The sequence below is a fragment of the Ictidomys tridecemlineatus genome, chromosome 15, assembly GCF_052094955.1.
Source record: "Ictidomys tridecemlineatus isolate mIctTri1 chromosome 15, mIctTri1.hap1, whole genome shotgun sequence".
Taxonomy (NCBI): domain Eukaryota; kingdom Metazoa; phylum Chordata; class Mammalia; order Rodentia; family Sciuridae; genus Ictidomys; species Ictidomys tridecemlineatus.
In genome coordinates this window covers 19,935,121-20,007,209 of record NC_135491.1, presented here as the reverse complement: position 1 = coordinate 20,007,209, position 72,089 = coordinate 19,935,121, and the positions used below count along the sequence as shown (strand labels likewise).

Here is a 72,089-nt window from a genome sequence, read left to right as displayed (position 1 = left end):
CAATTAAATGGAGCGAGCCACCCATCTCTGGGCTCCCTCCCTATGCCTTGCAGAGCTGAATACTCCTTTCCCTATGCTAAAAAGAAGCCATGCCACCCCCTGAGTTCACTTAAATCGAGGCATCCATATTCCTGCAGGAGAGTGCACGTATGCTTGAAACCCTTAAACAACCCCTCGCCATATGTGTCGATTTAAATGGAAACCAAACGAGGAAGGATTCTGACGACAGTCTGTCACCGACTGGAGCGCTGCTTCCTCCCGTTAATTTATGTCTTCCGTAATCAAGTGGATGCTTTTAAAAAGGCTCCACCTGTGACGGTACTTTTTTTCTCCCCACCCCTCCCCCCCATACGTTCACATTCAAAGGTCCCCAGCTCATGCATTAATAGTCATTTTAAGACCTCACACTCTTGGTAGCACTTTATCTTCCTAGCTCTTTACCTGTATTAATTAATTAGTGCTATAAATACAACCAGCACATGACTATTCTGGACCTAATCAGTCACTGACGGTGCTCAGGACCTGGAGGGAAATAAGGAAAATTGAATCTTTCCAAAGCCAGGCCTCCACAAGGTAATGGAGTCAATTCTGTCCTGAAGGTCAACGGGAGTGACGGATTTAGGCTCCCACCAGAGAGAAAAGAAGTTTCCTGAACAGCACTCCAGCAACTCCAGTCAAGGTGATTCTGATCTATTATAAGTAAGCCGTGGATTATGTTTTCTTGCTGGTTGAGTATACTAGGTTTGATTGAAGGTCTACTAAATGCCTCATCCTGGGTTATATGATAAATGTTAGGAGATGGCATTCCCAAGCCTTTCCCACTAAACTGTTACGGCAGAGTTAAGCAGAACCCAAATATCATCGAAAATTAGAAACCCTAACTCAAAAACTCATGCCAAGGAAATCAGGGGACTTTGGGTTGATGTAAAATATTACAGATTCATTAAGTCATTCAAAAAAACATCATTAGAGTCAGAGTTGCCTCCCATGTGGCAGAACACAAGCTTCGCATGCAAAAGGCCCCCGCTTCAATCCCCACACTCAAAAAAATTTTAGAAATAAAAAATAGATCTATATGAAAATTATCCAAGATTCCATGACACTAGAATCCAAGATGTGGGCTTGGGGAGCATCCAATACAAGAATAATCTAAACTGCCCGATTCACCTGCTTATCCAGAAAGAAGGCTGGAAGAAGAAAGTTCTGTTGATTCAACCACTGGTCTCCAGAATTGTTCTTAGTATTGTTCCAGAACTCCATGTTTAGTTTGGATCTTAACTCTTTCTAGGTCCTAGTTTTTAGGTCCAAATTTGCCTCTGATTCTGAGTTGGACCCTAGTGCAACCCTTCCAAGCAGGATTTTGGTCTACCTGCAGTCCTCTGCCCTGGGTCTGACCATTTCCTGGGTCAAAGGCAAACAGAACAAAACAGGGTGAGATGAGGAAAGGGCATACAGAGTCTCTGTAGCCAAGCCAGGAATGTCATTTCTCTAAGCCTGGTTTTTCTTAATTTCTCTCTTACTGCAAAATAAAGAACCCATTCCACCCAGTCTTTGCATGAGTCTGGAGCTATGGGCTGGAATCTAGATCTGCGAGTGAAGGAATTGATGTGGTCACCTCTAATTTGCTCTTGTCCTATGCCTACCTTGCTGATTACATCCAGCAATGCTGTTAGACACATGGGCTCTGGGCCAGGTACTTGGAGATTGGAGAGGCAAAAGTCTTAGACACCAGCCTGACAATGAGGAGGCTATCGGGGGCTCTGGCTAGGAACTTGCCTTGTGAGGGATGCATAAATAAACAACAAAACCAAGTCCACAGGCAACCTTGGATGCACAGGGCAGGAGGGCTGGCTTCTGTCGCTTAAGGAAGACAGTGGAATAGGCATATTAAAAAGGGCCCCAATCCAACAGGGAAGAAGGAAGGTATCTGAGGGCAAGGGAAGTTTGTGGGCAAGGACAGGAATGTCCAGGGTATGTTGAGGGGCAATAGCAGGAAGCTCACTTTAAACATCCTCCTGAAAACCTTTTGGACCTCCCTGTTTCACAGATTTCATTTCCTCCTTCAGTGTCTTTCCTTACTTCGTCAATCATCGTCTGATAGCAGTAAGTGCAGAAGGTTCCCCCTTGCATCCGGCCTGCAGGAAAATGCTCTCTCTGGGTCTCCTGTAGCATCCCATCCTTTCTGCAAGGGCTGACACGGCTTTTCTCAGAGGCAGCCCCTCTGGGTCGGAAGGGGTGTGGTTTCATTTTTCTTCTTGCTGTAACAAACCACCCCCAGATATTTTTCCTTCCACTCCTCATGAACGAGTCCAAAAGGTCCAAAGACAGATGCTTCACCCACCCACGTGAAAAGGAAGAAGTCCCACAATTGAACAGTCATTGCAAGTGGCTGCAGATTGGAGATTGTGAAACTGATGAGGGAAAATACCAATGCCTGTTTTCTTAGAAGTTTTTCATGCAAACACAACAAGGAACTCTCAGGCTAGAAGGGGGCCCTAGACACCCACACAGGAGCCCAGAGGACACTCACGCTGAGGCTGTCCAGGGTCAGATGCTGCAATGTGCCTGTGAACACTTCCTTAAGTCTTATCTTCTTGGAGGAGACACAATTTTGTTCATGCCCAATGCCTGCTTTAAGAAGATGGCTCTCCAATTAGGGATCTTTAGAAACATCAAGCAACTGCCCTGTGCCAGGCACACAGAAATCCCACCACCTACTAGCTACTTTTTTTCCCCAAACTTTATTGAGGTATGATTGACAAATAAAAAATTGCATATATTTAAGGTATGCAACATAATGATTTGATATGCATATATCAAAGTGGCATAGTATTTGAAGATAATCTACGCACATCCTCTTGTATACTTTAAACCATCTCTCATAATACCTAATACACAGGAAATAGTTGCTATACTGTATTGTTTAGGGAATGAAAAGAAAAAAATCTACACATGTTAGGTACAAATACATTTTTTTCTATTCTTTGTTGGTTGAATCCAAGGACATAGAAACCACGATTACAGGGGGCTGACTGTATATCATAAAATGACTATCACAACCAAGTTAATTAATATATCTGATACCTTACCTAGTATAGTTACCGGTGCATGTGTGTGTGATGAGAACACTTAAGATTGTAGCAAATTTCAAGTCTATGAGACATTATTACTGACTATAATCACAATGTCATACATTACATCTCCAGAATTTAACTCCTCCTGCATAAATTAAACTTTGTACCCTTTGGCCAACATCTCCTTATTACTCCCACCACCCAGCACCTAATAGTACTAATCTACTCTCTGTTTCTATGTGATTAATGTTTTAAATGCTACGTATAAGTGAGACCATGCAATATTTGTCTTTGTGTGTCTGGCTTATTTCACTTAGCATACTGTCCTCTAGATTCATCCATATTGTGGTAAATGGAAGGATCACTTTTTTAAGGCTGAATAATATTCCTCTGTGTGTGTGTGTGTGTGTCCTTCCCTGATGATTAGTGATGTGGGGCACCTTTTCATATGACTAGTAGCCATTTTTAATTTTTCTTTGGAGAAATGTCTACTCGGGTTGTTTGCCCATTTTTCAATCAGGTTATGTGCTTTTCTACTATAGAGTTGTGTGAGTTCTTTATATATTTTGGATATTAACTCCTTATTAGATATATGGTTTGCCAATATTTTCTCCCAAGGCATAGGCTACCTTTTCATGTTGTCATTTCCTTTACTGTGCAGAACTTTTTATATAGTCACAATTATTTTGTCATATCCTAAAATAATAATTACAAGGATCAACATCTAAGAGATTTTCCCCTATGTTTTTTTCCAAGAGTTTTTCAGGTTTCAGGTCTCAAGTTTTTCATACATTTTTCTTTTTTGCTTTTACTTTTACTTTTGCAAGAATCCATTATCATTCTTTCACATGCAGATGTTCAGTTTTTCCTATACCAACCGAAGAGATTATCCTATTGTGCATTCTTGCCACCTTTGTCAAAGATTAATTAATTAAAGTACATTTGTGCTTTTATTTCTGGACTCTATTCTCTTCCAATGGTTTATGTTTGTGTTTTTATGCCACCATCATTCTGTTTTGATTACTACAGGTTTTTAAATATAATTTGAAATTAGAAAGTGTGAAGCTTCCAACTCTACTCTTCTTTCTCAAGATGGCTTTAGCTATCTGGGGTCTTTTGTGATCCCTACAAGTTTTAGGATTACTTTTTCTATTTCAATTTTTTAAAAGCCATTTAAATTTTGATAGGGATTGCATTGAAACTGTATATCACTTTGAATAGTATGACGCCTTTAACAATACTAATTCTCCCAATCCATGAACATAAGATAACTTTCCATTTGTTGGTATCTTCAGTTTCTTCCGTCAGTGCTTTATAATTTTCAGGGTATAAACCTTTGGCCTCAATGGTTAAATTATTTCTAAGTATTTTATTCACTCTGATGCTACTGAAAATGGGATTGTTCTCTTAATTTCTTTTTTGGATAATTTGTTGATAGAGCATGGAAATACAACTGATATTTGTATGTTGATATTTTTTATTTTTCAACTGTACTGAATTTATTAGTTCTGATGTATTTTTTTTTTGTTGGAGTCCTTAGGCTGGTCTATTTTTTAAAAATCATGTTATCTGCAAACAGAGACAATTTTACTTCTCCCTTTCTGATTTGGATGTCTTTTATACCTTTTCATTGCCTAATTTCTCTATCCAGGACTCCAGTATTGTGCTGAAGAGAAGTGGCTAGAGTACTCACCTTGTCTTCACCTTATCTTAGAGGAAAAGCTTCATTCTTTGTTATTGAATATGATCTTAGCTGTGGGTTTGTCACATATGACCTTTATTGCATTGAGGGACATTCCTTATATTCCTAACTTGTTGAGAGTTTTACCATGAAAACAATGTTGAATTTTGTCAACTACTCCTTCTTCTTCTACTGAGATGAACTTTTTTATCCTTCATTCTGTTAAAGTTAAAATCTCTTTTATTTATTTGCCTGTATTGAGCCATTCTCGAATCCCAGGGATAAATCCCATTATTTTAATGTGCTGTTGAATTCAGTTTGCTAGTATTTTGTGGAGAATTTTGTCATCTATGTTCATCATGGATATTGGCCAGCAATTTTTTTTTCTTACAGTGTCTTTGTCTGGCTTTTGTATCATTGTCTGGCTTTCATATCAGGGTAATGCTGACCTTAAAAAATGAATTTGGGAAAGTGTTCCCTCCTCTTCTATTTTTTTTTCTAAAAATTTGAGAATGATTGATATAACTTTTCTTTAAATGTTTGGTAGAATTCACCAGTGAAACCATGTGGTCCTAAGCTTTTCCTTGTTGGAGGATTTTCAATGACCAATTCAATGTATTTATTCATTGTCGGTCAGTTCAGATTATCTATTTCTTCTCAGTCTTGGTACATTGTATCTTAGGAAATTATCTATTTCTAGATTATCCAACTTTTTGCACATAATTGTTCACAGCAGTCTCTCATGATCCTTTGTATTTCTATACTTATTTTTCCAATGTCTCATCTTTCATTTCTGATTTTGAGTCCTCTTTTTTCCCCCAGTCCAGGTAAAAGTTGTCTATTTCATTTACCTTTTCAAAAACAATTAGTTGTCAATTTCATTGATCTTTTCTAGTCACTAAATCATTTATTTCTGCTCTGATCTTTATTGCTTTTTCTGTTTGTTCTTCTTTTGTCTAGTTCTTTGAGATAAAAAGCTAGGTTGTCTGAGATCTTTCTTTTTTTCTTAATGTAAGTATGTCAATATAAATTTCTCTATAAGCTGTTTCTCCTATATCCCATAGTTTTGATATATTTAGTTTCCACTTTTATCCATAACAAATAATTTTTTTAATTCCCTTGTGATTTCTTCTGTGCCCGATTTGTTTTTGCTACAGTCTGAATGTTTGTCATCCCTCTTGACGTCCTGACTCTTAATTCCTAACACCTTAACACCTAGGGTAATGCTATCAGACCTTTGGAAAGTGATTAGGTCATGAGGGTACAGTCCGCATGACTGGGACTAATGCCCTTATAAGAATACAGAGCAAGCTCTCCCCTTCCTCCACATGAGGTTACTGTGAGAAGATATCAGTCTACAAAGAAATGAAGGCCCTCACCAGACACCCAAACTGTCAGTGCCTTGATCTTGAACTTGTCAACCTCCAGAACTCTGAGAAATAAATGCTTATTGTTTATAAACTTCCCAATTAATGCTACTTTCCTATAAAAGCCTGAATCATCTAAGACAGTTGTTCAGGAATGTGTTGTTTCCTTTCTGCATATTTGCAGTTTTTCCAGTTTTCCTTCTGTGATTGATTTCTAGTTTCATACTATTGCTGCCAGAAAAGTTACTTGATATGATTTCAATTTTTTAAAATATATTGATTTGTTTTGTGGCCTAATTAATTCTAGAGAATGTCCCACATGTGCTTGAGAAGAATGTATATTCAGTTGCTGTTGAGCAGAATGTCTTGTATATGCCTGTTAGATTCATTTGGTCTAAAGTATGGTTGGTTTATTTACTTATTTATTTGTTTGGTTTTACTTTTTAAAATATTTTTTAAAAATAAATGACAGCAGAATGCATTTCAATTCTTGTTACATGTATACAGCACAATTTTTCATCTCTCTGGTTGTATATAAAGTATGTTGACACCAATTCATGTCTTCATACAGTACTTTGGATGATGATGTCTATTATTGATCCTCTACCTGGATAATCTACCAATTGTTGAAATGGGGTACTAAAGTACTCTACTACTATCATATTAGTGTCTATTTCTCCCTTAAAATTTGTTAATATCTGCTTTTATATATTTAGGTGCTCCAACATTGGGTGCATACATATTTACGACTTGATAAATTGACTCCTTAATTATCGTATATTATTTTGTTTCTTGTGACAGTTTTGACTTAAATTCTATTTGATCTGATACTCATATAGGCACCCCTGCTCTCTTTTGGTTACTATTTTCCTGGAATATCTTTTTCCTTCTTTTAACTTTCAGTCTGTTCTTTAAACTAAAAAGACTCTCCATAAGCGGCATATATCAGGGATTGTTTTTCTTTGTTTCATATTCAATTTACATTGAGCCGCTCAATGTCTTTTTTTGGGGGGGAGGGGGAGGTACCAGGAATTGAACTCAGGAGCACTTGACCACTGAGCCACATCCCCAGCCCTATTTTTGTATTTTATTTAGAGACAGGGTCTCACTGAGTTCCTTAGCACTTCCCTGTTGCTGAAGCTGGCTTTGAATTTGTGATCCTCCTATCTCAGCCTCCTGAGCCATTGGGATTAGAGGTGTGAGCCACTGCACCTGGTTCATTGTCTTTTGATTGTAGAATTTGATTCATTTACATTAAACCTGTTACTGATAAATAAGGACTTACTATTGCCATTTGTCCACTGTATTATGATTTTGAAGTTCTTCTGTTCTTTTCTTCCTTGATTTTTATTGCTTTGCAGTTTGAAGATTTTTCATAGTGGTATGGAATCTACTGTAGGTCTTTGCTTTGCAGTTGCCATGGGGCTTATATAAAACATCTTACAGTTATGACCATCTATTTTAAGGGTAAGTAACAACTTAACTTTGATCACATACAAAGAGTTCATGTTTTTACATCTCCTACCACCATATTTTATGCCTTTGATGTCACAATTTATTTTTATATTGTATATCCATTAACAAATAATTGTAGCTATAGCTATTTTAATTCTTACTTTTAACCTATATAAAGTTAAGCCTATATAACCTATATGAAGTTAAAATTAATTTACATACCACTATTACAGTAGTAGAATATTCTGAATTGGGCTATATACTTACTTTACCATTGAGTTTCATTATTTTATATATTATAACTGGATATCATATATCTCCCAATATCAGGACATTTTCAATCATTATATTTTTAGATATGTTTTCATTTCTTTTCTTTTCTCTGAGAGGTGTACACTATTTCTCTTTGTGACGTTTCATAAATTCTATGATTTTTTTTCTCATTCCTTTTTATTCTTTTTTCCCCTCTTTCTCTCTGTCCCTCTCTCTTTTTTTCTCCCTCCTCTAACTGGATAATTTCAAAATACCTGTCTTTAAATTCACAGATTCTTTAGTCTGCATGATCAAGTCAGCTGTCGAAACTCTTTATTGCATTTTTCATTTCATTCATTGTTTTATTCAGCTTCAGAATTTCTATTTGGCTTTTTTTAAAATGATTTCTGTCTTCATTGAACTTTTCATTTTGTTCATGCATTCTTTCCTGATATCATTGAGTTGTCATTCTGAAATCTCTTGGGGCTAGCTGAGCTTCTTTAAAACAATGATTTTGAACACTTTGTCAAACAATTTTCATACTTTTCTACTTCTTTGAGATCTATTACTAGAAAATAGTTATGTTCCTTTGGAGATTTTTTTTCCTATTTGTATGCCTTGAAGTCTTGCATTACTATCTTCACATTTAAATAAACAGTCATTTCCTCCAGCATTCACTGATTAGCTTTAGGAGAGAAAGACTTTTACTAGCCTCCCTCGGTTGGGATTCTGAACCCCTCTCAGACCACTTATTTGGAAAGGCCTGTTCTACCCCATCTTGTTCTATTTTAGGGGGAAATTTTTAAGTTGTACATACCCTCTCTTAATTCTACGAAGCCAGACCAGGTGATGAGAACCTCCCTTTTGTTTTCCCTAGGGATGGTATCCTGACAGGATCAAGTTTGTGTGCCCTTTCTCGATACTGGAAAAAGTATTAGGACTATTGGCTGACTATGGATGCTTTTTAGCCATCTGAAAAGGTTCACACTCACTGCCCAAAGCACACATGAGGAACTGGCTGTAAGGAAGGAGAGGTGAGGTGCATAGAGCACTGAGGTACCCATGAATCAGATGGGAGTATCCCCAAAATGAGGCATGATGGGAATGCCTCCTGGTGGAGTCCAAAAACTCAATTAATAGGATTTCAGTACTTTGTTGAGTTCCGAACCCTGAATCCTTTGAATCCTCACCTCCCTTCTGTGCTTCCAGCCTCTCCGAGCTACTCAACTGTGGTGATACCCTCAGTATTCTAAGTGTGCAAGGAAAAGGTGGGCCTCTTGGGTAGCCTCCCACACAGCTGCAGAAGCCAGACACCGTCACTTCCCCTCACGGGAGGAATGGCATGCTGAAGGAGTCTCTCCCAGCACTGGACTGTGACCTATCAAGGAAGGAGAATGTGAGTAAAGCAAAACTGTTTTTACCCTCTGTAATGAATCTGTTCCCAGGTTTTATGATTCTATTCTATGCTGGAACTTTCCCCAGACTCCTTAATTCCCATAGGAGTTCCTCTGATCCAAATCAGTATGCTATGGGGGAGATGATGATAGAAAGGTCTTATTCTGCCATTTTGCTGATATCATTCTCCTCCATTTCCTTTTCTTTCTAAAATTTTCTATGTCCTCCCAGGTGACATTCAAGGTCACCTACCCCATGCCATCAGTGCCTTCTCCGAACTTTCCACAATTGAGGGGTTTCCTTAGGTTCACCCATAAAATAATATTGTAACCCAGTCCCCTGAATGAATAAATGAATGAACTATTGCATGAGATCATTTTGTTTCCCTAGGATGGTGTTTGTGCTCTCAGAGCAGAAGAGCTACATGAATAATATAAATATAAGATTTAAGCCCAGGATTTGGGACCTCTTTAGTAGCTTTCAGATCTTCCAGTTTAAGAAAGCTAATTATTCACACCCACTCTACCATGAAACAGCAACAAAAAGAAGTGTTGCTGCTCAAAAAGAAGTGAGCAGCTCATCTCCAAAGATGTGTAAGCAGAAACAGGAACTATCTTGTAGAACCAGGGATATTCCAGTCTTGTGCTACTACCAATACGGTCCATGGACCACCTGCATTTGCCTCACCTGGGACACATTAGAATTGCAGCATCTTGTTAGAAATGTTCTGCCCCAGAACTACTGAATTATAATCTGTACTTTATCAAGATCCCTAAATAATTTATGGCCAACATGATTTCCATTCTAGTCACATATGGAATCACCTGGACAATTTTAGCTTTTAATTACTAATGCTCAGGCCCCATTCACGATCAAGTGAATCAGAACTTCTGCTAGTAAGACCCAGACATCTTTATTTTAAATGTGCCCAGCAATTCTAATGCAGTATGAGTGAGAACTTCCCTTGAAGGTTCCTATACTTCAGACCCAGCCAGATTTGAGAAATTTTCCTTCTTTTCCTTATTGTTGTTTGTTCCCATAGTTAATTGTATTAGTCAGCTTTTCAGAACTGTGACAAAATACCTAGGAAAATCAACTTAAAAGAGGAAAGATTTATTTCAGCTTACCATCCATGGCCACTTGGCTCTGTTGCTTTGGGCCTAAGGCAAGAAACATCATGGTACGGGGTGCCTTATGGAGAAAAGCTGCTCAAATCATGGAGACAGAGGGAGAGAGAAAGAAGCCAAAGACAAGACAGAGCACGACTAGACCTTATTTCCTGTTACAGTTCAACTTCCCCAGAAGTTCATGTGTGAGACAATGCAAGACAGGTTAGAGGTGAAATGATTGGGTTGTGAGAGCCTTCATCTAATCAGTGCATCATCCTCTGATTGGGATTAATGAGTGGCAATGTAGGTAGGTAGGCTGCCTCTGGAGGAGGCAAGTCCCTGGGGGTGTGCCTTTGGGCATTTATTTTGTAAACTGAGCTTAGTCTCTTTCTGCTTCCTGATGCCAAGTCCTGATCTGCTTTCTCTGTCACATACTTCCACCAAGATGTTCTGCCTCACCTCAGGCCCCAAGGAATGGAGCTGGCTGTCTATCAACTGAGACTTCTGAAACCATGAGCCCCACATAAACTTTTCCTCCTAAAAATTGTCCTTGTCAGGTTTTTGGTGATAGTGACAAAAAAGCTGACCAAAACATCTCCTGGTTTTCACCAGCAGCCCCTTCATTTATGAAATGATCAGTGGATTAATTCATTAATGAGGTTTTAGAACCCACATGATCCAATCACCTTCCATGTCCTGCCCCTGAATACTGCTGCATTGGGATCCAAGTCTTCAACACCTAAGTTTGGGGAAACATTTCAGATCAAACCATAACAGGAATGCATGAATATCACTTTTAAAAGTCAAAGGATATAAACTAATGTACACTGAGAAGCAAGTTTCCCTCATTCTTAACCTTCAATACCCCAATCCCTCTCCAAAGGCAAGAAATGTTAATTGTTTTTATATCTTTCCAGAGCTTTTACATACATGGTCAAACACACCCTGCATATACACCATTCTTCTTTATATTTGCCTATACATGCTATTCTTCATCTTGCTATTTCACTTGACAGTATACCTTGGACATTGCTCCATTGCAGAAAACATAATTCTGCCTCATTTTGTGACAGCTGCATACTCGTATTCTATTGTACAAATGTAACATAATTTATGAACCAGTTTCCAAAAGGTTGTTTCCAATTTTTTGCTCCTACAAACTATCCACAATGGATGATGATACATAAGATAGAAGACACTTCAGTCATTCTTTCCCTTTTATCCTGGATTTTTTTAATAGCATTTATTACTAACTCCAGGTGACTGCATTGTTATCATGCAGATTAGGATATTTCTAAGAACAGAAGGGGGCTCTAACAGTTATATGAGGACATAAATGTGACTACATCAGGCAACTGGGACACAGGCCATCCTATCTGACGTATTGTGTATTCCTTGTGTGTTTATCATCTACCTCCCTACAATGTAATCTCCTGGAGGGCAAGAACTATTCTGTTTTGTTCACTGCTGTTTCTCCGGTACCCTGAGTGATGGCAGGAATATGGCAGAATCTCATTAAATATTTGATGAATGAATAACTTAACTTAAATTGAATTAAAATTAATGTATCTGAATATCATCACTGGCACATATGTGAGAATATCTTTAGGATAAATTCTTAGAAGTCAAAGGGCATCCAAGGGTACATACGTTTTATAATTTGGTAGATATGACTATATCATATTCTTTAGGATGTGTACTTATTAACATTCCCACCAACAAGGAGAGTGGGACTTCATTGCCTGTGTGTGTGTGCATGAGTGCACAGACATCCATACTCAATATGTTACACGCAGAGACCTTGCTGCCACAGCACTACCCAGAGTGAGCATTGAAGTTTATGACTTCCAGAGGCACACATTTTGTTACCTGAGGAGGTAAGGAGAGAACCTCCCCATACCGACTGATGAGGGTGTTTGGTGCATTCTTTCTTCTCCCAGTACTCCTTGCAGGCAAGGTCAACATTTGCAAATTACCTTCCAGAGCCCTGACTATCAGACACAGCGAGGCAGCACCTAGTACAGGCCTGGCTCAATAAATGTTTAATTAATTAATCAATCAAGTCAAATCAAAGATTAGGTTGATTATCTAGATTTTTTTTATCTATATAGCACTAGGCAACTTGTTAATTGCTTTTTCTTTTCTTTTAAAGTTTTGTACTGAAATGATAATATGTTTTGGATTTATGTAGATATAGCCTCAGAGGTCAAAAATCTGATAAGTATGAAATATTACCAGGGTGTCCTCCAGAGCAGATTGCTGCAAAAGCAATAGTCATTATCCTAGAAGTCAATGCCTTAATGTTACCATAATGCTGAGGTACAAAATACTTTAGCTTATGATGAGATAACTGAAATCCACAAATATGGTTCTGCAAAAATAGAAAGCCAAACTCAGAGAACCTCCATCAGCACTATTTTCCCCCACTGTGGATGTCCATTCTGAGGCTGATCATAAGGACAAAAGAATGTGTTTTTGCATAATATTCTTAACTGTAACCCTCCCAGTGGGATTCCATTGGAATCTAAGCATGCCATGGCTGTGTAAGAAAATATTATGTTGGGTAATATGTAGGAAAGTGAAAAACCTGATAATCAAATAATCACAGTGAAGAGAAATGCTATATGATTCCTGTACTTAATAAACTTCCCATAGATAATGGAGATCTCTAGGAAATCCTACCCAATAACCTCATGGAGCGCCATGTTGGTTTTATAAGTGTCTTCACATATTCACGTAAGAGTCATGAATTATTTTTCTTAGTTTCATTTACATATCACAATATGCTGAGATTTGTGTGCTATTTATTCCTAGCTATATGTACTAGACTTGACCTTAATTAATCTGGTTGTAATGGTGCTCTTGGTACTTTTGGGACAGTAATGGCATCCTTAGGGCCTTCTCTGAGCAAGCCACAAGCAGGCCTCCAAGAGTAGATACATCCAGAACCTGCCACGGTTCTGAGACTGGCAGAAGCTCTGCCCACACAGGCCCTGGACCTCAGGAAGGTGCAGTATAGAGAGCAGGAAACCCTAACAGGTTCAATCCAATTGGAAATTTCCAGTAGCTTCCAGAAGCTGAAAAAAAAAATTCACAAAAGCATTTGCCCCTTACTTTCTAAAGATTTGCCTTTGATTTTTAAAAAGCTCTTTTGGGTTGAGTTAGAGCACTCACTCACACATTCGTCTGGGAGGCGGTGATCTGGCAGCAGCCCATGGCTCAGAGACTGCCAGGAGGACTCCAGCAACTCAACGAGGCCTCAGATTCCTCGCAGTCTGAGCCTGAGCACAGCGACGCGTGATCCCGACCATAAGCGCTGCCTTCACAGGCTGTCGGGGAGTGTGAACCCGGGACAGCAGAGCTGGCTGGCAGCCGTGCAGTAGCCACTTCCTCCTCTACCCGCAGCGATGCAAACACTCAGAAAGATCAATGCTGTTGCTTCAGAATTTCCCTCTTTCCAACATTGTCAACACACGTTCAGCCACACATAGTGTGTATATAAGTCCACAAATACACATGCCAACACACACATTTATCACATGTCGATCTTCATGGTCAACTCCTCTAAGTGGTGCTACACCCCCCCAAACGAGTGGCCAACTCGGGCCTGGCTGAGGACTGCCTCCCACTGGCTCTCAAGAGATCTGTAATCTAATCAAGGTCACAGAGGCCTTGGAGACTGTAATCTGGGGACCTTGCAGCCATACAGGGACATTTGTGCTTTCTTCAAGCCTGGACATGCCTCCAGGACCTGAAAAATACATCATTAATCAGAAAGTACACCAGTAGTGTCCCAAAGGGGCAGAGACTTGAAGTATGGACCCAGAGCTGGCGTTGGTTCTCCTGGGAGAAGCATTTCACCCATGATTCGTCTTTCATCAAGTGTCATGTTATGACCTCTTAACAGATGGCGGCTCTGGAACAACTAGGTTCCAGATCACCTGTGTCTGTTGTAAAAAGAAGAAATGACACTGTCTTTTCCAGGGACTCTCATCAAAGCCACCCAAGTGCTATGGAAAGAACACAACTTTGGTAATAGGTAGACTTGGGTTCAACTCTAGATCTTCCATAAATAGCTGAGTGACCTTTGACAGCTTTCAGAAGCTTCCAGAACCTTGATTTCTTATACTTTAAAATGGAGCAACAGTATTCACTCCCTCAGTTCGTTGTATGAGGCATAAAAGATAATGTGTCTTAAACAGCACCCCCAAAGAAGTGTGACACGAGAAGAGAGAGAAGGAGCTCAATAGTTAACCCACGGAGAAGAGAAAAAAAAAAAAACTCAGCCTCCCTGTGGTCTTTCTTCCAAGAATAGGGAAACCCTTGGAAGCAGAGATCAGACCAATGTGCTTCTGCAAAAAGATCAGAGCCTTGGAATTGACCACAGAAAAGGAGAGTGAGTTGGGGACACTTGGAGTGAGTCTAGGTGATAGAGTGGTATGTGAAGAGGAAGCAGAGAAGGTGTGGATTGAGAACAAGAGGAAAACCCTGTGCTGACTGTGTCCTTCCCACACTTCCACCTGGAAGAGAGAGAAATTGAGGGAGGCTACTGAGGCACGTAGAAGCCTGACAAGTCAGTGTCCTCAACAGCAGATCTCCATGCCTCTGATCTTCATGTCCACTTTGTTGACCTTCAGGAGCAGACTCCTCTACACACACACACACACACACACACACACACACACACACACACACCCCAACCCACTAGGAAGCTGAAGACTGGTCCTGTGCAGGTCCCCAGTTAGCTCCCCTGAAATAACTCCCTACAATATCTTCTAAGGCTATAGTCAAACCAGTGGGGATCCCTGGAGACCTAGTAAGGTCATGGTGAAGAGCTTCATCCATGCATAGAGATGAACCAAGAGGAATTGGCACTCCTAGCTGGAGGGTATATATCCCATCCCATAGGCAGTTGAGGATGTCACCTATGTTATCACTGCTCTGGCCCAGGAGGTCAGCTTTGAACACACAACAGGGAAGCAGTCAAGCAGTTCCCGTAAGAAGAAAAGCTGAGATTGGAAAATGCCCCTGGGCAGCTAATTTAGGGAATCTACATAATGTAGTAGGAATGGGGCAAGAGGGAGAAATTTCATTTCAGACTTCTTCCTGGAGAAAAACGATGTCTGTTTAGAGAAAATGCTTCAATAAGCTGTGCGGGGTATGGGGTACAAGAGCATGTTCAAGTACTAAAGATGGCAAAGAAACTTCCCTCTAAAGAGCATCCTTCAACTGAAGGGTGCTTTTGTTTCATGTGTTTGGCTTTGTGAGTTTGAGCATAGGGCTAAGGAGGCACTGAAATTTTGTCATGGAGAAGACAAAATCTTTGTACCCTGACATAATGAAGAGCCAGATGGCTGGTTGGGCAGCTTCTAGAAAGCAGCTGGGAATGACCAACAGTGGTCGTTGGTAGGCAGCAATTTCTATTGAGGATGCCATGAGGTCTTTGAGCTATGACCCTAAAAGGAAATTCTTTTCTGTGTTCACATATCTGACACTAATGTGTGGGTTTTCCACACCACACAATTTTCTCTGCAGACACCAACTGGGTATCCAATGATTCAGCTCCTTTGACACTAATCATCCAGAAACTGCAGCAGACACCACATCAGAACACCAATTGCAAATAGGACCCAAGGTTACCCACACTGCTGTCCAACTTGGCTAAAATTCGGGGTTCTCAGGTGCAATAATTTTCCATATTGTCTCACAGCAGGGAGATGATTTGCTTACTATCAATGACTTAATTAATAATATCAATGGCAATTAATGGTACCAATGAGGAGCCAGATGACAAAATACATAGGATGAGGTCTAGAAGGGCCAGGAGTCCTGAAGGAGCCTCTGTCCCCACGGAATTTGGTGTGCCACCCTTCTGGCATGTGGATATGTTCACCAATCCAACAACTTATCAAATCTCATTGTTTAAGAGTTTTTAGAGCTTAATCTCCTGTTCCCCTCATCTTCCAGAGGTCATTGCATGCAGCTGAAAGTTCCAAACCTCTAATCACTTGCTCCTTCTAGTGAACAGCATTCTAAGCGCCCCAACCTAAGTCACTCATTCGCATAAGCTCAGGTATGCCTAAAGGGGGCTGGTTATAAATAACACAGGATGCTCCTCTCACTCAGGAAATTCAAAGGTATTTTAAAGTTCTGTGCCAAGAACTGAGGACTAAGAATGAATATATTTCTTATTATATCACAGACCCTCTCTACCATTTCAGTGATCAGTAATGGTTTGGGGATAAGGATTTTAGAGGGTACCAGAGCAACATCTAGATTGACATGTGAGCAAAACACATACATCAAGCCTAGACACAGGAGTCAGGAAATGAGGGCATGCACTGGAAAAAGAACACAGAATAGCAGACAGAGACTTAGATGCAGACCCACTCTGTGGCTAATGATTTTTGCGAGTCTGGAAAAATTCCTTCCGCTGTCTAGGTTTTGTTACTTAAACCTAAAGTAGACTCACGGCCTCAGATTCTAGGACTCTAGTTATAGTGCAGCACTCTCCACTGTGCAGCTTGAAGTGGTGGTGGCAATTAGCAGAGCATTTGTGCATTTATATGGAGTGTGCTTGCTGCCCCAATAATAATGGATTTTCTCACAAATTACAAGTGCAAAGAACTGCTCAGGTTGAACTTTAAGATCACTTCAGATGCACTATTGATTTTCAGTATTTTAGTTTTCTCCATCCCTGAGTTCCTTGCAATGATCCCCCAATTTGATTTTATCCAGCAGAATAATCTCTGCCTTCTCCTTCTGGTAATCAGTTCATAAAACCTCAGAACTTGGAAGTCTATGGCAGTAGGCTGGTTTGGATAGAATGTTTATTCTTCCAAAGGAATGATAGTTTCTGACCTTCTGAAACCAGTAGAGACTTCTCTGGTGTCCTTCAACGGCAATGTGGATAACTAGTCATGCATGTACACACTCCTCTTATACAGTAAAGCAAGCAACTTTTATAATGAAAAAAAAATAGCCCTCCAATGCAAAAATTCTTTATGCTCCTACTGTGGCTGCCCATTAGAGAACACTGAGCAGCTCTTCTGCATGGGGGCTCCTCCAGTGCCCATGTTCCCACCTCTTTTGCCCTTCTCACCCTGTTTCCTTGCAGTGCTGGGCCATACAGCTTTCAGGCAGAACCAATTCCCCAAAGGAGAAAGTAAGTAGAATTAAGCCCTTTCCTACCCTTTTTAGATAAGAAATACAATTTTGGCAGAGAAAGGATGTTTACACTCATGCCAACATTTGCTTCTAACCTCTGCTTGGCATTTGTTTTCCTGGAGAAGTAGGTTAAGCACCATCATATGCAAACAAAGCTAAAATATTTCTGAGGTTATAGAATTGAGCACCAACCGTCACTTATATTTCTAAAGAAGTGACTCCTAAGCTCCAAAAAAAGGAGGGGGGGGGGTTTTAGGGATCCAGACTTACAATTTAACCCAGTGGATCTTGAAGCTAACTTAATAGGGAACAGAGTGTCCTTGATTAGGATTCGAGTGTGTTTGATGGAGGTGAGTGGCAAAAAGCAAATTGAGGGTGCAAAGCGGGGATGAGATTTTAGAAGAGGAGAATATTGAGGAAGAGAAACTGCAAACAGTTTAGTGAGGATCAATTGGCTGCTTAGCAGCAAATATCACTTGTGTGCTTCCTTTATGGAATCACAAACTATTTCCAAGTGTTTTTGATTGCTGTATGCATGGTCTCAATACGGCACAGTTTCTAGCCAATTGGATTTCACGTTCCTCTGTGCCAGCTTGATGATGCTTCGAATTAAACTCTTCAGCCTGTTAACCTCCTGGGTAATTATTCTGGGTGGGCAATCAGACTCCCTCATAGCACTTTATCTTTTTCTCTTTAAGAGAGAAAGTTGTTGTTGGTTGTGTTGTTGTTGGTGGTGGTGCTGGTGGTAGTGGTAATAGTGGTGGTGGTGATGATGAATAAGAGAAAGAGTCCAAAGAGGTCCCTATCTTGAAAATTGAACTTATCCATTTAAAAGAACCCAGATAATGGGCCTTTTAAAAAATATTTTCTGGATCATTACTAGGAAGAGCTTAGTCCTCAGTCTCTGTGCCCCCCCTCTCTTCTCTCTCTCTCTTCTCTCTCTCTCTCTCTCTCTCTCTCTCTCTCTCTCTCTCTCTCTCTCTCTCTCTCCTGCTCTTTGGGGGTGGACCAGGCCTCTTCATATTTGTTCTTTTAGAATCAAGATAACTTAGAGCCCTGATGTGAGCAGGACACTTAGGAAGTTTGGTCCTGGACAAACAGAACCTGGGGGAGAGGGACTAAGAATTTAGAAACAAAGGAATCAGACTTCATTAATCTCAATAGTAAATATGTAAATCCTCCTGTGTCTAACACCAGCAGAAAATATTTTCTTCTTCAGGGGACATAGAAAGAATCCTCCCAGCAGAAGCCATTTGCCCATGGACTCTCTTGTTGGTCCAAATGAACTTAAAACCTTGGGTAGAGCCAAGAATTGAATCCCTGAGCATGCTCACTGGAACTCCAATACAGCCTTTCATTTACCTTGAAAAATCTACAGTCCCTCTCCCCATGTTGCTCCTACCTCTTTCCAGAAAAGGAAAGGAGCACATTAGCTTTGACACTAGGAAGCATTCAATATTGTGTCACTGCTCCTTCCATAATGGGACACTTGTTGGGTAAGAATGGCTCACTTTCAAATCTCCTTCCCATAAAGTCAAGGCAAGGCACAAGTGATCTATCTCTGTGGACGGTCTGGTTTACTGAGTTTCAGCTGTAACTTCTACTTCAATGAGAGATGCACAGAGCTCATCAGTACCAATGGGCTACTGGAATAAGGTGATGAAAGCCATATTCCACCAACATATAAAATTTCAGTGACAATAATAAAGGGTTTGGGTGGCAATTATAACAAATGCCTTTGACTTACAATGAAATAGAAAGACCTCTTAGCTTAGAGAAATCAAGAAAAAATGTGTTTGTGGGTGTTGTGTGCGTAAATGTACATAAGTGCATGTGTGCCTTTCAAAGTACCAGAAGCAAAACTGTCCACTGATTTTCTGACAACTTGAATGGAGGCCCTTTCAAATACCAAAAACAGAAAGATGACCATGAGCAGATGAATACTGTTAGGAAATTCAGGTAGAGAACACAAAGAAGTCTCGAATACTTGCTATGACTCAGCATTGGCAATTGATCCCAGTGACGCATCTGCACCAAGCATGCTCATGACAATCCTTCAGGCACTGTAGACCCTGAGGTCAAGCCCAGAAGTTGCAGGGCTCATTGGTTTTACACCCACATGTGCTGACTGAGAAGTGATACCCTGGAGAGCTATGAATTGTTTTATGTATTTTGTCATCTAATGCTCTTAAAAAATTTCAGGCAAATACAATCAATTTCCAAAAGAGGATATTTCCCCTTATGCCTTTTTCAATGAACCCAGTATCAGAAAGTCACTTGGGCCTTATTTTTTGTTCAGTGATGCCTCTATGAGATAGTTCCATAACTCAGAAAATAACTTTATCAAGGCAATGTGTGGCTTTGTAAATATTAACAGGAAAATAAGAGCTGCTAGAGAGTCCAGTACAGTCAGAGAAGTGGGTCATGGCCAGACTCCAAGCTCCAAAAAAGGTGATACAATCAGCACACCAAGGAGAAGCCAGAGACAGGTCAATTCTGAAATATATAAATACATGCTGTTGTTAGTGCAATTCAAAGAGCCTGTCTTGTTAGACCATTTTATACAGATATTTCCAAACGTATTCAATCAGCTCCCTCAAATTGACACTGTCACCAAAATTAAATCAATACTTTGTGAGAGAAGAATAAGTATTTTATCTAATAATCAATTTATTTGAGATGTGCAATGGTGGTTGTTGCTAGTAGCAAAGGCACTTCTCAATTATTTACATTTAACTCTACTTTGATCTTTGTATCTGTTGCATTCAGATAAGATGTGAGCTTCTAATTTAATTTTGTTTTTGATTTCCATGTCATATCTATTTATGCCAATTGTCCAGGAAGAGAGGGCCATCAGTAATAATAAGAGTTATGGAAAACACTTATAAAGCACTTTTAATATGACAGGCTATAGGCTTGAGCTATTGCTGGGCAAGTGTATGAGGAAGACACAAATTGGTGTCCCCTTTTATGAATGATGAACTAGAGTTGAGACGTTGTCTTATCCCTGAGATTTGACCCAGGCAGCCTGACTCTAGAACCCTGCTCGCAATTACTGCATGGTTCCGCTTCTCAGTGGCATAAGTAACTACCAAAGGAAATTTTTGTAAGATTATTTCCCACTTTTGAGTCAGCAAATAACTCAAAACCATGAGAATTAGTTCTAGAATGTACCTAACAGGTGGCCCCATCCGTGAATAAAGTCAAAGTCACTTCTGTTTACTGTTCTCTGTGCTTCCTTTGGTTTCTTTCTATCTAAGATGTTTTTCCCTTTCATTAGAAGCATCATATAAGAGATGGAACAGCAGTCAAGTACATCCTTCATGCAAGGTGTTTTGTTTTGTTTTGTTTTTGCAGAACTGGGTATCGAACCCAGGCCTTCATGCATGCTTGGCAGGCACTTTGCCACTGAGTATATCCCCAGCCCCAAGCAAGGGGTATTTTCTGCTATAGAATTTTAAAAAATGATCAAACAATGTTATATGCATGCACAGTTATGTCAAAATGAATCCCACTCTTATATATAACTATAATACACTAATAAAGCATGTTTTTAAAAGAATGAAAGAGAAAGAGAGGAATGTGTGGATATGGTTTGGCATGAAAGAAAGAATGTCGGTGTAAAAATCTCAGTTTGTCATCTATTAACTTTGTGTTCCTGAGTAAGGATAAATCCTCTATATCTCAGTTTTTTCATCTGTATTATGGGGGTGCAACATGGGGTCAGGGAGAGTGTTGTAAGAAACAGCTCCTGGAAAGCTCTTACCAATTGCCAGGTACAGGGAAAATGCTCAGTTCTCAGTTATATGAGTCCTGATCACCCACTGGGATCCCTGTAGCACCACACCCTGAGTGATGCCTGCTATGGGGCTTTGTTTCTTCCTTCCCCACCCCACTGTCAATCACTCCCAGGCCTCATTTCATCTCAGGATCTTCAGCCTCTAACACAGTTCCTTACCCATAGTTGGCATTCATGAACATCTGCTGATTGAATGATCACATACATCATTCAAGATTATAGATAAAGAGTAGTTCTATATAAAGATTATATCAAGGCTATATACTTCCATCCCAGACACTGTGCAGATGAGGTAATTGAAGCTAAAAGAGGCCAAGTCTTTAACAGAGGCCACAGAACTGTATGGTAGCAGAGCTGGAAGGGGTATCTAAGCCACTGACTTCCAGTCCAGTGTATGCACATCACCACAGAATGCCTCAAGTTTGCATTTTCTTAAAAATATTTTGTCAGAGGCCAAGAGTGATAACATCATTAATATTATCAAACTAGGACACATTCAGAATCTATTTTTCCAACTTCTTGTAACTTACATGTCAGCAATCCATCACTTAAAATTAAAAAAAAAAAAACTTGCAAAAATACGGACCTAAACAATTTTAGTGTCGTCTTGCATCTTAAGTAATTACACAGTAATACCATGATAATCTAATAGCAATTGACAAGATAAAAATGCATAGTAATCATGTATTATACCTGATATAAGCAATATTACATTACCTAATACTCTGCCTTTTACACAACTATTTCATTACTTGGAAGCTCCCTGGTAATGAATATGCTATTAAGCAGGGTTTTTTTAATTTGCATGTTTCTCTCATAGTGATTCTTCAATAAATTTTTCTGACTTCCTTCATAAATAAGTTTCATTATTCCTCATTATTAAAAAAAAACACATTCTCCTTTCCTGAAAGAATGTCATATATTAGATGACCTTCCTATATGAAATCATAAATGAAAAAGAGCCAGACAATAAGAAAATAAGTAATCAGACAATAGGGTACTAAATACAGTTGGGCAGACATAAGGCAGTATGGTATAGTTAAACATCTGAAAAAAGAATATTTTACAACACAAAAATCAAAAGGGAATTTAATTTTGCCTACAGCGTGAGACAAGTCCCAGCTTTTGTACAATTTATCACTGATTTCTTCATTTTGTTATTTTAAACATGCTTTTAAGACATACTGGATAACTAGTAAAAATTGTATACAATTCAAATGACATTTCAGATAAGTTTTATTGACTTAATGCTCTGATAATAAAATTATAACAATCAGTATTATTCTGATTTATTGCAATTTTTACTTTCACTTTGTAATGGACTTGGTGCATCACAGAATTGAACGTAATGTTGCTGCCACCTCAAGGTCACTCACTGGAAATGAGATGGCTCACTTCAGTCTAATGCACTAAAGCAAGTAAATAACTGAGGGCTTTATGGATGAAAATACCACTTTGTGGTCACGTCACAGTAAATCTAAACTTTTATTTGCAATGAAACAATGGGTTTTATATGCAATTTCCAATGAAAACATTCTCTGGTGATGCTGGGTAAGGCTGGTATGGCATTGTGAGTATTAGGTCTGCAAGAAAAGAGCCTTTTATATCACAGTCCAGAGGAAGAAATGTCAATTCATCAAACCAAAGAACCATCTGTGCATAACTAGAATATTGGCATGGCATAATCCAGATACAGTGGTTCCTTAAATTTAAATTAAAAATTGTCCTTGAGTTTATTTTTCTTCCATAAAACTTACCTGGCTCTTTTCCTCTCCCTCTTCGAATCTTTTTCAGTTGGTGACCTCAATGAACCTGACCCTCTTCCGTCTGGATTTATCAAAATTACCCTTAATGTGAACAAACAGTTCCCAGGAAATACCAATGAGCCGAATCACTCAAGGAGATCGATGTTTTGCCTAACAGATTGTCAAAGATCAACTTTTCATAACACTGGTTTGGCAAGGTAGAACTGTAAATCAGAAAAGAGGAAAACGTGTCGATATTTTTCAAATTTTAAAATTCATATACCTTCTGACCAGAATCTCATTTCTAAAAATTTATTTTTCAAGAATAGCCACACATGGGCACAAAAATGTGTGTGTGCAAGGAAATTAATAACAGCAAAAGGTTGGAAATGAACTAAATGTCCATCAACAGAAGACTTGTAAATTATGACGAATCCATAAAATGGAATATGATGCAGTCTCCGGAATCAACAAGGCAGCCCTATACATATCAATATGGCACAATTTCCTCGATCATATGGTTGTGTGGGGGAAAAAAAAGCAATGTGCAAAACAGTGTGTATAGTATGCTTAGTGTGTATGTATTTGCATAGAATCTCTTTGGAAAAAATACAATAAACCATTAGCAACGGTTCCTTTGTAGAGGAACTGGGGGCTGATAACAGGGATGGGGGAACCTGATTTTCACTGTATGCCCATTTTTTCTTAATTTCTATATTGTACAAATGTATTAACTGCTTGAAATGTATAAATCAAAAAAAAAATTTTGAAAAACTGCTTTGGTTTGTAATTCAGAGACAAAGTCAATAACTATGAGGGCAAAAAGACACAACAGGACTGGAGGGGAGGAGGGAACAAGAGAGAGACATGGCGAGGGAGGTAAAGGCCAGGCTGCCACTGGGGGCTTGCTGGAGGCCCTGCCTTCTTCTTGAGGGTTCCTCTGCTCTAATCCAGCCTGAACCCACATCTTTCCTCTGGGCTTCTCGTTTTCTCTCTTCTCTGACTTTGCATTCATTCTTCTTTCATTTCTATCCATTCTCCTCCTAGTCATCAATTCTCGTTTCAATTTCTCTGATCCCTTGTGTTCTGCCTGCCTCTAAGTCCCCTACATGAGGAGGCCCAGAGCCAGCCCTCCAGTTCCTGGTGCCAGTATGTGGCCGGGCTTGCCAGGTACGTGCACGCTGTGTGCACCCCGGATGTACAGAGTGTGAAGAAGCAGCATTGCGGTTAACAGCCCCATCTGCCATCCGCCCTCTACTAGAACTCAGAGGATTCGTCAGAGTTGTCTGTGTTTTGCTTCTTTTTTAAGCCCAAATACCACAACGATGAACAAATTATCTGTCCATGGAACAGCACTGGCCAGCATGCAGAAGAAATGAGGTTTAAAAATCTGGAGATATGCCTTGAATTAGGAAGAAGGCAATGGGTGGGGAGTCCACCAAAAATCTCTCAGAAATGGAACCAGGGTCAGGCAGAAGAAATTGGATATCTGTGTCGAATATAGCCCAGAGGAGATGAGGAGCATCAGACACAGAGGAGGAGGCTGGGCATGGTAGAACATGACTATAATCCCAGCAACTCCGGAGGCTGAGGCAGGAGGATCGCAGGTTCAAACCCAGCCTCAGCAACTTCTTGAGGTTCTAAGCAACCTAGTGAGATCCTATCTCAAAACAGAAAATAAGAAAAGGGCTGGGGATGTGGCCCAGTGGTTAAGTACCCTTGGATTCAATCCCTAGTACCACCACCACCACTACCAACAACAACCACAAAAAAAAAAAAAAAAAAAATGTAGAAAGGAGAGGGAGGCTAAGAAAAGAAGTGAGTATACCTATTGCTTGGCTTAATGTGTTTGTTAAGTTTAATTTGCCTTTCCCATTTTTCTTTTATTAAAACAAATCTCTTGCTATTTTTACAACTCCTTTCAATGACACATCCTTAACTGTGAAGCCCAAATTCTATTCGACAATGCTTAAGAACCTAAATTCTGTCAAACATCTTTCAAAATACTTTTACAAGTCACCAATGTGCAGTATTTTATAAGCATACACATTTCCCCTCTCCAAACCTCTCCCAGACAGGTTGGTTTTCTCTTGGTATTATTTTGAAATGCTACAGTTCAGAAGATTAGGAGTATTCCCACACCAAGTCAGGGAGTTTATAAACTTTGTCCACTTTGAAAATAGACCCATCATTTTGATTATATGTAGAGGTTATTGAAAAGGTTAAAAAATAAACCCACAAACAGTTTATTTGGTCTTAAAAGATGCCTTGGCAGATTTCTGGGATGTAGAAATCTTTCTCCGCTTTTCTTTCAGAGACTCTCAAAGAAAAGGCAAAACTGCTAAGCTCTGCCACCACCTGTGAGAGACATTTCCAGAAAAGAAGGTGATACAGAAACTGGGCCTCCCATCGCCAAGCTCAAGCCTCTTCTCTGTGCAGGGAACCCCAGCCGCACCTCCTCACTGCTCGGCCCATCTCTGAGAACCTTACAACTCTAAAATCCTACTACACTAATTCTGAGATAAACAATAAACGAACAGGAAAGCAAACATGAAGGACAATAAAAAGAAGAGTTCAGAAAGCTTAAGTCAAGCTGGGGCCCAGTCAGAGACAGAAAATGATCACCCTCTCCCCCCCCCCTTTTTTTTAGGGATTTTACATAGGTAGGAATTAAGAGAGACCTGCCTCAGGTCCCTTCTTCCACCTTCTATGTTAATCACCTGCAATCATCTCCCACATATAAATAGACACATTTTAAAAATACCCCCACCTCATCAGATGATTCAAACTCTGTTTTGAGATGGCATTCTGGAAATCTGAGAGCACCTGAGATGAGAAAGGGGGAAAGGGGACAGATGAAGTCCCTAAATCATGACTGCAGCTGCAAGGAATTGACCCCAGAAGCCAACAACAAGCAGGGTAGCTGCAGAATGATGGCCCATGGAACAGCCAAAAGGTGAGACTAAAGAGACAGAAGAGTTCCTTCGGACAGTACTTGTGGATCAGGGAAGGAATTCTCTAGAAGGTAAGAACGGAAGAAAACAACTTTTTGATGAGGCATTGGCCTCCTCAGCCTAGACTCAGAGATGAGGCCTGCAGTGATTAACACCCGCAGTCGCCAATCCTAGGTGAGTGCCCCCTGTTGACTACATCCCAGCAGGCTACAAAGGTGGGTTGGGCTGAATTACTACAACCATGGATGCTACTGGGTTTTCAAAGATTTTTATTCCACATTTAAGAGATTTACAGGAAATCTCCAGGCAGTTAAGCTGAGGGGCTGGGCTTGTCTTTCAGCTGGCTGGAAGCCAATCACGTGGAGGGTAGCTTTAATTCCTGGGATATGGAGTCATATAGTCAGGAAGCAGCCCTGACCCCAGTAAGGTCAGTGTCATGGCCAACTACCCTGGGCTCAATTTAGAGACATAACTATGGCAACGACTGTGCCCAATCGGTTATTAGAGGAGATTTATTGACGGATATGCTTGAATAGCAGAGCCATTAATTGCAATTACCAGACAGGACACTTTGTTCATCTCGGAGAACTGAATGCCAAAATGCCCTAACAACTTTAAAATCCCATTTGCTCTGGGGCTTTCTGCTGGCCTCACTGCACCTGCTTCAGCTTCCCAGTCCTGGGAGGGAGAGGAGAAGGGGCTGAGCTTGACATGGCACCAGCTGGAGAAAACAGTAAGGGCTGGGCACTGGGGCACAAGTTATAGGAACCCCCTGCAACTCCCAGAAGACCCCTCACAAAGGCAAGGAGACACAAGCAGTCCCAATCCCCCCGGCCCTTTCGGTGGGTTCCATCAACAGAGTAGCAAAACACCTCCTGCCTTCAATCTGCCAGTTTACGCTGGTAACTTTCTCCAAGACGTTCTGGGTCCCCACTTAGCCATCCTGTGCTGGATGTTGCTCACTGCAGATTCTGTTCGCTTTATGGTCCCACAAGCCCAGCAAAAGCATCCCTGAATTTCGTCCTCCTGGTCTTTCTCAGGGCACATTCCCCTGATCACCCCATTTCTTTAAAACAGAAATTCCCATTTCTTCCCTGCACCTTGATTCCCTCACTCTATTCTTCCTAGGAGAGGAATTGCACCATGTATAGTCGGTGTGTTTACCTGCTTCTCTCTCTCTCTCTCTCTCTCTCTCTCTCTCTCTCTCTCTCTCTCTCTCTCTCACTAAATTCTGAGGTCCACAAGAGCCAATTTGGCCTGCCCTTTCTCCCAGTGTATTCCTAGTGCCTGGTATAGCACCCAGCACACAGTAAGTACTTACTCAAGAAATATTTGTGGAATGAATGAGTGACTTCAGTTCACTATTCAGTTATTGCTTACCCAAAACTAAATCATAAATGTCCCCAAAGCAGAGATTCTTCAGACGCTTGTTTTTATCATCAGCACTACACATACGATATGTGTTTTAAGACTTAAACAAGTGAATGAGAAAGATAATGAACTGAAAACCTATTTATACTTCTGAATAAGTAAAAGGACACATCCCACCACTTTTCAAGGAATAGTAATACCTAACACTTCAATTTTGGTTTCTATAGGGGCACTGAACACATGCTCTCCAGGGTATTCATTCCTAAAACTGACATGACACCCCATGAGATGGGGGATGTTATTCTCTGTAAGTTAGAGGTGAGCATTTTGGGTTACACAGCTAGAAGTGATAGTGACAGAGCCACAAAACACAACCAGGCAGTCTAGACCCAGAATCTGTGCCTCTGTGCTATGCTATTGCTCTTCACTTTGAAAACTAGGATAACTATAAAAACAATTAGCTACCCCAAAGAGAGTACTTTGAGTATTATGCTCCCTTGAGTTTACTTTTTAAAAAACATTTGTTGTTGTAGATGGACACAATATATTTATTTATTTATTTATTTATTTACTTATTTACTTGGTGCTGAGGATTGAACCCAGTGCCTCACACATGCTGGGCAAGCGCTCTACCACTGAGTCACAACCCCAGCCCCTTGAGTTTATTTTTTATCTTTTCATTTAAAGTAGATACAAATTACAAATCTTTGATCCAAATTAAGATGAGCTGAATACCTGGTGTACAATAATAACAATAGTAATCCCAGTTACTCAGGAAGCTGAGGCAGGAAGATCACAAGTTTAAAATCAGCCCGGGCAATATAGCAAGATCCTATCTCCAAATATATAATTTCAGTGTTAATAGGCAGGAAGACTTTTGATTAATGACCTAACTCAAGCAACTGAAAATTTTCATACACAACACTAATGCCCACTTGTGTTAAGTATTAAAATTTAAGGAACAATTTCCTCAGTGGGTCCTAAAACCCACATAAATATAACCCATATGGCCTACCATTGGTTCTATAATTTACACAATTAAATGGAGTGATTTTGCCAGGCACAGTGATGCATGCCTGTAATTCTAGAGGTTCAGGAAGTGGAGACAGGAGGATCTCAACTTCAAGACCAGCCTCAGCAACTTAGGAAGGTCCTAAGCAACTTAGTGAGGCCCTGTCTCAAAATAAAAAAACAAAAGGGCCAAGAAGTAGCTCAGTTGTAAAGCACCCAGAATTAAATCTCTAGAACCAAAACCAAAAAGATTGATTTGGCATTGGGTTGATTACTCTGAAGCACTGCAAGAATCTCAGTCACTTATGACAAATTTTATTATAGTGTCATTTATTCATTCATTACTGTTTGTTTATTGATTGGCATCTATTAGTTCTAGACACTATGGTGGCAAAATAGAGTGTATGACCTCCCAAAATTCACAGTTGCAGTGCAGGGAGGAGGTTGACCTTGACCCAATAAGAATAAAGATAAACTACAAAGGGCAAAGGCATTAGGAGGTAAAGGGATTTAACCTGGCCACAGAGGTCAGGGAAGGCTATCCTGAGAATACAGTTAAGACCTGAAGAAAGATAAAGAAATGACCATGTGAAGGGGAGTGGGAAGAGGTGGAGTTTAGTGCAGCTGCAAAACCAAAATACACTTTAGGGAAGATGGGCAGGTGTGATGGGGATGAGGCTGGAGCAGCAGCCCAGGACATCAGGATGATCTGGAAGGATGGATAAAGGATAGTCTCTTTTAGAAGCCATTGGAAGATTTTTAGGCTCCTTCAGAAAAGGAAAGCTTCAAAGACTATTACTGTGGTTGGGATAAGTGCCCCCCAAATGGCCCATGTGTTAAAGGCTTGGTCACCCTATGACACTCTGGGGAGGTGGTGGAACCTTCACAAGGTGAGGCCCAGAGGAAGATAGTCATGTCTTTCGGGTGTGGCCTTGGCCGTAATATTGAGACTCCAGTCCCTACTGTCTCTCCCCGCTTCTTGGTTAACCATGGAGTTATCAAGCCTCCTCTAGCACACCTCTGCCACCATAGGCACAAAGCAACAGGGCCGAGCAATCGTAGACTGAACCTCTGAGACACTAAGCCCAGATTCACCTTTCCTCTTTTCCAAGCTAATCTCCTATGTCCCTGATAATAACAGAAAGCAAAAAGCACAGGGGTCTAACACAACTATTTAGCAGGTGAAATTAGCAGCCTTGTATATTTCAGTTCTGTGCGCTCTACTTGCCTTAGCAGGAAACTGGAAAAATGAACTAAAGAGAGAAAGGGAGGTCAACAGCAGGGGTTGAAATGCAAAGGATTTCCCAGCGCATCTTAAGATAATCAGAAATTTAGATGACAAGGGTGTGCATCCTGCAAGCCATACAGTCAGGCCAGGCTTCACTACCCTCAGCTAACTCTGCACAGTTCTGCAAATGGCCCGGAAACAAACCTCTGAGTTTAATAGCACCAAGGGTCAACTCACAGCCACCCATGGAGATGGGTTCTATTTTACATTGCCTTTACTAAAACAGTTTAAAAAAAAAAAAAACTATAAGGTAGCTATTATTCTTGTGCTGACACCAACATTATTATGCATCAGTATAGCAGGGTACTAATTTTAATCTGCACAAAAATCACAGAATTTTCATGCTGAGAGGAAACCTTAAACATCATCTGAATATTTGTGCATTTTTTGCAGTATGTTCATAGATGCTTTCATGAATAGTTTATTTCTCGTTAATATGCATGTTGGGAAAGCTCTAAATAAACTGTGTGTTTTTCATGGGCTACACCCATGTGCATTATCTTTCAAGTCCTCATTATTACCACCAAAACCGCAGCAGGAAGGACACACACACAAAAAAAAAAAAAAAAAAAAAAAAAAAAAACTGTACCCAGATGATGCTAAGTCAATGCTATCACTTGATTGACTTTCAGACAGTAGATAACAACTGCCTCTGAGTCTGATGATCAGAACCATAAAGCTGAGAGATTGATTTCATGGAATGTGCTAAAACATAGGGTAAAGATGAAGTACAATGCCAAAATTTAGTCCACTGATCCCCAAAAGAATTGTGGGGAATAAAAACCAGAAGGAGGGCTGGAGATACAGCTCAGTTAGAAGAGTGCTTGTCTCAATGCACAAGGCTCTGGGTTCAATCACCAGCACCACACACTAAAAAAAAAAATGTAAGGAGCTAGAACCTGATACTGAGCCCATCTGCATGCTGGCAAGGCAGACCTGGCATCCAGGGGCCAAAAGAAGTAGGGTCAAATAGGAAAGTCAAGAAGGATATCACATGGTTGGCTGAAAGGTCAGGAGAAAAATGAGTGGATTAAGTAAACTGCAAGGTGTTGCCATGTCAGAAGGAAAGTAAAAGATGACAGCTAGAGCCACTTCCAGCTCCTTCCTTCCTTTGATCCATCAGTATTGCCCTGGCCACCCACCAAGTTCACATGGTCCAAACAGACATTCTGGAATGCATCAGCCTGTTAGCACTCTTATTTCTCAAAATGCGGAGGATATATATCTAAGATTAAACCTGTAGAAACCAACCCCTAGATGTCATTGTTGCTGCTGAAATATCAAATCTTGAGTCTTTGAATTTTTAAATCTGAAGAGATAGCAGTGTTAATCTGAATAAGCCATTTAAATAATGCAAATTTGATTCACTTTCAATGTTTCAAAGCCAAGTCCAAAGTCTTCTGGACTTCTTAACCAAAATGTAACTAAATCTTAGGGTGTTAGCATACATTCAGTTGCCAACAAAATCCGCATTTAAGAAAAATAGGCTGAAAACCCACGTAGTCATATGTGACATTACTAACAAGCTCACATCAAATTCCACGACTCCTAAGCTGATTATAGAGTAGCTTCGTGATGCTGTCCCTCTTCTCCTTTTCTGTGTGTCCTCTGACTTCTGTGCTGGCCTCTGTCATTGGTGCATTGATGTCTGGAGCCTTGCAAATGACAGCTTCAGTCAAGGGCGTGCTGAATGAGCCGAGGTGCTTACTGGCCCTCGACTTCACACCCTATTTCCAAATGCTCCATATTCTTTGTTCCAGTGTCCCACATCTCCATCTTTTCCTTCTACTCCACATCACACCTGTCTCAATCTTTACAAATATAATAGTGTTGCAATATATATAATCACATTGTATACTCTGAGTCAGGTACCTCAGTGCTTCATGTACGTGGCATCCTTTAAACTTTCAACAGCCTTTAAGAGTATCACTATTCCCATTCTACAGATGAAGTGAGGCACAGAAAGGTTAAGTAACTCATCCTAAGTCGCACAGCTAGTGAGTGCTAATAGATTTTGAAGTTCAGAGTGAACCAGTCAACAGGCTGGATTCTTGGGCCCTCTCTCAGGCCAACTCCCTGGTCCTTAACTGGCTGTCATTTTTTATTCTTTTTCCCAAGCCCCCAGGCCTCCATGTGATACTCTATCTTTCCAAAAGACGGCTCTTGAGTAGATTCCCCAATTAAATACCTACCTGGGAGCTTGTCTGCTAAATGAAATCACTTTTTCATTCACTCACCAAATATTTACTGAATGTAGCTGCATTCTGGACCCTGTTCTAGGCCAAGGGGAATATCAATGAGTAAGACTGACAAGCTCCCTGGGCCTACTGGGAAGATGTTAATGCAGTGATTGCACTGGTAATTAATGACAGCAGAGCTAAGTGCACCAAGATGTGTGAAATAATGCACGTAGGGCCCCTAGCACAGGGCCCTCCACGGAGCTCACTGCCTATCTCTGCCTGGTCCAGTCCCAGCTCCAACATGCCACTTCAAGCCTTCCAGAAGGGTCTCCACTATGCAGATAGATGCCCTATGTCCACTCTCACTTCACACCTTCATTCTTATTGGTCCGTTTTCTTCCAAGCTGACCCATTCTTGAGCTTTTCTCAGGCTTCTTCCTACCACTGGCTGACCATACGTGTCTCCCTGCATGTGACCCAAAGGTGTGAGATGAAAGAGAAGGGTACAAGTGGGGTAGATGACACAGAAGCCTAATCACCTGCCCATAAAGGTTCCTTGCACCCCACAGCCCTACTCATACCTGACACTGAAATGCCACTTCCAGCAGGGTCCTCTGGCCTTGTAGCTTGATGGAGCTTATAATGAGGTCCCAAAGGGCATGAATGTTGCAGTGAGGACTTTCTGTAGGTACTACATGCATCTCACCTTCTTTTTCTCTTTCTCATTCATGTTTCTTTATCAGTAAAAAAAAAAAAAAAATCCCAAGAGGTCAAGAACTATACAATGTTCCCTGTGCTTGGTCTCCCATGGTATCTGAGAAACTCAAAGGTGGAAGACCAAAGAAGGTCCTCTACCTTCCAAGACTATTTGCTATCTCTTATTATCTATCCATTTCCTGATACCTTTAAAAGCAAGAAGTGGTACTCTAGTCCCACTGACGATGATTTAAGTGGCTCCTCCTAGTCTATCACCTAAAGACGAGATGTCAAAATAACAAATGACATATTTTTAAGCCACGTGGTTACCCTTTAGGTAGGCTCTCTGGGTTTGATTAGCAGTTACTTCTGCTCTTAGTGTCTTTCTTCATCATCTTCTTCTTCTTTTCATTTTCTTCCTTGGACCTTCTCATCAATAAAGGTCACTGCTTTAAGGAAACTGCTTCTTCTCTGGGGAGAATTTAACAGTATCCTATTACAATCAGATTGTCTTTTTCAGAAGCAGGGGGTATTACCTGTCAACAGGGTTTGGGGCATAGCAAATAGCTACCACCCATCTCAGCTGAGCTACTACCTGGATCCTGGGCAGATAAAGTGGCAAAAGAAGAGAGCCCTTTGGAGGCCTCCGAATCTCATTTTCATTCCCCTTGCAGAGAAGAGACTGGTTTTATTGACAAAGACGACTGAAAATTGCCTGAGCGTTCCAATAACCAGTCTGCGTTGAAGCAGAGAGACAGTCTGGCGGAGGCAAGCTCCCTGCTCCATCGCGCAGCTCCGCTGAGCCACGCTTGCTGCAGCACAAGTCTGTGGCATATGCAGACTAGACTGAAAGGAGCCTCCTGTCGTCCCCAAAAGCAGCCCTTCTCCACCTCCACTCCCAGCCTGCTGCTGCATTTCCTGGATCTCAACCATAAATCAACATGCATTCAGGGAATCTCTGCCAGAAACCAAATTCAGACTGATTCAGGGACCTCGGGGTCACGCCTGGGTTAGCTGGACAAGGCAAATGTCCCACTTCCCACTGGAGTGCTTTGCGGTTTGACTGCACATTCCAGATATGCCACTAGATGTCACCACCATTGATTCTTGTCCTCATGCCCAGGTCCTGAGCATAAGGCAGAGCCCCAAGGCTAGGAGAATTTCAGACTGAATTCCATCCGTGACCTTGATTGCAGGGCTGTCCAAGCTCTTTTGTGGGCTTTTTCCAAACCAGTTAGTATCTCAGTCCCAAAACAACAGGGCTGAAATTTACACAAGCTGATATCTGTTAGAGCAAACCCCAATTCTCACAATCGAGTTTTATGCTCTTTATCCTCTTATTCCTTGTCCTAGAGGGTTGGTGTGTTGCTGTGTATTCTTCTGGTTTATCCGGGCCTTCAATAAGAAATAAATTTGTATGTGTGCCTCGTAGCACTAGAGATTTTAGATGTCAATATGCTGCTAGGTCTGTGGCTTTTAGCAGGGAATGAATGACAGATGGATAATTTATGATGATTCTTGAGACCTGAACTATAATTATGAAGTATTTCTAGGTGTATATTCAGGATGCAAAGTGTACAGAATCCAGAGTTAATGTTAATTTATTGCTGACAGCTGTATATATAATAATATATCATGTCTTTTAATCTTACATTCCTTCTGACTTATATCAAGCAATCTTTTCATTCATTAATAAAATCAGGTCTTGCTATTATTTTTAATAACTAAGTCCCATTTTGAACCCAAAGAACTCCTATAATTAAACTCTGTACTTCTGTATACAAGATAGTTGATGCTTTAAAAAAAAAAAAGGATAAATGGTACTTCTTGTTTTACAAGCAAGGTGAAAACATCAGAAAGATGGAATCCACCTGCTCACAGTCCCCACGGGAGCTAAATAGCAAAGTCTGGAATAATTTTTGAATTTATTTTTGCAGCTCACACTACTATGTCCTTTTCTCTTTTAGCAGCCTACCTGTCTCCTCTAACCCTTCCTCCATCTTTCCTTTTTTTTTTAAGGCAGTATATTTTTTAAAGGTCATGATAAAAATTACTGCTAAAAGAAATACAGGCTACATGTCTCATCCAATTTTCTGTGCTATGCCAAAGACTTACATGATTAATCTCTTCAAAGAAATCTCATCTAATCTTCTTACACTGAAGACAAGGTGTCCTTCATAAGTATGAGGGCTGGAAACAGGTAGCTCTCCCTTAAGTTTCAACTGGTTTAGTGACCCATTCAGTTTATGGCCAGTTATCACCTTGCAACTTACTTACTGTGCTGTCCTTCGTGTTCCCAAAATTTAAACAGAGCTCTGGTTTAAGTTGTAAAGCAATATGTATTATCAGACTGTCTGGCTACTTTAGGAGATACAGACCCATGATACTTGTAGAAGAAGTGAAACCTTTAACCTTATCAACTAATTAATGGCCCCAAAGTAGAATAATGAGGTGTATGGAGACAGGGATTCAGTTATCTGGGTCATCTCTCATCTGGAAACAGAATCAGATTCCACTGAATAGGTAATAGATAACCAAGTAAGCAAGTTTCCTATCTGTAACATTAAATCTTACTATGATTGGTTAATTAAATCATGATAAATAACGTTCTGTGGCAGATGGAAGAGTTTAGATGAGACGTCCACAAGTTCAATTGAACTACACCTGAATGTTTCTTCATTCCTCTGACTTAAAAATGTTTACGGTGATTTTTTTTTTTTTGGAGAGTTCTTTTGCAGGAAAAAAAAAATACTGAGGCTTTTAAAAATTGTCTAGTTTTTTCTATCAGATTCTGCTTCTTATACCTTGTCTCCTAATTCTTCTGTTAACATTCCTTTCTGCCTGTAACGCTCTGCCTTTTCCAGTTACTTCCCTGGAGTGGAGAATGCTAGCAATAGCTGTGCCATGCTGCTGTAACAATCAGTGACTTGCTTACCCAAGGTATCTTATCATTGATCAGCTGGGAGTTCAGCTCATCACCATCATTCTAAGAAACAGTGTGACAGAGTGATATTGTCAATTTCCAAACCAGATAGAAAGGAGTACACCGATTAAAAAAAAAAAAAAGCTCCAGTATGGGGGTGATGCCCCTCACTTCCACATACAGTTCATTAGCCCATACCAATCACAGGTCACACCTTCAAAATACAAGAGGAACAGAAAGTTCATCTCGGCACGTGCTGGAAGAGAAACAAAGCAAAATAGCCGGTGTATACCAGAAATGATCCCTGGAACTTCAGACAAAGACATATTTACTTTCTTTCATTTGTGGGTTTCCCAACACCCAAATTCAGGTGTATTTGTATCTTGAGATTCAGTAAGTTAAATTATTGACCTATGTAAACAATGACTATAAATTTTATTATTTTGTGTATTTGGGGTCTTCTCCCTATGTACTCACTTGACAGCCCATCCTGCTCACAAAGGCCTCTAAATATATCAGGAAGTATTCAAAAGACATCTCAACAAACAAGTCCAGTCCATTGCTGTGAGCAGAATCTTCAGTTTACTCCCCTCCCTGTGTCTGTGACCCAAGAATTCAGCCTGTATAACTCCTAATTCACCAAAACTGCCTAGTACCCTTGGTGAAGTTGGGTGGAATGCTTCCCTCTTGTTATCATGTGAGCAGGGGGACCCCAACAACACTGTTTACACCATGGTTTTTCTTGAAATGGATCCAAATGACAAACGCTATCATGCCCTCAGAAAGCTAAGGTTGGGTTACTAGATCAGAGATTATCAATTCCGATCCTACAACCCTGGAACATTCTCTGAAGCAAACAGATTTCCCCGGGCTTGTCCCTCGGCAGGCACACCTGAATTAAAGTCTCAGACCTAGCCAGGACCTCTATATTTTAGCCAAGAACATCTCAATAAGTATAGCCCAACCAGAAGAAACAACACAAATCCACGGTCACAGGGGTGAAAAGAATGTCAATGCCCATGGTTGAATGCCAATTAAGGGGAGGGTGGAGTGATAAAGTTAGCCCACAGTAGATCTAGGCCACGTGGGAAGGCTCCGAAGTGTATAGGCATCGACTTCTAGACCTAGAGAGCTTCAGATAGAGGAGGGCAGGGGGCCTGAGAACAGGACAACGCCGGCGGAACCCGCCGCCGTTCCGGAAGCAGCAGAGAACCAGGTGGATACCCTCCTTTGCGCTCGGATAACCTGGTTGGCCCTTGCGGCCCTGGGCGGCAGAGGGCGGGGCCTGGCCGTTGCCCCGCCCCTTCGCCCGCCACTCGGGTCACCTGACCTGCCCGCGGCTCACGTGATCTGGCCTCAGCGCCGCCATCTTGGAGCTCCGGATGAGGAGGGGGAAAGTGGGGGAAAAGAGGGAAAAGAGCCGGGAGAGAGGTGGGCGAGGACGCGGGCAAGGGCACGGCAGGGCCCTGGCCGGCCAAAAGAGGCTCGCGGAAGCAGCAGCCGCCGCCCGACCGCAGGTACGGCGCCCCGGGGCCGCCCCTCCGCTCGCTGTTAGCGCCGCCGCCGGCCATGTGCATCCTCCCCTCAGGCCTCTACCGGCCTCCGCTTCCTCCTCAGCCGGCTGACACCCTCCTGGTGCTTGCCACATGGCTCAAGTTCCATGTCCCCTTTCTGTCCTCTGTGCCGTCCACAGGAAGGCCTGCGGAGACCCCGGCCTTGCCCTGCAGCTGGGGGTGGGGGAACCTGCCGCTGCCCGCATACTGTCTCCAGCTTGGCGCCCCCGGGCAGGCCTTTCTGAGGCGTTGCTTCTTTCCCTGTGCAAATGTAATATCGCTTAAGCCAGCCAGGATGGAGCTAACTACTGTTCTTGCCGCATCTCTCGATTACTTTTCTCAACCCCAATCGCCTCAGCCCTTTGGGCACTGCATGGGGTAATAACAGCCTAGTACAGAAACAGCAGTTCTGGCCTTTCGCACTTATCATCCCTATGGAAGGATCTTTCCAGATCATTGGGGAAAGTGTCCACCTTTTTAAGACCTGGGGGCATTCGGAGTGCATGGTTTGTGTGGAAGGCCTGGACGATTAATTGGGCAGAGTGGACCCTCCCAACCCGAAGGCTGTCTTTTTAGTTCCTGCTGTGGGCTGTAAATTCGCTATTCATCTACAATGCTCTTATCAGGCAATTACCAGATTTATCACCTCCTTGAGTTTGTACTTTCTTAAGTACTCCACTCTGACTCAGTGAATGGGTTGTGTTTGATTAAAGGAGAAAGTCTGGCCCTTCATTTTTTTATCATAGTAACTCGTTAAAAATTAACTTCAGAGGAGGCCTGAAAACATGTTTTCTCCCCAGCAGTGAACTATTTTATTTAAGTATAATCAATAAATTAGTCGCTTTTTAGATGAAACCCAAAATAATTCTTTGACCCTTAGGTTCATACCAGCTAGCATAAGAAGCAATAGCAAAGAAATGTAGGACCAGGGCAGGAAATGACATTAGAAAGACCTATATAGGTCAAGCCGTTGTGTCATCTTTTCATGCTGCCATTCTGCCCTCTGTGCTTGTAAAATTTGCGTACTCATCCTTTAGATTTTATTTTTTGGTTAAGGTTAAAATAGCAATATGAAACTTATTATTCCATATTGATGTCTGTAAGACCAGCAGTGTGTTGAAGTCAATTACATACAGTCTGAGGTAAAAGGAAATATACAGTTAATTGGGAGAAGTTTCCAGAGCTATTTTTTTTCTAACTTCTGAAAAATCCTCAAGTCTACTTGTTGAATTATGTAAATTTGCATCACATAATCAGATTGCATGAATATTATTCTAAATTTCTTTTTTGACATGGAGTATTGGAAAATTTTTCACTGCCCAAATTAATCATTACTTTGTTTCACCAAAAAAGAGAAATGTTTGATACTGTATACTTTCATTCTTGGCCACAGCTGGATTTTGAAGATTGATCCAAGGGACTGTATTAATTTCAGAAATTGATTTGAAAGACACTGGCTCTGCCACTTAACAACCATGTAACCTTGGGTAAGTCACTTAAACCTCACCGAGTTTCCATATTTATAAAATTGTATAACACCACCTAGCCTGTCCCAAAGAGTTACGAGGATCAAATACATTAACATGTTTGCAGCCTAACTGTGAGAGGCTGTTATTCTTCAGTATGAATAACTTTATGCATTTATGTTCTCACTGAAAGTTGAGAGGAAACTTGTATTAGGGAAAGCATGGTTTTAGAATAAGATTGTCTTGCCTGGATTCCAGATCTTTCTTTTTCTTTCTTTCTCTTTTTTTGGGGGGAGAGAAGGAGTGGTACCAGGGATTGAACCCAGATGTACTTAACCACTGAGCCACATCCCCAGCTCTTTTTTAAAATACATATGCTTTTTATTTTGAGACACGGTCTTGTTAAGTTGCTAAGACTGGCTTTGAACTTGCAATCCTCCTGCCTCAGCCTCCCTTGCTGTTGGAATTACAGGCATGTACTGCCATACTCAGCTGTATTCCAGTTCTTCCAGTTCCTAAACCGTTTGTTACTTTATATCTATGAGCCTCAGATGTATTACTTTACATCTTTGAAGTTCTTCATCTGCAAAAAAAAAAAAAAAAAAAAAAAAAGGCTAATATTACCAGGAATTACATGAGTATCACAGAAAAATCTACATAGGCACTACTCCCTGGACTTGTACCTCAAGGACAAGAATTTCCTCTTAATCATTTTTATAATAGTCTCCAGCACTATGCTTGGCACAATATAGGTACTCAACAAATCATAGTAAATCTGAATGTTGGTTAATATTAGTTAGACCTTATGTCTTAATTGCAGCTGCCAAATTAGAATATTCTCTCAGGCTACCTGCCAGCTAAGAATTCTAGACTATGAAATTCATGTACTTGTGATATTTATACTCTGTTTTTTTTCAAAGTGGCAATTAATAATTACATTGTGTTAAGGAGATTTTAAGTCATATAAATTATAGCTGACATTAGTAAGGTAAACCTATAAAGTTTAATCAGTTTCCCAGTAACTCTTTATAAGCAGTTTATAGTTCAGGGACCGGAAAGTCTCTCCAGTTCCACCCTCTTGTTTTATATCTGAATAATCTAAAACCCACAGAGATAGTGACTTGCTTAAGGGTACTATAGAGAAGGGACACATGAGCTTTTGTCCCCTATTTCCTTTTGTCTGGAGCAAAACAAATGTTTTATATTTTTAATTTATGAGACTCTGAAAAAAATGGGGAATTGGCTTTTATTTCTGTTGCACAATGTTTTCTCTAGTTGGAAAAGAACAAATTCTGAGTGTGAAAGAGAAGACTCTTTATATCATATTGTACTGTTTTTATATATACACAGAAAATTACAGCCTTTTCTCCAGGCCCACATGAATTGTTCAACTTGATTTGACTTGTGATAACTGTACTACTATAACTAAAAGGAACTAATTAGAAACACAAATAAACCAAACAGCAAATTATAAGGAAATAATTTAGCTCTTAACTTTTCTTGGGTAAGACATTAATTCTAAGCTTCTGCCTGAGAATTACTATTGTCAAAGAAAGATTTAAGAGACTCCTTGGAAAAGGTTATAGAACTTTTCTGGTGTGGGATGCAATTTTTGTTTATTTGTAACAGTTTGATATATTTGATCTAATGTCATTTCTAATGATTTCAAACAAGCAATGGGTTTTGCTTACGCCTCTAGTATTCTGTCCTCAGAGTGAACCTTCCTATCCAGCCATTTTGATCTTTTTTGCTAACCCTTAGATAGCATGCTTAGTCTCACTTCTAAAAATATAATAATGTTATGGCTGCCTTTCTTGTCAATCTTATCCTTGTATCAGAAATATTCCAAGGAAGAAAATGACAAATTCAAATTAGATTAATGCAAGAAGGGTATATTTACAAAGATACTATTAATAAAAGTGTTGGAATTATGTAGGCAGAGCACAGGGATAAAACAGTTATTGGGAGCCTAGCTGCATCAGGAGAAGGGAGAGGCCCCAGAACCAGAAGCAGAATCTTATGGAGCAGCCTATCTGGAGAGAAGTGGCTATTTTGAGGAACACAGTCCGACAGGACAACTTAGAGGCAGGGATCTAGGACAGTGAATATCCTGTTCTCATTCTTCTGTATCCCTTAGATCTGTAAGACTCTCCATTGGCAGAATTCAACTAGAAACTAGAGGTCAGGGAAGACTAATGATTGAATCTCTCCTGGGCGAAATGCAGATTGGAGAGGGGGATACAGGGCAAATGGATGATGTCTTGCACAGTGTCCATCCTTTGGGATCCAGTGTACCTCTTACCTCTTCAAAAAGCCTTTTGCATACCTTCCTAGCCCAGGGGAGCTCTTCTGTCTCTCTTAGGATTTAGCTGTTAACTGTTGCCCTCTGTCAGTTTTACTCTGTGTATTATTACATCATTCAAAAGCTGTTACTTAATTCTTTTTAACTTTTCAGTGTCTTATGCACTCAGTTTGGTTTAAAACTGTGAGTACTATGAATTTCAAATGTTTCCATTTTTCCTGCTACTTTGTGTTGGGCTTTGCATGTAACTTTTTTTTTTTTTTTAATAACTTTATATTATGAAAAATGGAGATATTCACCCAAGTGGAAAGAATAGTATATTGAACTTCTGGGCACTCATCACACAACTTCACTCTCAGATGTTGTCATTTTTATTTTGTCCCCACCTTCCCCACCCCTCCACTATCCAGGTAATTTTTTTAGGTTGTGTTTAGTCCATCTCTTAGAGTTCATGGATAGTATTCAAGTGATCCATATTATAGTCATTGTTTTCACTGGGATTGTACATATACTCCTTATTTTCATCTCTTTTATTCTAATAAATTTTACTTTGTTTGATGTGTTCTATATATAGATGGGTAGATATAGATGTGATTGCATGAGTAGTCTAAGTAAAATTTTTGTCAAAATTTGGAGGGTCAGCTTTAAGGTAATGTCCCCTCTGTGTATACTTTATTATGAGCTGTTTTGCCTTTTTTTTTTTTTTAACAACTTTTGTCTTGATGAGTTTTGACTTGTGTATTAATTTTACACGTGGACCCAAACTGGTTTCTCAGGTGTTTCCTGATGTATTTTATGTTGTCATATCTATTTTATAGCTGCCATTACTGTACTTTTCCCCAAATGTATGCAGCATCTAAAATGAGATACTTACATAAATGTTCAGGGAAAATTGGAGCATCTGCTGCAAATTTCCATTAGCTCCTAATGCCTGAGCAGACATAGCTTTAAAAATGTAAGTGTTTTGTCAGATTCTTTTGTATTAGACTTGAGATTAGATGAACTCCTCCTCCTCTTTATTTTCCTTTTGTTTTTTTTTCCCCAAGGATCACACTGAAATATCCTTGGGGAACAATTTGCATTGCTCTGTATCCTTCCTATTATGTCATCAAGTAGAAGTGTAGTAACTGAGTCACCTTTGTAACTATGGGTGTACCAAGTCTATTGAGCAAACATTCACTTTTAACCTCCGGATTATCAATCAGCCTCTGTGGATGTTACATTTCAAGGGAGGAGACCTTTGGTCTACCGTGGTGAGCCATATCTTGTCCAAGATACTGAATGTTTGGGGATTCCTATTATTAAACATATTGTGTAACTGCATGAAACCATTGAACTGACAAAAAATATAGCTTTAAGTTAATGGTCCAAAAAATAAATCAGTGGTCACATGAAGAGCCAAAATTCCCCTTGGCCTAAAAATGTGCATTTCTAAGGCAGTAAAGTGATTTAGGAAGTGGCAAAGGGTTTTCCCAAAGAAACTATTGTTCCCCCATTGTTCTCCTCTTTAGTGACTTAAGATTGAGCAGAAATCTAAAAAGACTTGTTTTTTCTACGAAAGATAAAAAGAAACTTATTCTTTTGAGAAGTTGTTTGGGGAGAGAGTAGCTGAAGGCCCACTGGCCTTTGGGAAGGGGATCACTGTCAGTGTTACCCTTGGTGAAATGCACTCCCTGCTGTGAGGCAGATTATAAGCAATCCCTGAAAAGAAGAAAGCTGATTTCATAGAGCAGAGTATTAGCAAGGAGGAAAGAAGGAATACTAAAGAAGCCAAGAGTAAAATGTTTGCATTTTTGCCTGATGTGGACCTAGATATAGAAAACTGGTATGCCAGAAAGAACAGAAATTAAGAGGGAAAGCTGCAATTGCTGCCAAAGTGGATATGGGCAAACTAGTACTGAAGCTGGTTAGACGTCTAGAAGGATGGGTTAGGTATGATCCTGGCAAGGGGCTGAAAGACCTTTATATGTTGATTCAGCCATGTGGGGAAGAAGAGCCATGATTCACTACCTAAAATAAGAACTCAAAGTCTGTACTAAAGTTTAAGAATAGCATGGTCTTTGGTCTATAGCTAGTGCCACTAAAAATTTTGCTGGCATTTGTTGTATGTTGTGAGTAAGATTCCAGAATGCACCTAAATGTGGAAAAACAAAACTTGTTGCTGGAAAAAAGCCTAAACTTAAAAATGTGATCCAAGTCAACAAATTAGTCTCACTTTAAGCCAAAGGAAATGTTTGAAATGAAAGTGCTGCCAGGAAATATAAAGAGTATTTGAGTCTTAGGCAGAAAAATTTATGAGCATTTTATGTTTAGAGGCTTCCGAGGTCATAGACCTACGGATAAGCTCTTTGAAGGACTCTGTTCATTTCTGGACCTGAAGCACAACTGGAATATTAACTTTTTCCTTCTCTGATGGCCCTTTCCCTTTCAGGAAAAAGAATATGCATGTGGGTATGAGTAATAGTTGGCCACTAATATAACCTCTAGAAAAAAAACCACAGCATAATTTGTGGTTTATCTTCAGGATGATAAATCAAAGGAAGTAAAAGAAGGAACTGGGTTATTGCTTTTATTTAGTTTTATTTGTATAGTACTTCTCAAAATTCACTGTGTCTTTTATTACATGATGCTTTTTTTATAATTTCAAAGATTTAGGAGGGGAAAAATTATGATTTTAGTAAAAAAGTCTATAGCTACACTTTGATTTAAGAAATAGTTTCTCAGGAAACATATGACTCAAAAGAGTGACATTTCACAGTAACTTGAGGTGGTTCCACAGGTTCTGAGAATGGCTGTGTTATTTTTGTTTTGGGCATTGTACATAAAGGGACAGAGAACTGATTGGGTCCAACTTGATGTCGAAGGCAAACATGATGAAGAAAAAAGGAAATAAAGGTTATTAAAGTTATTTCCAGAGAAATATGTAAAGGATGGCAAGATCTTCATCATCAAGTTTGGTGAGAGGTTATATTCCAAAGTGGAATTCTAAGCATTTTAACTCTGTGTTGGAGACAGCTAGTTACATTGATGTGGAACTCCCAGCTTAGAAAATATTTAGATTACCTTAGACACCAAAATTGGCATGTATCTCCTGAATTACATACCTGTAATTATCCTGTACCTGGTATTTCTTACTCTTGTATGTTATCCTTCTAGATATGGAAGACAGAAGCAGTATTGCCATGTTAGTGCCAGATACAGGGGAACAAGAAACTATATTGACGGCTGAAGGTATCATCACTCCTTCATTAGAAATCAATGAGCAAAGAAAAGCTAAAGCAGATCCATTAATTCATGTTATACAGAAGTTAAGCAAGATAGTGGAGCATGAAAAGTCACAAAAATGTCTTCTGATTGGGAAAAAACGCTCACGTTCAAATACTACAGCACGCTGTCTTGAAACCCAAGAACTTTGTGAGATTCCAGCAAAAGTAACCCAGTCACCTGCTGCTGACATTAGAAAGGCTGAGATGTCACAAGCAAATTTCACACCTGACTCTCTTGCCCAGAATGATGGGAAGGCAATGTCTTACCAGTGTAGCCTTTGTAAGTTTCTGTCATCCTCTTTTTCTGTGTTAAAAGACCATATCAAGCAGCATGGTCAGCAGAATGAGGTAATATTAATGTGCTCAGAGTGCCATATTACATCCAAAAGCCAAGAGGAGCTTGAAGCTCATGTGGTAAATGACCATGAAAATGAAGCCAATAGTCACATCCAGTCTAAAGCCCAACAGTGCATAAGCCCCTCCAACTCCTCATGTCCAAGAACCACTGAAAGAAATAATGAAACCATTCCTGACATCCCAATAAATGTGGATAGTTCGCAAACTCATACTGTACAAACTTCATCCGTGACTGAAATGGGTAGGAGGAAATGGTATGCATATGAACAATATGGCATGTATCGATGCTTGTTTTGTAGTTATACTTGTGGCCAGCAGAGAATGTTGAAAACACATGCTTGGAAACATGCAGGGGAAGTTGACTGTTCCTATCCAATCTTTGAAAATGAAAATGAGCCTCTTGGCTTGCTGGATTCTTCAGTATCTGCTGCACCAGGTGGGGTTGATGCAGTAGTCATTGCTATTGGAGACAGTGAACTGAGTATCCACAATGGACCATCGGTACAAGTGCAAATTTGCAGCTCAGAACCGTTGTCGTCATCTTCATCTCCTTTAGAACATAGTGCAGAAGGGGGCGTAGACCTAAGTCAGTCAGTTACCCTTGACCCTAATGAAGAAGAAATGCTAGAGGTGATCTCTGATTCAGAGGAGAATCTGATTGCTGATAGCCTACTTTCGTCGGCACAGAAAATCATCAGCAGTAGCCCAAATAAGAAAGGTCATGTTAATGTGATAGTGGAGCGTTTGCCAAGTGCAGAAGAAACACTTTCACAGAAACATTTCCTCATGAATACTGAAATTGAAGAAGGGAAAAACTTGAACCCAACAGAAACCCAGACTGGCTGTGGAGAAACTGATGACATTTATCATGCTGACAAATGTACTGTTGACATTGGGGGGTTGATCATAGGCTGGAGCAATCCAGAAAAGAAAGACAATGAGTTAATAAGTAAAGGCTTAGCTACTGATGAAAATGCCCCACCTGGCCGAAGAAGGACAAATTCTGAGTCCCTTAGACTACATTCATTAGCTGCAGAAGCCCTTGTCACAATGCCTATACGAGCTGTAGAACTAACAAGAGCCAATCTTGGACATTATGGGGATATAAACCTCTTAGATCCAGATACTGGACAAAAGCAAGTAGATAATCCATTGGCAGCATATTCAAAAATGATGTCACCGCTTAAAAACTCTTCAGATGGCTTATCTAGTTTTAACCAGAGCAACTCTACCTTGGTAGCACTTCCAGAGTGTAGACAGGAATTGTCAGATGGACAAGTTAAGACAGGCATCAGCATGTCCCTACTTACTGTAATTGAAAAATTGAGAGAAAGGACAGATCAAAATGCTTCAGATGATGACATTTTGAAAGAGTTGCAGGACAATGCCCAGTGCCAACCCAACAGTGATACAAGTTTGTTGGGAACTAATGTGGTAGAATATATCCCTAATGCTGAACGGCCTTACCGTTGTCGCCTATGTCACTATACAAGTGGTAATAAGGGTTACATCAAGCAGCATCTACGAGTTCATCGACAGAGACAGCCATATCAGTGTCCTATTTGTGAGCACATAGCTGACAACAGCAAAGATTTGGAGAGCCACATGATCAACCACTGTAAAACAAGAATATACCAATGTAAACAATGTGAAGAATCCTTTCATTATAAGGTAAGCCTTGGTTAGTGAAATCTTTCAGAAGATTTTAGAATTTTAGAGTGAGGAAGGAACTTTCTTAATTTAGTCCAGCCACCTCATCTTATAGAAAAGGAAAATGAGTTCTAGAAAAGTTTAATAATTTGCCCCGGGGATCCCAGCTAAATATTATTAAAGTTGGGTCTGAAATCCAGGCCTTTATAGTTTCCACTCCAGAATTCATTTCCCATTTTACTGCCTGCTTTGTATTTGTATTTACTACTTCATTGTTTTAATGTGCATATCTTTTTAAAGTGTTGATTTTCATTTGCAAGGGAATGTATATACAGTGGATTGACATTACGTACACATTTGACTTGCTTAACCCCAGAAAAATGTGTATTTCTCATCTTACATGGCCCCCAAATGCAAGTCAGTCATATTAGCTGCTATACAATGAACAATGATTTATATCATTGCAAAAGGGAAAATGGACTGTATTAGACTTATTAAAAGAGAGTCTGGTAGAAATAAAGTCACATACTCTATGTTTAATGGGCAGTTTAAGGAACTTTCAAGGGTTATTTATACTGCCTGATTTTCATCTTATTGTTGAGCCAGTATGAAATGCTCCTCATTCTTTTATAAAGAAAATGTGCATCCATTGAATCAATCATTGGTTTAGAATTTCTTCAATCTCTGAAAATTTGGTAAAAATTAAAAATATATCTTAATTGGCTAACTGAAGGTATACTTTTCCTGTCAGATCACCCAGAGTTGGTGGTTAAAAGAAAGGTAATCAAAAATAAAAATGTTGAGAGATCCAGCTGCTTGAATTACCCTTATGAAATTCCAAGGAGAATATCCAAGTAGACTATAAAGGCAAGTTCTGGAAGTTTGTTTTTTTTTTTTTTTTCGCTGCTGCTGTACTCTTGATTTGTGGAGTAGAAATAGAAGAGGATATCATTGGAGGAGCAGTTCTAATTAGGTCCTCTCATGCATCTGCTTGATGTTTAAAGACAGAAATTAGCATAAAGTTTAGTGGTTACTGATTGAATTAATTTTTGTAGAAGTGTTGCATTATCCTGAGCACTCTGCTCCTGCCAGCTCTGGGCCTACCAGTATGTGTATATGTTATACATAAACACCTCTTAAGAATTGGTAACTTCCTTTCAGAGAGTATAAAAAGAGGAGCTGCCTTTTGTGATGAGATTGTGACCCTTCTGATGAATTTCTTTCTATAAATTGTGAAATGTGTCAATCAAATGGTCTTTTAGCAGATTTTATTTAAAAATATTGGTAATATGTTCTCAGTAGGAGGCCATGAAAGCAATTAGCTGCTTCTTCCACAGCCTCCTAGTAATTGGATGTGTATTTTTATTGAAAACTTACATATTAATTTCTCTCAACTTTTTAGAGTCAGCTGAGGAATCATGAGAGAGAACAGCACAGCCTTCCAGACACCTTGTCAATAGCAGCTTCTAATGAGCCAAGAATTTCCAGTGATACAACTGATGGAAAATGTGTTCAGGAAGGTATCTGTGCATTTTTAAATACCGGCTGCAATGACTAGTATATGCAGTAAAAAATATCCTTACTTGTCACATAGGTTATTTTCAGGACTAAAGCATATATTATCCTCTATTTTTATACTGTGGATGTGAGTGATTGTTACCTTTGCTCCTAAGAAAATTTCATGCACTAAATGCAGTAAATTATTACTAGATCCTGGATAAGTAGAGCTAGATTAGTAAGGACTCAACTTAAATTGTGCAGGTAGATATTTCAGTTAAAATTTATGCTCTCCAGTAAAAGCCAAGCTATAGCATAGACCTTCAGAAGGTGACATCAGCAAGCCAGAGAAACTGCAGCATAGAAAGAAGCCTCCCCCTCTCCCAGCATCAGTTGACCTACAGCAAACATAACTTTTGCAGATGGTAGGCCCCCACCTCAAACTTTCAACTGAGGCTTCCTGCTGTGATCTTATTCTTCTCTAAGTATACTGCCAGATTTCATCTGCATTGTTTAAAAACACACACAAACATTATGTACTAGTTAGGTACCAGTCAGCCAAGTTTCTGGTAATAGGAATATTAGAATCAAAAGATTTAATTAGAGTTCCATGAAAAGGCGGATGCCACATCCGGAGAATTAGGGATAAAGTGTAATAAGCTATACTTCCTTGCATCCGCTCACTTAAATTGATATACTTTAAATGTCTCAAGTGTGGTACATAGTGTTTATGGGAAATAAAACATATTGGGGTGACTTTCCTTTTTAGATTTCCTAAGAATTAAAGTTAGAAACAACTGCAGAGTGAAATGTTTTACCATAATGTTGCATTAAATTATACCCCAGAAAGCATAACTGATTCTACAATGTTTCTGAAAGAACTGATTTTGACACCACTGTAGTACCAAAATTCTCTTGTCAAACAGATGTCATTCCTGTAAAACTCTCCAAAACAAAAGGAGTTTATGACATGGCATCTGTTTCTGCAATAGATGGCTGAGCTAAAACAGTTTTGTTTCCTTTTTATAAAATAGCCCTAAATGCCTCCTTTTATTTTAATTCATTATGTTTCCATATCGCCTATAAAGGAGACATTAAAACATTTAGAAATGATTGGACCATAAATCCCTAATGAAGAAATGACTCAGTAGCGTCACCTACAGTTAAATACCAGTGCTAGAATACGTATTCCAGCAACAAAAATTTAAATCTGAATGGGTACATAGATTGAAGTCACTATTTTAATAAAAAAGATAAAACATTGGTTCAAAATTAAAATAACTGTAAGTTTACAGTATTAGCATCTGCCCACCATATTCCATCTCACAATTTCTTTTCTTTGTGGGTTATACTTTTTCTTAGAGTTAAATGAATCAGTTTTTAATTGCTTACCATTCTTTCCTACCCCTGAAAACTTCCTTGCCTATTCTTTATTGCCAATAGCTTCCTGCATACTTCCACCTGGATAGGTACTTTACTAATTCAATATTAGCTATTTTGAAATCTGATTGACAGATGACAGAACAACTTTTCAAGTCATATTTTGTTAAAACTTCTTTAACCACTTAGTCAACTTATTAAACAAGAGAGGAGATGTATGTCTCCTTTGATCCCCAGTCTGCCCATTATTATACCACCGATACCTCTGGACATAACTTTCAACACATAGGTCCAGTGTAATTGTACTTCAGGCATTCCTTCATCCAGAAGGCATGGCATGCCCCTCTAGAGTTGTGCCAGGTACTGGACATACAATGACGGGCATCTTTGCCCTTGAGGAATCCAGCCCAGTGAAGAAGTCAGAACTGGACTGATGGGTATATCTTCAAAATCCATCAGTGGCCCTGTGAAGCAAAGACTTTGGCATGGTGTTTATTCTTGAAATTCAGTTAAATTGACCTTTCTCAGAAACCCACAATTTGCCAATCCTTAGGGATTCAGTGCAAACCAAACGGGTAGATCCTTACCCTCAGAGAATCTAAAGCTCAGTAACAAGGCAGATACTACCCAGAGAAGCAAGTAAATGTACATACTTTGGTGAAGGAAAAATACATGACTTACTAAACCATGCATGAGATTCTAGTATTTCTGTTTTGTAGATAAGAAAACTTGAGACCTCAAGAGATGAAATAATTTACCTATAATCATACTGTTAGTAAGTGGCAGAGCAAGGACTAAGCCCAAGTTTTTGAACTTTAAATCCAATCTTCTTTTTCATTGGAAACATTTGCTTGAAGTAGCACAGGCTCTCATTCTGTGCTATATTAAGTTTTTCCATCTGTCAGTTTTATTAGTTGTCATTGATCTGTAATATTTTTCACACAAAACCATTATCCAATATTTCACACTTCATTTTTTCAAGTTTTTTTTAACTATATTTGGAACAGTGCCATTTATAATCAAGTCCAAGTTTTTAACCTACCAATTAAGAGCAATACTTAGATTATAATTATGATTAGTACATGTATTAATGTTATAGATTTATACCAGGAAATTAGGATATTTTGTTCTGCCTGGCAGTATTTATTAGGCAAAGAAAATTTCAATTTTAAAAAGTTTAAATATAACATAAGGATTTTTTTTGTTGAAATTTCAGTGCAAGTTTTCTTTTGTACCACTAAGTTTGCTCTTACACCCTGTTACTTGTGTTTTACCTAAACTTTTTTCCTTCCAAGGGGGACATAGCTCTTCCTGCTCTGCCTGATTCTTGAGCTTAAATGCTTGCTTTGTTCCTGAATATAAAGCATTCTGAGTAGGAATAGCCTGTGGATTTTATGCTGACAGTGAATAAATAAAGCATCAGATATCTTCAGGAAACAGTTTCATTTGATCAAGTTATTCAACTTGTATTTTCACACTTAATTACTCAGCCCTATTGTTGCAGAATGAGTTAGTAATATGGTCTGTTTCCATTGGATCCATATTTCCTGCATTTCAGAGAACTTGTGTATTTATAGTCTTTGTCCCTGTAAAGTGTCAGTTTACTAAATGTAATTATTCTACGTTAATAGAGCCCCTCAAAATATGCAGTTGCTTTTCTTCTTATGTTGAATTGATAGCTGACAGCTGTAACCTGTAAATGCACAGGGTGAGAAAAAATATAGTCCAGGCTAGCCCCAAACTTTCATTCCTCTCCTGCCTTAGCCTCTCAAGTAGCTGGGATTATAGGCTTGCGCCACCACACCCAGCTTAGGCTTTTTATATTGAGTTTGCTATATATGACTTGTGGTTAAAGTTTATAATATTGGATTATAATAAATTACAGCTGATTTTCAAACCAGTGTTTCCTTAGGATACTGTATCCAGTGCTGATTAGACTTAACACCTTTCTGATCAAAGTGGATCTCTGATTAATATAACTGCTATACAGCCAGCAGGGCAGCTGGAAGCAAGTTCAGTATACTTTAGAATTTTTTATAAGGTTTTGCAGAAACCAGCCCAGCCTTATCTATGTGTACAGATCAGATGATGATCAGTTTATATCTGCTGATAGTCTAGGTGCAGCACAATCTATAAAGCCACTTCAAACTTGTTAAACAGTAAGAAAACCTTGATTAAAATGATAGTACTCTCTGGTGTATAAATATTCATTTACAACGGAATGAATGTAAATGCTGTCATTTGAATCTTATTAAAACCTATCTTTGAAACTCTGAAATACCTTGTCTAGGGAGTAAGTCTTCAACCCAGAAACAGTATAGATGTGATGTGTGCGATTATACAAGTACAACATATGTTGGTGTCAGAAACCACAGACGAATTCATAACTCTGACAAGCCGTACAGGTAAGTGTGATGATCCTGGAATTTCAATATTTATATTAAAATTTTGTATAGTAAATAAGTAAAATAGAAATAATTAATCCTTAATATTTAAAAGTAAAATTCACTGCAAAAGAGTAATTAACTGTCATATATAATAATTTAATTTTATTACTTGATTTTTCATAAAAACTAATTACACCTTGTATTTAGAGAAAATATAAGCATTCTCAGTCAGGATTCTGATAAACAGAAATCATTATTTCTTAAATAAACTTTGCTTTTTGAGAATAAACTGTTGTTTGCATATAATAAACATACAGGCGTGTGCTAGAAGTATAGCTCTGTGGTTGAGTGCTTACCTAGCATGTACAAGGCCCTGGGTTCAATACTCAGTACTGCAAAATAAATATGTGAAGATACAGATGTTTTACAGAGTTTCTCCAAGTGTCCAAATATGGTTTGTTTTACCTGAAGCTACAGTGTAACGTAAGATACCTGCATCAGAACTTAACCAAACTCTGTGACTGATAGTTCTAGGCCATAGTTTAACCACTCATCAAAATATTTTTTCAGGTTTCAACTCTTTTCCCAAGTTTAATAGATATGACACAAATGAGTATGGAAAAGTTGCTCTGTTAATCTACATGAAAACCTGACAGATTATGCCATAAAATGCCATTATTTGGGCCTATAGCAAGGAGTTCTCTATATATATGGTGGGGTTTTGTTGTTGTTTTTGGTTGTTTTGATACCGGGGTGCTCTGCCACTGAGCCCCTTTAATTTTTTTTTTTTTTTTTGAATACCAGAGATTGAACCCAGAATCCCAGGGACACTTAACCATTGAGCCACATCCCCAGTTCTTTTTATTTTTTATTTTGAGAAAGGGTCTTACTAAGTTGCTTAGTGGAAGGTATTTGATCTTGACCTCAGCATCTTTGTTTTCATTTGTAGTATTTTCAAAATTACAGTTCCTAAGAAAGATTTTTTTTCCAGAGCATAATGAAGGCCATTATTAATGGTAACTCAGTGTCCTAAATTCTATGTAAGGTATGATAAGTGGAAGTGAACATATTTCATTTATGATTTATACCGGGAGAACATCACAGAAACTGGAGATACTAGTATTTTCTGATATAAGGAGAAAGCTCTGCCTTAATGTTTTGTGTCTTTGTTCTCAAATGCAATGATGTACATGCCAAATTCACATGATTTGGGCAGAGATAGTCTCTGTGTCTAGAATTAGACTGTTCATTTATTCACTCAGAAACATTGAACAAATATTTTGTTCCAGGAACTGTGCTAGGCTCTGAGACTGTATTCATAAGAGAAGAGACATCATCTTTTTATCATGGAGCTTGCAGACAAACACTTCTCTCAAGTACAGGTTAATCCAAAAGTCCAGGGCTGGGAGTAAAGCTCATTGGAAGAGCACATGCCTAGCACCACACACAAAAAAAAGATCTAAAACTTTTGAGTGCTAACATGATGCCACAAGTAGAAATTCTACACGTGACCACATACAATGAATTAAAGCCAAAACACAGGTGCACAAAGAAGAGTATGGGGTAAAGTTACCTTCTGGCTATATGTATAATGTATATATGAAACAGATGAATTTTTTGATTAGAAATGGATCTCATCGCCAAGATACCTCATTATCATATGCAAATATTCTAAAACTGAAAGAATATAAAATCTGAAAGACTTCTAGTCACAAGCATTTTAAGTAAGGTACACTCAACCTGTATATAATGATAATTTTTTTTTCAGTTGGTTCCTTATTGGGAACTTATGGATTTTAATGATAAATTTACAAAAGGCTCATAATAATTGATTTCTGATTCTATGCAGCATTTTGTGTTGACCTAAATTGATGAGTCTTATAAGACTTATTTTGGTAGCTATTTGTGTCTTAGGGATGTTTTCTTAGGTTCTTAAAATAGTCATAGGCTCATGGAATTGGTTGTAGTTATCCTTAGATCTTCCTACCAGTGGACAACATCCTATGAGAACCTTCTTCATGTAGCAGCTCATTATCTATAACCTTGTGACTCCTTTTAACCTCCTTTAAACTCTTTAAATATGTATCCTCCTCTGTCGTAATGGGATTTATAGTCTGCAGAGCATTATAAATTAACGTGTTCTATTCCATTGTATTTCTAAGACTTTCTTTTCACTTTCATATAGTTTGCCATGAGCTGAGCCTTAATCTAAAGGTCACAGTAGTTTTCCTATCTTATTTCCTACCTACTTCATTCAGTTTTGTTGCCTGGTTCACTTATGATCAGAGTTTGGGTCGGTTTTCTCAGAATCCATACTCTAAGCATTTCTGGTTTCTACATTTTGTTAAGAAACATGCTCATAAGAAGCAGTGGTGAATTTCTTACACAGCAAAATGCCTTATTGCACAACTAGTCTTTTTCCAGGGCACAAAAGCTTCTTCATGTATTGATATGTGCCCATTGTGTAATAGATATCTGCAGTGGCGACACCTGTTTCTTCCTCTTGCCTTGCTTTTTATGTTGCCTTTCTAGTCCTTCACTCAATCTTTTTGTGTAATCTGGACAATACAGCTTTATGTGTGAAGAGTCCTGGCTGTGGGGACAGAGAGTCCTGGGTGAGCAAGCTCACTTAGGGGATCTGTAACCTTGAGCAAACTGTGTCCCCTCTCTTTGCTTGGTTTTGTCATTTATAAAATGAAGATAATTGAGGTGGTGAAGAGTCTATGAAATGCCATAATAAGTGCTAGCACATAATAAGCAGCCAGGAAACAGTACTTGCCTAATAGTCACTGGCCCAGGTTTGTCTTTATCCCTTCCCAGTGATTCATTGGTTAACTAAAAAAGAAAGAAAATGCTGACTTGTCTTATCATTTGAGAAACAAAGAATCCTTTTCCTGGGTAGTCAGGCATAGCTTATTTTAAAAGAGAAATGTTATGCCCAGGTGGAAACACTGTCACTGCGGAGGTCCTTGTGCTGTCTGACTGCTTCAGAGACAATCCAGTGTCATGGGAAGTACTGATGCTTAAAAGACCCAGGCCTGAACCACAAACTTCCTGTGCCCTCCCAGTGACCTTGGGAATGTTATTTCAGTCTTATGTCCCATATGAAACTGGGGAGAATACTTCTTGGCTCATAAGGCTTTGCAAGGATTGAATGAGATTATTTTCGTGAAGCCCCAGAATGGTTTCTGTTATGTTGAAGGGACTGGTTCTTCCTGCTCATGAAGTCATGAGATCATCTCAAACCATTCTGTGTAAGGACTGGGAAAGATTAAAATGACGTCATCCTATCCCAATCTTTGCAAGACTCACCTAACTTTGTGTTTATTCTATGTTAACCACACACCAATTGTAGTTATACCTGATATAACAGTGGCCCCCAAATTTTTCTGAAAGAAAATTTCAGAATTTTCAAACAGTAGATTGTTTTTGGTTTAATATTGCAGAACTAGAATCCCCTGCTTTCCATTTACATCCCCTAATACTACCTTTGTGGAGAATAAAATCTTTTCCTGTGGTTACCAAGTTGTTTTCTAACCATATACCATTTAACCCATTTTCCTTTAGCAACATAATTGTATTGATATTTAGGTTCCAAAACACTTTTCGGGGTAAAACTTGACATAGAGGGTGGACTTTGCACTAAATCATTCAACATACTGCCTGGCACATAATAGTTACTCAGTAAATGCTTGCTGATATGTGCCTCAGGTTATCTCATGTATAAAATGGCTTTGGTTCTATAAACTTACTGTAAAATTTATTATTGAAAATAAATATTTCATGGTATAAAAGAGTTGCCCAAATATATACAAGTACACACACACACAGAGATACATACATATATATATGTCAAATCATTTTGGTTTTGTTACATTTTGGTACCAGGGATTGAACCCAGAGGTACTTTACCACTGAGCCATATCTCTACCCCTATATGTTTTTTGTTTTGAGACAGAGTCTCACTAAGTTACTTAAGGCCTCCCTACATTACAGAGGCTGGCCTCAAAATTGTGGTCCTACTGCCTCAGCCTCCCAAGTTGCTAGGATCATAGGCAGGTACCACTACTTCCGGCTCAAATTATTTTAATACAGGTCCAATTTTGATACACGGTCCAAAAATACCCAATTTCCCCTAAATGTTTGTTTGTTTATATTAGGAGCCTAACAAAGTCCAAACACCAAGTTTGGTTGCCAAATCTCTTTAAGAGTGTCTGTCTCTGTCTGTCTGTCTCTCTCTCTCTCTCTCTCTCTCTCAGCATAGAAAATAAATTGAGTGTAATAAGAGAAACCCTGTTGCAAGATTTCTTTTGAAATCTTTGTGTATATGTTCAAATCCTATGAGTTGCCCCATACTTGTAAAACGCTCACTCAACTTCTTTTTTCTTTGATACCCTTCACAGCAACTGTTCCTAATTTGACCAGATCTAGAGACTCACCAAGTAAAGTCCCAGGCTTGGGAAATAGGATTATTTTAACCAGCATCCTGGAGTTTGGGGACTTATTAGCAATGGAGGAAAGCCTGTAGAAAAATTCAGAGCCAAGTTTTTTACCCAAGTTGTAAGAAATCTAGTTATGGTTTAGATATTAGGTAACCCCCAAAAGCTCATATGTGAGACAATGCATGAGGCTTAGAGATGAAATGATTGGGTTATGAAAGCATTAACCCTATCAGTGAATTAATCCTCTGATAGGGATTAATTGAGTTGTGACTGAATGTAGAGTATGGCTGGAGAGGGTGTGTCCCTGGGGGAGTGCTGTTGGAGTATATATTTTATATCTGGTGAGTGGAGTCTCTCTATTGCTTCTTGGTGGCCATGTCCTGGCTGACCTGCTTTCTTCTGCCACACTATTCAGCCTTTATGTTCTGTCTCACTTCAAGCTCCAAGGAATGGAGCCAGCTATCTATGGCCTGAGACCGCTGAAACTGTGAGCCCCAAAATAAACTTTTCCTCCTCTAATTTTTCTTGTCAGGTCTTTTGGTCACAGCAATGAAAAAGCTGATTAAAACAAACCTTGACTTTCTACATTGGCTTTCTTTTAGCTGCAAAAATACAGTTTTTCTGCATGGGGAAGAGATCATCTTTATACAGATGGTTGGAATATTAGTGATTAACATGGAAATTCTGTTGGTTCTGGCATTCCAAAGCGTTGCTCCAGCAGTGGCCTTATTGACAGGCTACCAGGACTGCAGAGCTAAGCTGCCAGGGTGTTCTTTCTTCTTCTCATGTCAGATATATGACTTTGCCTTGATAGACTTGAATAATTAAGTACCAAATGGCTCTATCAGGAGCATTTGGCAGCTCTACCAAAGGATCAAAACAAAATTGTGACAGGTGATATCATAGTAAATGTACCCATGCTGCTGCTTACTTTTGATGATTTTGTTTTACTTTGGGTTTCCCCACACACACAGTGCACAGGGTGGGCTAGGAAAAAGTAAGTTATCTAAATGGAAATGTGGATGTTGCTGGGCTGTTGGACACAGTGGTTAGAAATGGTTTATTAGACATAGTTTCTTTTTTAAAACATGTTTTCTGTCATTTTTCCTTTCCCTGGGTACTACATGTATTTTGGTCACAATGGAATAGAGTCAGCTCTTCCCTTTCCAACTCAGTAAAACACATGATTGTGAAATTTGCATCTTCATGAAAGAAGGTAGACAGTAAGGAGAATTTCAGAAAACAAGTAAGGTGAAGTATATAAGTCAGGATGATGATGTAATAATGGTTTTCTCTAATTTTTTTATGCTAATAAAATTTGTGTTGCTCCCTGGAATTGTATAGAAGTGAGGAGGGAATGGAAAATGAGAAAATTTAACTAAAGGAAGCATATTCTTAAAAGAGGAGGATCGCAGCTGGGCATGGTGGCACATGCTTGTAATCTCAGCAACTTGAGAGGCTAAGACAGGGGGAATCAAAAGTCCCAGACCAGCCCCAGCAATTTAGCAGGGTCCTCAGCAACTTAATGAGACCCTGTCTCAAAATAAAAAAAATTAAAAGAACTTTGGATGTGGCTCACTGGTTAAGCTCCTCTGGGTTCAAAAAAATAAAATGGTTAAAAGGGAGTATAAATGAGTTTAGGCCACCTTATGCAACTTTAAAGTTGAGGTTCTCCTGTAATATCCTTTCTTATTTAATCAGTTGAAAATCACTTTAGTGTTTAATGTTATCAATTGATTCTCAATTTTCCTTCCATACTTAGATCCAGACATGAATATTCACCATTGTTAGTGTTCCTTCAGAATAGCCTTCTTTTTTTTTAATTTTAAAATACTTTTTTAGTTGTAGGTGGACCCAATACCTTTATTTTAATTACTTATTTTTTATGTGGTCCTGAGGATCGAACCCAGTGTCTCACATGTGCTAGGCAAGCGCTCTACCACTGAGCCACAACCCAGCTCCCAGAATAGCCTGAAAGGAAGGTATTCATGAAATTAGGGCTTATTTGTCAAGCACACACTTTATCCCTTTCTTCTCCCTTTAAAAAAGATTTTAAGGACTTATTCATATTAAAGGATATTGATTAGTCACATCAGCAACATTTAACCACGTCACAAAAGAGCATTTCTGGTAGTGAATTTTAACTATTCTCAAAATCTTAAAGATCGCTGTACTTGTTCTTCACAAACTTCTAAAAGAAACTTGAGCATTTACTGCTAAAATGTGTGGCTCACTGCTTACATAAATATGCATTATTAATTAAATATACATATTTCATTATACCTGGTTTCTCCCTGACATAGTAAATGCTAACAAATAAAAGGCTTAAAAAGTCTGTCCAGCAGTCCAGGAATGCGGAGGCCATCAAGGTTTGGGGCACATAGGGAGTCTCAAAAGTACATTGGTAATGTTCTGTTTCTTAACTGTGAGTGTGCACTTCTTTGTTTTCATTTCAAGAATTTTATGAGAGAAATAGACTTTATTCTAAAGAATAATCAACAGTGTTTTTAGTTTGATGTACAAGGTATTTGTTATAGCATTATTTATAATGCAAAAAGGATTTTTAAAATTCTAGCTATATAATGAGTAAAATGGATAATTTATGATGCTTTAGGATGGAACATTATATTCCCATTGAAAATGCATAATTTTAATGAGAAAATACTCAGCATTAGCAAAACAGGATTGAAAATCTATAGTGTAATCCCACTTTTACATCAGATCTACATTAAAAAAGATAAGGGAATTATACAAGTAGTATTTTAGAATTTATCTTTGTACTTGCCTGTATATTTCATTTGAGTATAAGGGATATAGGTCATATCATTAGAAAAGGTTTTAAATAAACACAGCATTTGCTGACCAGTTGAGCAGGACAAAAATTGACTCAGCAATTTAAACTAATAAACAGAGAGCTCCCATTTCAGACAGCAAACTAGATAACCTCAAGCACTCCATACAAAGATAACCACAATGCTAGATGAATATTAAAAACCTTTTCACATTCTATCACGGAAATTGAGAAACTGCACAAGTAAAACTTAAAAGAAAAGTAGGTTCTCTGTAAGCCTGTTAACTTGGTTGAATCTCAGAAATACTGAGCTAAGCAGGTCACCAAAGAATACATAAAATATTCTCTTTACACTCAAAGACATGAAAACAAATAGGAGTTCAGAGATACAGAGAGGTAAAACTGAGAGAAGACAAGCAAATCATAAAATTAAAAATTCAGAAAGTCAGTGCCTCAATTGGGGAAGAAGGTTTATGAGATCTTGGGGGAAACACATAAAGAACTCCTGCAGTGGTGGTAATGTTCCCCTTTAGCAGGTGTTGTGTATAGTATTTATTATTTTCTGAACTGCATATACACCTTAAACCACTCTTTTTACAATGTGTTTCATAATAAAACATTTTTTTCAATTGTGTATTCAAATTAAACCAAATTCTATGGGAGAAGTAAAGAAGTGGAGTTAAGTATGAAGATTTTGTAGATAATTCACTTTCTTGTTATTTTGAATGAGTGATAAATGCATGCAAATATGAACTTCAGAATGAGCTTGCCTAGTCTCTTAAAATTAGTATTGTAATGTTAAGGTTCTGGATTAATTTAGGAAGAATTAAGAACTTTACCCAATTATGGGCTTTTTCATCTCTCAAGTTATGTATTCTGTACCTAAGTAGTGTTTTAAAGCTTTCTTTAAGCATACTATCTTATAAATTTCTTGTTTTGTCTGAATATATGTATATACACACATATATGAATAGTTTATACAATAGTGTGGGACCATAAATATGACCACGCAAGTTGAAACCATGCAAAGTAATTCTAATAATTAATAGGGAAATTATAATTGTTCTGTGACTTTTTTTCTTATTGTCAATTATTATAAATATAGTGTGAAATATATTTTAATACATTGTACCTTAGTCCATTCAGATGGCTGTAACAAAATACCTTAGACCCTGTAATTTATAAATGAAAATTTATTTTTTATGTTCCGGATTCTGGGAAATCTAAGATCAAGGGACCAGCCTATTTGATATCTGGTAAGGGATTGTGCTCTTCTTCAGAGATGGTGCCTTACTGAATCCTCACATGGTGTAATGGGGCCACAAAAGCTCCCTCAGCCTCTTTTATAAAGGCACTACTCTTATAACAAGGGCTCCACTCTCATAACCTCGTCACTTCCCAAAGGCCTCATCTCTCTAATATCATCACCTTGACAGTTTAGGTTTCAAAATGTGAATTTGGGGGACCATATAGATGTAGTCCATAGCATACTATAATTTAAAATGTAGATTTATTCAGAAGGTTTTTGTTTTTTTATCTCTTTGTAAAAAAAACTTGCCAAGGTTGGTGTGGTGGTGCACACATATGTAATCCCCGCAACTAGGGAAGCTGAGGCAGGAGGATTGCAAGTTCAAAACCAGCCTCATCAACTTAGCAAGGCTCTAAAGCAACTTAGTAAAACCCTGTCTCAAAATTTTAAAATTAAAAGGACTGGAAATGTGGTCAGTAGTTAAGCACCCCTGGATTCAATTCTCAGTACAAAAAAAAACTTAACAAGAATGGTTTGAACAGGGCTTGCATTCTTCCTTAATATAGGGAAGTGAGCATCTTTTCTATTCTGTGGCAGATTGTCAGTTGTCCTTTGTAAGTCTGGATCCACTTTAGACATTTTATCCTTTGCTCTTCAGTATCTTAAAACTTCTCCAAGAGCTCCTTCCATATGGAATATCTTGACAACATCACTTCCTCTGGCAACCATATTTTTTATTTATGCCATTAAGGTCACCTTCTATTTTATCCTCTTGCTGTACATCCAGGGTTTCTTACATGGCCATGGTGTCAGCCTTCCTATTGGTCAATTATTTGTTCTATAATTCCATTGACATTTCTTTCTAATTTTGCTTCCAGCATTATTCTTTCAGGTTTTTTCCTGCACTTCCATTTTTTTTCCACCAATTCCCTCTTTTTTTTTGAGTATCCATTTTTAAAAAGTGGGTATATCACTGAGAGACAAGAACACAACACAAACTGTATGTTTTGCTGACTGTGAGGGAACTGACTAGAAACATAGTGACCAATTTGGACAGACTTTGAAAGGAACAAATTGACTGTTCACTGACGATGCTACAGTTGTGTTGAAGTCATGAACTGAAAGCTACCAATGAAGTTACTACTGTACAGTTAGTCATTTAGCATATCTGTACCAGTTAGTAACTGAAATTTGAACAATGCTGGTGGGGGACTGGTAACATTTAACTAAACCATAGTAACTGTTTTTTGCTTGAAACAATAGAGACTTGGTGGATAGAATTCTGTTAGTTCCACTCAATGATAGGATACAAGGCATCTGTTGAATATGTTATTATGGAAAGTTTAAGTCATACTAAGGAATGGAATATTAATAAAACAGTAGGCTTGCATGATCCCGATTTTATAAAAATTCTATATGTATTTTAAGATATTAGAAAATATGTTAAAAGATAATATTGGTTTTTATCTATTGATAAAATTGTGAGTGACTTTTATTTTCTGTGTTTTTTCCTGGATATTTCTAATTTTCTACAATCTTTTTTTTTGATGGGGGGGGGTTGCGTAACGGCGATTTAACTCAGGGGCACTTGACACCCAGCCCTATTTTTTGTATTTTATTTAGAGACAGGGTCTCACTGAGTTGCTTAGCACCTTGCTTTTGCTCAGGCTGGCTTCAGACTCAATGATTCTCCTGTCTCAGCCTCATAAGCAGCTGGGATTATAGGCATGCACCACCACACCCGGCTTCTATGATCAATTTTTGAAATCAGAAAAAAAATATCACTACAAAATGAAAGTAGTTCACTGGCCCCCAAGTCTAGGTTTCTAATATCATTCACTAGTTAAAAACTAAAGAAATGATAATCCTGTGCATCTAGTAGCACCAGCAAGTAACAAAGTACTGAACCAACAAAATGACAAAATCAACAGGACAGAGGGACTAATGGAAAGTGATCAAAGCTGGAATGATGTTAGCAATGAACTGAATTCTGTCCAACAGTGTAAGTAATTATTCATGTGCCAATATCGATAGAAATAATGATTGAACAAATAAATAAATGGGTGAGAAGAGACAAATCACTAGTGCAGGAGGATTCCAAATAATTTTTATAGATATTCTGTCCTCAGAGAGGCAGCTAATACTCCCACTCCTAAAGTAAGGGCTTCAAATGGTCACTTCCTTCCAAAGTGTACAGTGTGGAAAGAGTCACTTACTGAGAAACCTGACCTCGGCCAGGTGATTGAGGTCAGCATCCACAATGATAAATCACATTGATAGTATGAGTTGATGACAGTGGCACTTCACCACTCTGGTGCTTCTCCCAAGAACCCATAACCCCAGGTTCACTGAAAAAACATTAGACAACCCCTATGAGAGGCAATTTAAAAAATGACTGGTATCCCTCACATCTGTCAAGGTCAATTGAAACTAGGCAAGTCTGAGGAGAACTGTTCCAGTCTAGAAGGTCCTAAAGAGACAGGATGACTCAGTGTGAAATACTGAATGGGATTCTGAAGCAGAAAAAGGGATATTTAGGTAAAAGTTCAGGAAATCTGAATAAGGTATGGACGTCAGTTAATACTAACTATATCAACACTGTTCCTTACGAATGTAACATGTTAACAATAGGGGGAACTCAGTATTCCTGTAAATCTGTAACTATTCTAAAATTAGAAGTTTATTTCTAAGAAAAGTTACTTAAATACCTCATTCTTATTTTTTAAGTTTTGGTAACATTAGAGATGTTCTATAAGATAAATTTTTAATATTTTTTGACCCAGTTTTCTCAAAGTATGAAATTCTGGTTGTATAAGTCTGACTTTTCACTCAGGAGATCCTTTGCTATACACAGAATTCTGTGGCTCATTATGGATAAAAGTTTTCTGCTGAGGTTTCTGGGCAGTTGTCTGAGGACACAACTAATCCTAAAAAAACAAGATTTCATGTCTATTTCCCTTTTGTATAACATAACAAAAAGGAGGCTGGGGATGTGGCTCAAGTGGTAGCGTGTTCGCCTGGCATGTGCAGAGCACTGGGTTCGATCCTCAGCACCACATAAAAATAAAATAAAGATGTTATGTCCACCGAAAACTAAAAAATAAATATTAAAAAATTCTCAAAAAAACATAACAAAAAGGTATTTATATTATAAGTTGCCGCATTCAATATGTATTGAAGTATTATAGTTAGTGGAGATACTAGCTGGAAATACATAGCATCTCTTGCCCATTGTCACCTGGGTGCCAAGCCCCAGTGGCTCAGGGCAGTCAGTCTTTTCAAGGGACTGATCCGGAGCCACTTAAGTGGGAGATTGTGAGCACATGGTAGTACACACTACAGTGTGACAGTAAAACAATAGATACAGACACAATATTCAGTGGTTGAACAGTGGAGGTGATACCATGCCAGCTCTTTTATAAACATATTAGTAAAAACAGATTAGCTGGGCTTTGTTAAAATATGATGTATCTAATTAGGGTTACTTTTTTTGTGTGTAGCCAGTGATGCTAGCTATAGAATCTTATTTTTTTTTTTTAGCTGTAAAATCTTAAAGGCTTAGAATACAAACTATAAATTTTTAAAGAGAATAGGCTAATGATTTTTTAAAGTATTTTTGAAAAGGAACATTTTAAACATTTTACTACATTTTGAAGAAATAAAACATGTAGATAGTTAAAATTAAGACTTTGCTGGGCAAGGTGGCACATATCTGTAATCCCAGTGGCTTGGGAGGCTAAGTTCAGCGTCAGCAAGTTAGTGAGGCTCTTAAGCAACTTAGCAAGACCATGTCTCTAAATAAAATATAAAATGGGCTTTGATGTGGCTCAGGGGTTGAGTGTCCCTGGGTTCAATTTCAATCCCCACTACCAAAAAATAAAAATCTCGTTTTCTTCCTTCTTCATCTATTCTTTTCTTCACCTCTTCTTTCCTAGGGTAACCCATTTTCCTGATGTTGATATGTGTCATTTCCGGGCATTTTTAAATAACTGTGTGTGTATGTGTGTGTGTGTGTGTGTATGTGTTTGTGTGTTCAGCATATAAACATGTATATACATAAACTTACAGGTTATACATATATACTGGGTTTTTTTTAACAATATATTTAAATTGTGCACCACACAAAAATTTTTTTTCTCTTCACTGATTTTTACTGGCATTAGTTCATGGTGAAAAGTATGAATCTCGTTCTTTTGACTTTAACGCGACTTTCTAGTGTTGCATTATATGAAGAAAAACCAATTGATTTCTGTGGCCCTGTGCAGGAACTGATTATGGGTTATGTCCATTTTTCGCTCGCTGTTCATAGCTACAGTAGTCATTCTTGTATGTATATCCTTGTAAACAGGTGCAAGAATGTCTCTAGGGTAGATAACTAAGAATTTATGGGGTTACAGGTATGTCATTCTCTTGATCAATTGTGTATTTCCACATCTATGAAGAATCTTATCAGACTTACTCATCTTTGCCAGTTCCTCACTAATAGGGAAATTGCATTACTTTTTTTTTTTTTTCTTTAGAGATTGAACCCAGGGGTGCTTACCACTGAGCTACATCCCCAGCCTTTTTGTTTTTTAATTTTGTGACAGGGTCTCACTATGTTGGCCAGACTATCCTCAAATTTGCAATCCTTCTGGCTTATACTCCCAAATTGCTGGGATTATAGGCGTATGCCACTACATCCAGCTGAAATGTCTGTCAAGAATTAACCTAGGGCTGTGGTTGTGGCTCAGTGGCAGAGCGCTTACCTAGCATGTGTGAGGCACTGGGTTCAATCCTTAGCACCACATAAAAATGAACAGATAAAATAAAGGCATTCTGTCAATCTACAACTACCAAAAAAAAAAAAAAAAAAAAACCTAGAGTGGTATTTTGTAAAGTCAAAGTCTGTTGACCTTGAATCCAATTCTCAGAACATGTTAATAAAGAAATATTGCTGCATTCCATCATAAAGTTAAATTAGAGGTGGTGGGTTAGAATAAGATTATATTCCTTCCCCATATTTAATGGTTTTATTTTACTCTTATGCCTTTAGATTTGTTGACCGTGTCTCTTATTGGTTTAGGGAAGAGTTCAAATGAGTTATCTGATTTGATTTTCTAATTATATTTTAAGAGAAATGTTTCTGAAAAACTACATTTGTGGTTTCCTAAAAAGATAAACAGTTTTGCCAGGTACAGGCTAAGGCAGGAGGATCTCAAGTTCAAAGCCAACCTCAGCAAAAATTAAGGTGCTAAGCAAGTCAGTGAGACCCTGTCTCTAAATAAAATACAAAATAGGGCTGGGGATGTGGCTCAGTGGTTGAGTGACCTTGAGTTTAAACCCCAATACCCCCACCCCCCAAAAAAAAATAAGCAGTGTTATAATACAGTCCTGCAATTAAGCCCTCAGGTATTTACCCATATGATGAAAACTTTTATCAACATAAAACCTGCATATGAATGTTCATAGCAGTTTTCATAATTGCAAAAAATTAGAAGCAACTGAGATGTCTTTCAGGAGGTGGATGAATAAGGAAACTATGGTACATCCAAACAATATCTGTTATTATCAATAAACAAGGACTACCAATCCACTACAAGATGTGAAAAACATTAATTGCATATTGCTGTGATTCCAATTATATGGCATTATGGAAAAGGCAGAACTGTGGAGACAATAAAAAGATCAGTGGTTGCCTATAATTGAGGGGCAGGAAGGATAGCTCAGTGTCTATAGAACATGAGGATTTCAAGGACAGTGGAACTAGCATAACACTGTCATGGTGTCAAAACAGAATTATACAGTACAAACTGTGAACCCTAGTATAAACTGTGAATTAGATCTAATTAAAATGTGTTGATATTGGTTCATCAATTTTAACAAATATACCACACTACTAATGCAAGATATTAAGACAATTATATTTATGAAATCTAAATTGTTGAAACTTTTTCATGACTACTTCCATTTTCTGTGGATCTGCAAAGTTCATGTTGTAAGTCATTTGGTTTCCTTTTGGCTTTCTTGATTAAGAAATACAGTGGTATAGCCAGGTACAGTGGCACATGCTCATAATCCTAGCAACTTGGGAGGCCGAGGAGGAAGTTTGAAGACAGCATAGTCAACTTAGCAAGATCCTGTGTCAAGATTAAAAAAAAAAAAAAATTTTTTCCCTAAAAGGACTGGGGTAAGCCAGGCATTGTGGCACACACCTGTAATCCTAGCAGCTCCGGAGGCTGAGGCAGGAGGATTGAGAGTTCTGAGCCAGCTTTAGCAAAAATGAGGTGCTAAGTAACTCAGTGAGACCCTGTCTCTAAATAAAATACAAAATAGGGCTGGGGATGTGGCTCAGTAATCAAGTACCCTAGAGTTCAATCCCCCACTACAAAAAAGAAAAAAAGACTGAGGATACTGAGGATATAGCTCAGTGGTAAAGTGTCCCTGGGTTCAACCCCCTGTATCACCCCCACATACACACAAAGTAGTAATATAGTGGTATAAAATGTTAATTTTGTTTTCTTTATGTATGTTGTTAAATAATATAGAGTCAAGATTTTATATGTTACTGTTAGAAATATTTTCAAGATCATATAATACCCGAAATAATCCAAGATGTTTTGATTCCTGTAAGTTCTCTATAAAATGCCTCTTTCATTTATTGACTCATTCTTAGACATGACTGAATCCCATATCTCTTAGAATCAGTCATCTGAGATTCCGTGAAATATGATATATCTAGTAAAACTGCAGAAGGATTATAATCATTATTACAGATCATTCTAAATTTTAAATAACATCATGGGAGTGTTCTGATTTTTCTCTTATCTGTCTTTCAGATGTTCTCTATGTGGGTATGTGTGCAGCCATCCTCCGTCTTTGAAGTCTCATATGTGGAAGCATGCAAGTGACCAAAATTACAACTACGAACAAGTAAACAAGGCTATTAATGATGCAATTTCACAAAGTGGCAGGTATTTGATTCTACCCCCTCCCTTTATTACTGTATATAAATTAAAGTTAGAATTAAAACTACTAGTCCTACAGTATAGGTAGCCCACTCAAGGTATGGTGTGTTTTGTTTTGTTTTGAAGAGTTCTGGGGAAATCCTCTGGAAAAACTCTATTAAACAGCAGTGAAGAGAGAGCCGATCCTGTCACTGGAAGTTCAGAAAATGTGGTGTCATCCTCCGAGCTGATTTCCCAAGCACCCAGTGAAGTCATAGATCCCAATGAGAATGAGAAACTGAGCCCTACAAATAATACCTCATATAGTTTAGAAAAGAACTCCAGTCTAGCCCCTCCTGGAATGGAGTATTGCGTTTTGCTCTTCTGTTGTTGCATTTGTGGTTTTGAATCAACCAGCAAAGAAAATCTCTTGGATCATATGAAAGAGCATGAGGGTGAAATTGTAAACATCATCCTAAATAAAGACCACAGCACAACTGTAAACACAAATTAGCTGGAATAGTTAACCACAGTTTCACCTTTGTGCTGTCAGATAACTAACCTACTAGATGCAAAAAAACTAGTTGGTGTGAGAGGAAATGACAGGTGTAACTTTGGAACCAAACTTGTGATGTAATAAAATTAATTCCAAATGGATAAACAGTAATATTTAAATATTTTGAGTGAGGGGAAGTGGGTTGAGGTGGAACAAAGATGTAATCGGTATTAATCCTCTATCACCCCTTCTTAGTGTTGAGTGTATTTATTATTAAAAGCTTATTATAGTTTAGACATACATGCAAGCAAGAGTTAAGAAAGGGCTTTTCAGGAACTCTTCTAAAACTTGTTATAAAAGTGTCACAGTCTTAGCAGAGCTTAACTTTCTTGTGTTTACTTTTGACATGCCAGCTCTGGAATCGCTGGGTCTCTTGTGAGAATGGCACATAGCTTCTAGAGGGTTTTTTTTTTTTTTTTCAGAGTCTACAAGGAAGCAGATAGAGGGCTTTGAAATGATCCACTTATATCTTCCCCTGAATTTATCATATACTCAATAAGAATTTATCATATACTCAATCTGGGATGTTCCTTTATTCCCAAAAACAAAAGAAAGACCTCTAAACCAAATCTGGATTATAAATAGACATATATAAGAAGTAAATTGTTGTCTTAAATTTACAGTGAGTTTTTGGTAGGAATAGGAAGAAATGGGTTCATTCCAACCAGACTCAAATCAATCTCAAGTTCACAGAATTGGTGACTAGTTGAGCACAGCAGGGCACTTCTCACAGGTTCCTTTCAGAGTGTCTGGAAGAACACAGCACACTTTCGATAGTTAAATAGGCTTTCTGATCCTCAGTGCTAAGTGAGGATTCCTTGTTATTTGAATGAGTCTCTTAAAGCAGCAACAGAGTATGAAAAATTACATCAGGCCTTAGCAATAGTTTGAACACTAAGATAAAAATGAAGTTGAGGGAGAAAATTCAGAGGACTCTTAAACGTAGTACTGCTGTTGAGATTTTCCTTTCTGAAGTTTTATTTAGTTTTTAGCAGAAGAGAAATAACCAAATGTGACCAAAATATAGTAAAAATTCAAGTTGTTTGTAAAAATTTTAATTAGCAAACAGAATTTGGCAATTCTATAGGATTTCTTTCTAAGAAATTCTGTTTAGAGTGTGATGTGGAAAACTAAGTAAACGTGCTGTCGCAGTAAAACTTGCCATCAAATACACATAAGTTTCTCGTTAATTACATATTTTGTATTATAATTGTTTCAGTGGGTGAAAAAAAAACAGGGTGTTTTGTTTTTGTAGTTCTGATCACTTATTTATACATTATTTTTTTGTTAAATTCTGCCTCCAGTCAAAAGGCAGGTGCACCATTCAGTGCGCCATCTTCATGGTGCTATTTCAGATGAACATTCTGAATATCCATTTCTAACATTTAGAGTTGAGGTTGTGACTCTGATAAACTTAGAACACCAAAAGCAAGAGTTTCATGAATGGAATATTATATAGGCAAAGTTTTCAGAAAGAATTTTGCTCCCAAAGTCCAGGTATAAATAAAATGAATTAATATTTTTAAGATAGTGTTAGGAACTATGTAAGTGGGGCCAGCCATCTTGAAACACTGTCTAATTTGTTTTTATTTTTCTCATTTTGATGATGATATTTAAACATACAGTTGGCTGTAACTTTGCAGCTCTTTGATTTAGGTAGCTTTAATTTATTTGTGAAAGTTAATTCATTTCTGATATATGCTTTTTGAAAAGATAAAATGAATTTATATATAGTAAACTATATTTCCCAAATCCACTATACATGGATTTAAATAAATGCATTTTCTCCTATTTCAGAATTGAACCATTTATATTTAATTTTGAATTCAAATAAAATCCTTTAAAGGTTCCTTTTCATCATTGTTGTTGCCACTCTATGTACATTAATTTTTCATTTCTGGTGACTGTGACTTTGACTCAATGTTTCTTTATAAAATTTTGTTATTCGGAAAAGTAACAATCTTAGAAGAATTTTCCTTGGCTTTACTTTTCCATAATCCTTTGGAAAATACTAATAATGCCCCCCCAAAAAAATCCCAAAATTTCAAGTGTGACTTTTTAAATTGCCTCTCTTTATTTTCTTAAACCACTTCTTTTGATTGTTACTTAAATATTCCATTTGAAATCATGAATTTAATTCCCTACCCCTTAGGGAAGTTAACCCAGAAGTTCAACCCCCTTAAACTTTCACCTGATTCTGGCTTTCAATTGTCCATAAAAACTTTCTCTTGGCCTACAGAAGGAAATATGTACCAAGAATATTTTAAATCTTTCCATTATTATTTTGTGGCAAGGCTTAAAAGTGTTTCTGCCAAGAACAATTGAGTTTTCTAAAAGTAATAATGAAGATTAAATATGCAATTATAATTGTAGAAAAAAGTTATTAAAATAATGAATAGGGAATCCCTTTATAGGAATAATTATTTATTGCTACTAGACCTTTTGTCATATAGAGTTCATACTATTTGCTCTGAACACTTATACAGTTCTAAGATTTGATAGTGAAAATAGTTTTAAAATAAACTAAATTCAGCAAAGGTGAGAATCAGGGAGATAATGCATTCTGATCATTATAAATAACACTTTTCAGGGCTCTGATGTTTTCTCCCTTTCTTTAATAATCCAGAATGTGGTTGGTGTCCCCAGTGTTCCAACAGTACTGTGCTTATATTCCTCTTGATCTGTAGACTTAAGTTCTGTGGCCAGACAGTGCGTGTGTGACACTGACTGAAGCCTTTGATTTAGATGTTTCATCTTCTTCAGGGTAGCTGTTGATGGCTTTATAATGATTTTCTGTTTTTTTCTCACAAAGCAAATGGTGGGCATCCATGTTTACATTGTATCTTCCTGTAGCGTACTTGGCTTGGCAAAGACAAGCAGGCTTCTCTATGAGACTTATATTTTTAGTTTTCATAGACACTTATTTAATCTTTTTTTATTGTACAGCAAGGTGCTCTAAGTAATATTCTATAAAATATATTTAATAGAAATTTGAGTTTGATATTCATGGATATGAATACATGTATTTTTTTAAGAAATAATTATTGTGTAACACTAAGGCATTGCTTCTATAGCCAAAGTATAAAAGTTTCTGGAACACTGACATGTAAAGACTACAGTTAATTCTGACACTGTATCTTATTAAAAATAGGATGATTTGCATTTTGTAAAATTATCCTGCACATTGAGCTGCATGCCTTAAAGCTGAAACTCTAGGATTGTGTTCATGGTAGAACAGTTTATCTGTTCAGAACAGTGAAGCAAGGTCTATAGCGCTTCTTTAACTACCTTTGGAAATACTGTACAATGTTAGAATAATTTATTTTGCTTTACAGGAGTTTGTCATGTATTGACTTTAATATTGTATTTTGGTAATAAATTTTTTGTTAAAAACACTTGCCTTTAAGTTTTATTAACTATACATATGTCTGTTCTTAGAAATGTTGATTTGATTAGATAGCTATATTTAAATAATTAAAAGATTCCCAAAGGTAAGGCTTATGATCACCCTCTAGTAACTTTTTAAACTATTGCTGACTTGTATTAAACTGTTAAACAAAAATAATTGAAAAAGCATTTGGCTTCTGAAATCATTTTTAAAATTCATTCTAAGTTTGGAGCTTTTCCCCTTGCTAAGTAGGTCTTAATTTTGTCTTCCAAATCACACACTTATGTTTTCAGTTCTGCTGTGGTCAGAGTTCTGAAGACTAGTCATACTTAGGGTGGTTGGCATTGTTTACTGAAAGCCAGAGATTACAGCAATGAGTTCTCACTTGTCATTATTCCATGGTCTAATGTCTCATGTCTTTTGACATCTGGTTTGTTGCATTGGTAAGTGATGCTAACATCATCTGACTGCATTATTAGTTTAGTTATCAGTTTGTGCTTTAGAATCCTGGGCCACCTCAGCTTGAAGTGACTGACACCACATATTTCGTCCCAGTAGCTTTAATCCCTGGTCCTGTACTCCCTGGAGCAATATAATCATATCCCCTATCTTTCAAAATCCAAATCCCAACACTGTGTCACTAAACTCTAAATTAGTTATAGAATTCCTATCTTGGAAAGTTTAGAACATAATGGTCCCGTACCCACATGTGACTATTGATCACTTGAAATATAATTAAAATGCTCCAATAGTTGCAAAAGAAATATATATAAATAGTTTTTTTATATTGATTACATGTTAAAATAAAATTTTTAATATATTGGGTTAAATAAAAATTTCAGGGCTGGGGTTGTGGCTTAGTGGTAGAGCGCTCACCTAGCCGTTTGAGGCACTGGGTTCAATCCTCAGTACCACATAAAAATAAATAAATAAAAAGTCGTGTCCATCTACAACTAAAGAAAAATATTTTTTTAAAAAAAGTTAATTTCACCTATTTTTATTTTATAAATGTAGCTACTAGAAAATTTTAAATTACATATGACTCACATTATATTTCTCTTGGATGGTGCTAGTTTAGGAGAAAAATTGGCAAATTATGGCCCTTACTTTAAATTTAGGCTGCCACCTGTTTTTGTAAATGAATGTTTTCTTGGAACAGCCACACCCACTTTTTTTTTTTTTTTCCTTTTGGAATGGGGATTGAACTCAGGGGCACTCAACCACTGAGTCACATCCCCAAGCCCTATTTTGTATTTTAATTTACAGACAGGGTCTCACTGAGTTGGTTAGTACCTAACTTTTGCTGAGGCTGGCTTTAAATTCATGATGCTCCTGCCTCAGCCTCCTAAGCTGCTGAGATTACAGGCATGCGCCACCAAAAAAGTGATTGTGAAATCACTTTTTTGCATGTC

The 72,089-nt window shown here is 38.4% G+C and overlaps 1 protein-coding gene across 2 annotated transcripts; it reads left to right on the top strand.

Moving 5' to 3' along the window:
- Positions 1-36,810: 36,810 nt before the first annotated feature.
- Znf507 (zinc finger protein 507) lies at positions 36,811-70,684 on the top strand. 2 transcript variants are annotated; one of them, XM_005330640.5, is made up of 7 exons: positions 36,811-36,984; positions 38,414-38,507; positions 43,945-46,082; positions 47,464-47,581; positions 51,229-51,343; positions 66,626-66,760; positions 66,881-70,684. In XM_005330640.5, the coding sequence occupies exons 3-7, from the start codon at positions 43,947-43,949 to the stop codon at positions 67,245-67,247; spliced, it is 2,871 nt and encodes a 956-aa protein (XP_005330697.1). In that variant the 5' UTR covers positions 36,811-36,984; positions 38,414-38,507; positions 43,945-43,946; the 3' UTR covers positions 67,248-70,684. The 2 variants fall into 2 exon arrangements, with proteins under 2 accessions (XP_005330697.1, XP_021585740.1); XM_021730065.3 differs by lacking the exon at positions 38,414-38,507.
- The last annotated feature ends 1,405 nt before the right edge of the window (positions 70,685-72,089 follow it).

Coding starts and splice junctions, on each gene's coding strand:
- Znf507 (XM_021730065.3), top strand. CDS start 43,947: ATGGAAGACAGAAGCAGTATTGCCATGTTAGTGCCAGATACAGGGGAA. Junction 47,582..51,228: donor TGGAAAATGTGTTCAGGAAG/GTATCTGTGCAT, acceptor TACCTTGTCTAG/GGAGTAAGTCTTCAACCCAG. Junction 66,761..66,880: donor GCAATTTCACAAAGTGGCAG/GTATTTGATTCT, acceptor TTTGTTTTGAAG/AGTTCTGGGGAAATCCTCTG.